Source organism: Elaeis guineensis, chromosome 3 (assembly GCF_000442705.2).
Source record: "Elaeis guineensis isolate ETL-2024a chromosome 3, EG11, whole genome shotgun sequence".
NCBI lineage: Eukaryota > Viridiplantae > Streptophyta > Magnoliopsida > Arecales > Arecaceae > Elaeis > Elaeis guineensis.
In genome coordinates this window covers 110,920,177-110,990,564 of record NC_025995.2, presented here as the reverse complement: position 1 = coordinate 110,990,564, position 70,388 = coordinate 110,920,177, and the positions used below count along the sequence as shown (strand labels likewise).

The 70,388-nt window shown below is 41.9% G+C and overlaps 5 protein-coding genes and 1 pseudogene across 7 annotated transcripts; 4 read left to right on the top strand and 2 right to left on the bottom strand.

Moving 5' to 3' along the window:
* Positions 1-35,708: 35,708 nt before the first annotated feature.
* LOC105040940 (nicotianamine aminotransferase 1) lies at positions 35,709-42,885 on the top strand. 2 transcript variants are annotated; one of them, XM_073254412.1, is made up of 7 exons: positions 35,709-36,085; positions 36,681-37,020; positions 37,124-37,342; positions 38,498-38,557; positions 39,196-39,351; positions 39,451-39,544; positions 42,512-42,885. In XM_073254412.1, exons 1-7 carry the CDS (start codon positions 35,799-35,801, stop codon positions 42,577-42,579), a joined length of 1,224 nt encoding a protein of 407 aa, XP_073110513.1. In that variant the 5' UTR covers positions 35,709-35,798; the 3' UTR covers positions 42,580-42,885. The 2 variants fall into 2 exon arrangements, with proteins under 2 accessions (XP_073110513.1, XP_010916004.1); XM_010917702.2 differs by lacking the exon at positions 42,512-42,885 and adding an exon at positions 40,367-40,752 and having other exon boundaries at positions 35,716-36,085.
* On the top strand, positions 42,520-45,018 carry LOC105040941 (D-amino-acid transaminase, chloroplastic). Its single transcript, XM_010917703.3, has 3 exons — positions 42,520-42,687; positions 43,974-44,647; positions 44,727-45,018. Exons 1-3 carry the CDS (start codon positions 42,569-42,571, stop codon positions 44,837-44,839), a joined length of 906 nt encoding a protein of 301 aa, XP_010916005.2. The 5' UTR covers positions 42,520-42,568; the 3' UTR covers positions 44,840-45,018.
* An 859-nt stretch (positions 45,019-45,877) lies between these two features.
* LOC105040943 (D-amino-acid transaminase, chloroplastic) lies at positions 45,878-49,090 on the top strand. The gene is made up of 5 exons (XM_010917704.3): positions 45,878-46,033; positions 46,117-46,172; positions 46,696-46,871; positions 47,960-48,633; positions 48,745-49,090. Exons 1-5 carry the CDS (start codon positions 45,901-45,903, stop codon positions 48,849-48,851), a joined length of 1,146 nt encoding a protein of 381 aa, XP_010916006.1. The 5' UTR covers positions 45,878-45,900; the 3' UTR covers positions 48,852-49,090.
* A 1,988-nt stretch (positions 49,091-51,078) lies between these two features.
* LOC105040944 (protein DEHYDRATION-INDUCED 19) lies at positions 51,079-57,364 on the bottom strand. 2 transcript variants are annotated; one of them, XM_010917705.4, is made up of 5 exons: positions 57,077-57,363; positions 56,798-56,937; positions 54,680-54,757; positions 54,284-54,567; positions 51,079-51,525 (listed from the first exon to the last, which is right to left on the bottom strand). In XM_010917705.4, exons 1-5 carry the CDS (start codon positions 57,156-57,158, stop codon positions 51,417-51,419), a joined length of 693 nt encoding a protein of 230 aa, XP_010916007.1. In that variant the 5' UTR covers positions 57,159-57,363; the 3' UTR covers positions 51,079-51,416. The 2 variants fall into 2 exon arrangements, with proteins under 2 accessions (XP_010916007.1, XP_029119168.1); XM_029263335.2 differs by lacking the exon at positions 54,680-54,757 and having other exon boundaries at positions 54,284-54,573; positions 57,077-57,364.
* Positions 57,365-60,637: 3,273 nt separating this feature from the next.
* LOC105040945 (uncharacterized protein At4g28440) lies at positions 60,638-64,210 on the top strand. Its single transcript, XM_010917706.4, has 2 exons — positions 60,638-61,016; positions 63,938-64,210. The coding sequence occupies exons 1-2, from the start codon at positions 60,761-60,763 to the stop codon at positions 64,126-64,128; spliced, it is 447 nt and encodes a 148-aa protein (XP_010916008.1). The 5' UTR covers positions 60,638-60,760; the 3' UTR covers positions 64,129-64,210.
* A 1,643-nt stretch (positions 64,211-65,853) lies between these two features.
* Positions 65,854-69,050, bottom strand: LOC140856130 (zinc finger BED domain-containing protein RICESLEEPER 2-like; annotated as a pseudogene).
* Between the last annotated feature and the right edge of the window lie 1,338 nt (positions 69,051-70,388).

Genomic DNA, 70,388 nt, shown 5'->3' with positions numbered 1-70,388 from the left:
GTGTTTCCTCTGCCCCACATGCACCGTAGCAGTGCAGTACTATAAAATAATCCAAGACTAGATGAGAGGGGCAGTGATCCTAGACGAGCATATAATAAATGAAGCCCATAAAAATAAGACAAAAAGATCATTGGTGTGATGCACCGTCACATCATCCTCCACCCCTATCCTTCCACGGACGCTGCTGCCACCCGCCATACACATATGCCTCCGAATAATATTGATAGATATGACTCATTTATCATGTACTTATTTTATATATTTCATCATATTTTAAAATTATTATGATTCTAATAACGTAGAGGATATTAATAATTTCACGTAGTAAGTTAAAAAAAATTTATATTTATAATTTTTTTTCTATATAAATTATCTTTTAAAAAATAAAATCGTAAGATTTATGAATGTTGTAGTCAATTCTCTGTCATCTGTCATCGAAAATGAATACCTACAAAATAGCTTCCGCACAGGCCGAATTTGTATCCGACGGAGATCCTCTGATGCTTAAGTCAGAGAAAAAAGTTGGTGAACAGAAGTTGAATGAATATAAACAGTAGCAGAGTTTTAGCCCAGTTTAGGCTTACCAGTCCTGTTCCTTTTCTTCCTTTTTATAGATGAGATTGTCGTAACCATCGGACGTGGTCTCGTATTTTATGGTACTAAATCATCAGATTATAATCATGTAGTGGATTGTCAATTCCCACTGATCATACCGTGATATGCGGTCGGTAACCGTTCGTGACGGTTATAGTATGTTGAGTAGATTAGTCGATCATATATCAGTAGAACCGACCATATATCGGTAGAATTCATGCGTGACTGTCGACTAGTAGTTCTATTATTTCGATGGTCTAAGTTGTCCGCTATCGATCGGTAGTAGTCGAATTGTTAGTCAATCAGCTGGTGATAGTTGATGCGGTTCACTCAGTTGATTGATGAAGAGTCAAAATCGCATATTTAGCCGATGTAGAGTCGGGATTGTATGTCCGATCGGTCGGCTTTGGTTGAATCGAAGTCTGTAGTCGGTTGACTTGAGTCGGGGGTCGATTGATTTATTCCAACAATTGCCCCTCACTTCCAAGTCCAAGGTGAGTCGACGTGTATATTACCACGTGGTTTGTCACATTGGACAAAGGGAGTTATTTTTTGTCACATCGAATTTCGATTTTGATGTCGGTGGTCGAAATATTTTCGTCCTTTTATCCGACCATCATCGGGATAAGTCTCTTTGATAAACTTTCTTTCTTCTTTTCTTCTTCTTCTTTTTTTTTTTAACTCGACTTATTCTCTGTCTGCAGTTGATCCAAGACATAACTGACCTGGAGGTCAGCTACATGAAGTTCGCCGACATCCGCAGCGCGTGGAAGAATAAGGTAGTAGCCGCCGATGCTGAGAAAGCGGTCGCACTTGAACAACTCAAGTCGGCAGTGGAGCGGGAAGCCAAACTTCAGGAGGAAGTTTTCTGACTTACTGACGACTTGGCATCCTTGGGGGCCGAACTTGCATCGGCTCACACGGCTATTTTGGCTTTTGAATCACAGGTCAAGAGCAAGAATCATTCTATCCATCGGCTTCGACGAGAGCGAAACGAATGCATCAAAAAACTCGAAGCTGAATGTGGACGTCATCGGGTCAGCCTGAAAAGATTGGCACTGACCGAAGAAGAATTATCCTATGCTCGAGCTGATGCTGATTTGGCTAAGGTGGAAGCAGAGTCAGCAAGAGAAGCACTGGGTCGGGCAGTTGAGGATTTTTGAGGTTCGAAAGAATACAGGGAAGAGATTCTCGAAAATGGCTTCGCTTCGTATTGCGTCGGACCTCGATTTGAGCAGCATCATCCCTTCAAGATCGGAAGATGGAGTTGCTGAAGAAGAAGCCACTCCGATTCAAGAAGAAACACCGACTGAGCTCGAAATTGTTCAAGTCGAGGATGCTACATCCGAGCAAAGGAACGATGATGAAATTTAGTTGGTGTATTTTACTTTCTTTTTTTTTATAATTAGATACCTGTAATCGGACTTCGGTCTAATTTTGTAACTTTTTATTTTGGCAATGAATGGAAGTATTTTTCTGCTAAGTTTGAACTTTGTTCACCTGGAATATTGTCTGCAATGTAAAGTGGTCACCGAACATTCATCGGTGATCTGATCATTCGGTAGGACTTGTAGAACATCTATTAGTCGCGTAGTCATTTTGACGTACTTGATAGAAATTAGGATAACGATTGTAAGTTGAATATTCCGTGTCCGATATTTGGTCGGATTTGTACATCGAATTATCTGATAATCGATGGTAAGTTGAATATCCCTCGACTGACCGTAGCCTAGTCGGTATAGTTCCAATCCGACCTTGTCATTTTGATGTTTCATTCTGCTTAATTAGGACTAAGTCGACATATTAGTCCTTCAACTGTGGTCAGCTTTTACAGTGAAAAACCGACATTGTAAACCAAGATATAATCGGTATTATAGCTTTTGCAGTGAAAGCTTTTGTAGTCAATGTCGGTTGAGATTGCAGTCGGTATGTCAATTTTTGCATGAGAACCGAAATTCAGTCATCATTGAAGCAGTTGATTCTTTGATTTTTATAGTGGAGGCTGAGATAAACTTCGTATCAAAGTATAGTAGATAGCTCGATTTTGACAATAAAAGCCGACATATAGCCAGTAGTTGATAAAACTTGTCAAGGCTTGTGATTCTAAAATTCTGATTGTATTTTAAATAATGTACATATCGACACCTTTATTGATAATACATCTTTAGATTGTCGGCATTCCATGTTCGGAGAATCGTCGACCCTTCGAGAGTTTCTAGCCGATATGCATCCGGTCTAAGAGTTTTCGATATTTTGTAAGGTCCTTCCTAGTTCGGAAATAATTTTTCTCGATCCAAGGATTTTGAGACTTCTACTTTTTCTAAGACCAAATCTCTTGATCGAAAGACCTTCAGCTTGACTCTTGCGTTGTAATATCGGATTATCCTTTATCGATATGTAGCCATCCGAACTTGAGCTTATTGTTGGAGTTCTAAGAGGAGATCTAAGTCGGCTCTCCGATATTTAGAGTTGCTCAGCTCACTATATTGCTCCACTCTTATTGACAGCAATCCGATCTCAAGCGGTATCATCGCTTCTGTCCCATAAGCTAAGTTTAAAGGGGATTCACCAGTTGGTATGCGGAGAGTCGTTCGATACGCCCATAAGATCGAATATAATTCTTCTACTCAGAGGCCTTTGACTTCATTCAGTCAGATTTTTAGCCCGTGTAGGATTGTTCGGTTGGTTACTTCTACCTCAGCGTTTGACTGTGGATGACCGACCGACGTGAGTTTGTGCGTAATATGAAATTTCGCATAAAATTCTCTGAAATTTTAGTTGTCAAATTATCGACCATTATCGGTGATGATGGTGTGTGGCAAACCGAATCTGTAATGATGAATTTCTGAATGAAGTCTTCCATCTTGCTTTCAGTGATTTGCGCCAGAGATTTGGCTTCTACCCATTTGGTAAAGTAGTCGATGGCAATCACTATGAATTTTTTGTGTCCAGATGCCGGGGGAAAAGGGCCAAGTATATCAATCCCCCACTGTACGAAGGACCATGGTGCTACAATCGACGTCAGCTGACTAATCGGTTGATATTGTATATTTGCATACTTTTAACATGGTTCACACCTTCGGACGAGTTCAGCTGCATCTTTTTTCATGATGGGCCAGTAATATCCTTGTCGCAGAACTTTATAAGCTTGGGACTTGCCCCCCAAGTGATTTTTGCATGTCCCTTCGTGCACTTCTCTAAGTACATAATCGACATCCGTAGGTCTTAAACACTTCAGCAACAGGAGAGAAAAAGATCTTTTGTAGAGATGACCATTCATTATTATATATTGAGAGACCATCCATCGGAGTCATTTAGCCTTAGAGGAGTCTGCGAGAAGGGTCCCATCGATCAGGTATTGAACGATCGGATCCATCCAGCTTGGTTCGATAGTGAGCTGCAATACCTCCTCGACTTTATCAATAGTCGACTGTTCGAGGCATTCAACAAATGTCCAACTCAGCGAGTTGAAAGCGACAGTAGCCAGTCATGAAAGTACATTAGTCTGAGTATTTTTGGTTCTGAGAATATGAAAGATTTTAAAATATTTCAAGCTTGTCGTAAAATCTTTTACCTTCCAAAGGTACTTCATCATAATGGGGTCACGGACCTCAAATTCGTCTTTGACCTATCCAGCGATCAGTTGTGAGTCAGTGAAGACCTTCAAACTGTAAATCTCAAGCTCCTTGGCTATCTACAAGCCGACCAAAAGTACTTCATATTTTGCTTGATTATTTGAGGCTTTAAAGTTGAACCGAAGGACATACTCAGTGATTACCCCTTCGGAGTTTGTGAGTATGAGGCCAGCTCCACTATCTTGTGCATTTGATGCTCCATCAATGTGCAGCACTCAAGTTGACTTTAAGTCGGGTTTGGAAGTCATAGCCTCTTTTATTGTGTCGTCATCTGTATCTTCTGGCTTATTGTCGAATATAGTACATTTGGCGATAAAATCGGCTAGGACTTGCACCTTCATGGATGGTCATGGGCGATATTGAATGTCGAACTCGCTAAGCTTCACTACCTACTTTGCCATCCGACCTGACGTGTCAGGTCGATGTAAGATTATCTTCAGTGGCTGATCTGTCAGAACTACAATCGGATGGGCTTGGTAGTACGGACGAAGTCGTTGTGTCGATATAATTAGGGCATATATCATTTTCTCTGTCCTTGGGTATCAAACTTCAGTGTTGTGAAGTATCTTGCTGGTATAGTAGATTGGTCAATTAATTCGGTTCTCATCCTTCTGGATGAGCACCGAACTAACCGCTTCTGCTGAAGTTGTCAAGTAGAAATACAATGTCTCTCCGACCCTTGATTTTGTGAGCAAAGATAGAGAAGCCAAGTATTGTTTCAAGTCTTCGAAGGATTGTCGGCATTCATCCGATCATGAGAAATCCTTCGTCTGCTGTAAAATTTTGAAGAATGGCAAGCATCTCTCGACCAATCTAGAAATAAATCGACTAAGCACGACAATCTTTCCATTGAGTTGCTGTATCTCTTTCTTTGAGCTTGGATGTCTTATGTTGATAATGACTTTAATTTTTTTGGAATTAGCCTCAATTTTTCGTTGTGAAATAAGAAATTCGAGAAATTTTTCTGAGATTACCCTAAATGCACACTTAGTCAGGTTTAATTTCATCTGATACCGTCGGAGTGTGTCGAAAGCTTTCTCCAGATCTCGAACATGATCTGCAGTTTGAGGACTCTTCACCAACATGTCATCCACATATACTTCCATGTTTCATCCGATCTGTGTCTTGAATATCTTGTTGACAAGCCATTGATAGGTAGCACCGGTATTTTTTAGATCGAAAGGTATTACTTTATAGCAGTATATATCTTTATCGGTCACAAAAGCTGTGTGCTCTTCATCTTCTGGTACCATGCGGATTTGATTATATCCAGCGAAAGCATCCATGAAACTTAAGAGTCCATGGTCAGAAGTCGCATCAATCAATTGGTCAATCTTTGATAATGAAAAGCTGTCATTCGGACAAGCTACATTCAGATCAGTATAGTCGATGCAGATCCTTCACTTTCCATTGACTTTTCTTTCCATTGCTACATTGGCAAGCCAGTCGGGATATGTAGCTTCTCTGATGAAGCCTACCATGAGGAGTTTGTCGACTTCTTCATCAATGATCTTTTATATTTCAGAAGAAAAATGTCACTTCTTCTGTCTCACCGGCTTAACATTTGGGTTGATATTAAGTCGGTGAGTTATTATTTCTGAAAGAATCTCGGACATGTCGGTGACCGACCAAGCAAAAATATCGGCATTGGCTCTGAGCAGTTTTATTAATTATTGCTGCTCTGAGTCGGATAATTGTGATCCAATTCGGACTATTTTCTCGAGATCTTCTTCTTTTAACGGGATGGAGACCAGTTGTTCAGTCGGTTCACCCTTCTCCTAATTTTCTCTTTGGTCCAATTTGTCAATAGACAAAGAGTCTTCAATTGTTATTTTGGGTGGAGATAAAAAAGCAATATCGGACGAGTTGTTGATCTCCACACATTTCTTTGACTCCATGTCTTGTTAGGAATCGAATTAACAGATGGTACGTCGAAATCACTGCTCTCAGAGCGTTAAGCCCAGGTCGTCCGAGTATGAAATTGTAAGTTGAAGGTACTCGAACTACCATGAACATTATGAAAATAGTGCTCTGTTGTGGTTCGGTCCCAGCGGTTAAGGGGAGAGAAATTTCTTCCTCCACTGTGACAGCATCTCCTGTGAAGCCGACCAGTGGTGTTGAGACTCTTCTGAGTCGGTCAATCAACAGTCGCATTCAGAAGAAAATCGAATAAAATAAAATATCGATTAAACTTTCATTATCTACAAGAATTCTTTTTACATCATGGTTTGCTATTATTGTCGAAACAACAACAGCATCATCATGGAAAGTCTGAATTCTTCGAACATCTTCTTTCAAAAAAGTTATTACATTATCGAGTCGTCGTCGCTTTGCCGACTCATCTTCGAAAGTTGCCCCCCTATCCAATCGTCCGAAGATCATGTTGATCATCTCTGTCATCGGTTGATTATTTATAGCTTCCTCAGTTTGTAGTTGAGATCATCGATCAGCAGGAGGTTGAGTCGATGGATCTCTCTGGTATTTCTCAAGGTAGCCTCATCGAATCAAGACTTCTATCTCATCCCTGAGCTGAATACATTGTTCAGTATCGTGATTGTGATCATGATGGAACCGATAATACTTCTTTCGATCGCGGTTCCTCGATAATGCCTTAATCGGTGGGGGGTGTCGTAGATATTCTGCTCCTTCGATCTTCATAAGGATCTGCGCATGAGGAGCAAAAAAAAGATTATAGGAGTCATACCTGTCGTAACTCAGCTTTGGACTCCGTCCTCGGGGCGAAGCTCGCTTATTGGATGGTGGCCGAATTGATTCGGCCAGAGCTCCCTCCTTCTTTTGTTTTTTCTTTTTCTGACTTTTGCCTTCTGTCTGACGTCGGTCAGATGCTCCTTCATCTGTGTGCATATATTTGTACGCACGCTCCAGAAGTTCAGCATATGTCTGAGAGGGAGTTTTATTTAGAGAATATGTGAATTGAGATCTCCTCAGACTTCTTTTCATGATCGAGATAGCCATATTTTCATTGAGATCTTTGACATCAAGCGTGGCCGCATTAAAATGAGCCACAAAATTCTGAAGTGATTCAGTCTCTCCTTGCTTAATCGAGAAGAGACTATCAGAAGTACGTGGCGGCCTTCGACTGGTGCTGAAGTGAGCCACAAAAGAATGTTCTAGCTGTTCGAAAGAATATATGCTTCCCGACTGAAGCCCAAAGTATCAAGCTCGAACAGCTTTCCGAAGAGTTGTCGGAAAGTCGATGCATAAGTGGGCATCGGTGGCCCCCTGAATCATTATGAGAGCCTTATAGCTCTCAAGATAGTCGATCAGATCGGTGGATCCATCGTATGGTTCCACCCGAGGCATCTTGAATCGAGATGGGATTGGTTGATCCAAGATGTGTTGAGAAAGCAGCTGGGTGATGTGGAAGTCATAGTCGTTGGAGGACTTCTGACCTTCCACTTGAAGCTGAGTAAGTTGGCGAATGATCTCTTAAAATTTACATTCATAATCATCAAGTCACCATTGAAAAGCTCCAGAGGTTGAACCTCCCGATGAGTTAGAGGGAGAAGCAGACGGTATTCGTGATCGTTTTCCCTTCCTTGCTCGATCCAATTGAGAAGGAGAGGGACATCGTGAATGGTGGGTGGTGCATCAAGAGCGTCGCTGCTCGTCCCTATGAGAGAGTCAAGACGGCCGCTTTGGTGAAGGAGATTGTGATCGCCGTGGATGACGGTGGCTGTGCCTCGATGGCACCGATTGCACCATCAGTTGCTCCATCGATGGCTATGGTGGCTGGGTCTGCTGCTGCTGGAAGCTTCTGACCGCCTCCGTAAGAACAGTCATCTGCTACACGAGTGCAGCGATCTGGATGTCCGTAGTGACCACAGGACGTGAGGAACTAGGATCTGCTACTGGAGGAGGGGGTGGAGCCTCTTCCCGACGGGAAGAGTGTCTCGCTGATCCAATTATAGTCGAGCGTTGGGGTCTGATTTTTGTTATTGCAAGTTATTTTTCTTTCCCTTCCTGGCGCGCTAATCTATCGCGGCCAACTCCCCATCGCCGGTAATGAACACCTGTAAAATAGCATTCGCACATATCAGATTTGTGTCCGACGGGAATCTTCTGATGTTTAAGTCAGAGAGGAAAGTTGGTGAACAAGAGTTGAATGAATGTAAACAGTAGCAGAGTTTTGGCCCAGCCTAGGCTTACTAGCCCTATTCTTTTACCCCCTTTTTAGAGATGAGGTTGTCGTAACGGTCGGACGTGATCTCGTATTTTATGGCGCTAAATCATTGGGCCATAATCACATAGTAGATTATTAATTTTCACTGATCATGCCGTGATATGCGGTCGGTAACCGTTCGTGATGGTTATGGTATGTTGAGTAGATTAGCCAATCATATATCGGTAGAACCGACCATATGTCGATAGAATCCATGCGTGACTGTCGACTAGTAGTTCTGTTATGCCGATGGTCTAAGTCATCCGTTGTCGATCAGTAGTAATCGAATCGTTAGTTGGTCAATCGGTGATAAATCGATATGGTTCGCTCAGTTGGTTGATGAAGAGTCAGAATCGCATATTTAGCCGATGTAGAGTCAGAGTTGTATGTCCGGTTGGTCGACTTTGGTTGAATCGATGTCGGTAGTCGGTTGACTTGAGTCGGGAGTCGATTGACTTATTCCAACAATGGGTCAAAGTGGACAATACCTCACATGACAGATTGAATCTTTATCCACAATAATGGCACTCCAAGTAGAAATCGAGGTTCACCTCGATTTTCTGAGGCTGAGATCTGCCTTGATTGACAGTGAAGCTCCTCAGAAAGAAAATTTTTTTTCTCATGTGAAGTACTTTTTAAAAGACAAAATCGTGAGGCCCATGGACTAAAATGAATAATATCTCATATGATGGGTTGAGTCCTTATCTGCAACAAGGATGTTGCAAAATTTTTCAATATTTACCTTTTCAGTATGACTTTTGACAGGTTTCCACTGCTATTTCTTCAAATTCCAAGTGTGCTGTCTTTTTTTTTTTTTGTTTGGTAAAAAAAGTGTTCTGCCCTTTACCTGCTGTCAGCTGAATATTACTTAATCTCTTTTGAACCAACAAAACAATCGGATCTATAATATGATTAAAATTGAAAAAGTATTAAAAAGGTACGTTTAATTTTCCTTTTGAAGTTTCAAAAGATACATCCCTATATTGGAACTTTATTTAGATATCTAAACGAAAAACATTTGGTTAAAAGAACCCAAACAAACCTGAAATTTTATTTAAATTTGTCGATATTTGGTTCACCTGTGGTCCCATCTTCCATTCTTATTGACTTATTCGCACATGAAATGAAAATCAATTGGACCTAGATATGTATATATGTCTATGTGTGGCAGAATTGGAAGAAGGATTGCTGATGAAAGGAGCAAAGATATAGAAAACCTAAATCAGATTTAGATTTGAGGAAACTTTCTCTCAGTGGGGATTTAGTCCATTAGTTAGATTTTGTGGAATTCAACTTGTTGCGGCCAATCGCCTCGTCGCCCGATTGTCGGGAAGCGTGCACCTGCAAAAGGAAGTCCGCACTGACCGGAGGCGGCTCCGACGGGGACCCTCCGACGGTCAAGTCAGAGAGGTGACTGGGCAACAGTAAAATGCAGACAGAGAGCTCTGAGAAAGAGAGAGAGAGAGAGGGGGAGGAGCGAGCCTGCGTAAGTGGGAGAGACGGGCGGATCCATCCTTTGCACTGTTGCCTTCCCCGGTATATATAGTGGAGCTAGGTATGGCGCCGTCATTAATGGCGCGGACAAGTGAGGAACTGTCAACTCACTGTGGACTGTCAGAGCCGCCGTAAAAACGTCATGTCGCCGTGTGGCCGTCCAATCACCAGGGTTGACCCGGCTCTCGGCGGGACCATGTCCCTAGATAACGGCGCCGCATGTCCGTGTCAGAGCTGACAACGTCTGGCGGCTGTACGGTGGTTGGAGGAGCCGACCGACCCAAAGTCGGTAGCCAGCTGAGTGGTGTCGGGCCCCTCCATTGGTCGGCGAGCATCATGTAAGTCGGCCATCAGACTCCCGGGTTCAGTCGGTCGGGATGGTTACGCCCGACATACCCCCGGCCGGCGATGGGCCGTAGAATGGCCGGTAGTTAACCGCTGATGGCATCCGTCAGTCGGTCGCCCCGACCGACTATCGGTCGGTCTATCGGCCAGTCGGAGTCGTCCGTCGGAGGCGGTTGGGCCGTCAGTCGGTCGGTCGGGCCACCGACGGTCGGTCGGTCGGTCGGGCCGCCAGTCGGTCGGGCCCTCCGACCATCGGTCGGTCGGTCGGTGGGCATCCCCCAACAGTTGCCCCCCTCCACTCCTAAGTCGGGCGGTGAGCAGGTCGATGCTTCCATTCGGGCAGCAATCTCGGACGACTGGAAGTGGATTTGTCGTACGTGTAGATCCGACCGTACCGCCGGATGATCCGATGTCAGACGCCTTATGAATGTCCAGCGATCCGGACATCTAGTCGATGTCAGAGGTCACGTCGGCGTCAGGTGTCAGATGCCACGTCCCGTCATCGCCAGACGTTGCGTCGGTGCCAGAAGATCAGGCGTCGGACGATACGGCGTCAGTCGATCGGATATTCGGCGCCGATCGCGGGAGAACGGGGCGCTGTCGGGCGTCCCATCGAGAACGCGAATCGGCACGGGCGCGTGAATGCAGAGCCACTCCCCGCGTGTCGCGGTGGTTGGACGGCGTCCCCTCCGGCATTTAATGCGGGCGGTGCGGCCGTCCCGGGGCGGGGTGCGCCGAATCCTCCGCCAACCAGTGGGCGCCACGCGTCGCGCATCTGCAGTTCTTCGATCGGCGCGGAAGGATCTCGGCCGTCGGTCGGCCCTATATATATAGGACCTCCCGGACCCCTGACCCACATTTGCAACATTTCGCTGGGGGAAACTCTGTCCGGGCGATTTCTCAGTCGTCGCGGGCAGAGCTCTTCTTCGCTTCGGGAGGGTCCATCTGGTTCGTGGTCCCCCCTTCTCTTTCTTCCTTCCTTTTTTCTCTTTCGATCCCTGCATAATGACCAGGAAACTGACTCAGGGAGCTCGGTCGGGGAACCCGATCGACGACTCCCGATCGGCTCCGGAAGATGAGGCCTCCTCGCTTTCGGGGCCGAATGTCGATCAGCTTCGGGAGCACTATCGCATCCCGGAGCAGTTTCGGCTCTCCACTCCAGGGGCCGGCGGTCGGGTCAACAACCCTCCACCTGGCGATCTGGCGCTGTACGTTGAAGACCTTCGCGCGGGTCTTCGACTTCCGATTCCGGAGTTCGTCCGGAATCTACTTGATTACTACGGACTCTGTCCGGCGCAACTGGCGCCGAACTCTGTTCGTTTAATCATTTCTTTCGCGCTGTTGTGTCAGCTCTTGCCGACCAACCCCCGCGTTTCACTCTTCCGGGCCTTCTTTGTGCTCCGACCCCACCCTAAAGCCCGAGGGTGGTGGCTCTTCAACCCCCGGAAGGGTCTCGCTTTCATAACTGGTCTTCCGTCGTCCATTCATGGATGGAAGAACCAGTTTTTCTTTGTTTCCTCCTCTTCTTCTTGGGGCTTTCCTTCTCGTTGGAGTATACCCCGAACCGAGGCCAACGACAGCAGTCGGGTGGATGCGGACGACCGGGAGGACTTCCACCGACTGAAGGACATGTCGGTACCGAAGCAGAGGGAGCTTGTTACCGAACAAGCTCTCTATGACGCCGGCTTGAGTCTGGTCCCCCGAATAGGTATCGCCCGATCCTCCGGCTTTTCTTTTTGTTCATCTTTTGGTCGGCTTTTGGTCCAGCCTTTAACTCTCTTGTCGGTATTGCAGGGACACCACCGAGGATGAGGCCGACGGATGCCGAGATTCGGCAGTTCGCCAAGAGGAAGAGGCCAGCATCGGGGGCCAGCCCTTCGCGCCCTGCAAAGAAACCAACCCCAGCTCCGCCAACCGTCGAGGCGTCGGCGACCGACCAGTCGGAGCCGGTCATAGCCCTCGTGGCTCCGACGGTCCAAGCTGAGGAGAGGCCGACCGAGGAGGCGGCCGAAGAAATATCGGCGGCTTCGCCAGTGCGGGTGGAGCCGGATGACGTTCGGGAAACCGAACACCATCCGGCGGCGTCCGCCGGCGCAACGGGGGGCGCCGGGTCGAACTCCAGCGTGCCGTCGCTGCCAGTCCCGTCGGTCGGGGCAGCTGATCGGGGGAAAGCCCTGATGGAGCCCGCGGAGGAGGATAGGTCGGGGAGCCGTTCAATGCCTCCCAGTGCATACTACCCCGAGGGTGCGTCGGCGTTGGCCGACCACAACCTTGCGAGGAGGTTGTGCCAAGGGATCCTCCTCCCAGCCGACGTAGAGTCGCTGCGGTCTCGACAGGTGGCCGAGATGCTGTCGCGGTTCTACCCGACGATGGTTGAGGTAAGCTTCGCATCACTTTTTCCCTTAACTTAGAAATTTTTCTTGTCATGCGATTCTGACGAAGCTTTTTTCCATCGGCAGCTGATCTTCACAATGTCCGAACTGGAGGCCGGGTACCGATGGTTCGGCAACGTTCGGGCGGCCTTCAAGGAGAAGTCGGCAGCGGTCGAGGCTGAGAGAGCAATGTTGGCCGACCAACTCCAGCAGTCGGTCGACCGGGAGGCTAAGTTAATCGACGAGGTCTCCCGGCTTGAGTCCGAACTCAGGTCGGCCAAGAAGGAGGCCAAGCACAAAGGTCGGGCCGTGCGTCGCCTTCGGCGTGAACGAGACGGTGCAACTGCCAAACTTCAAGGGGAACGCGAGCAACTTCGGGTCAGCCTGGAGAAGCTCGCTGAAGCCGAAGAGGAGCTGTCCATCGCCCAGGTCGACGCCGAAATGGCTAAGGCCGAGGTGGAGTCGGCGAAGCAGGAGCTCGCCCGTGCTGAGGATGAGGCAATGTCGGCGAGGGAGTCGGCCGATCGGGCGGTGGAGGACTTCCGATCCTCCGACCGATACCGGGAGGAGATGCTCGAATCGGGCTTCGCCTCATACCGGGTCGGGTTCGAGGACGGTCGGGATGCCGTCCACGCCTTGTACCCGGAGTTGGACGTCAGCCGCATCGTCCTGCCGCTAGCCGAGGAGGAAGGGGTCGAAGGAGAAGGAACGGAAGAGATGGCCGACCAGCCGTCGGGAGGCGTCATCGCGGTGGAGGAGGCCATCCCGGAGCAGGTGCCGACCGAAGTTCCTTTGCCGACCGAAGCCCATCCTTCGGCGGCCGACCCAGCGCCGCTTATGGCTGAGACCCCGATCATCTCCGATCCTCCGTCGGTCGAAGAGATCGACTAGGACGGATGATCGGTCCTGCCGACTGTCTTTACTTTTCATTTTCTGAAAATACATGTAATCGGGCTTCGACCCGACTTTGTAATTTCTTTTTATCAATGAATGAAACTTTTTCTTCTTTCTTCCTGTTTGTAATGCCGACTATAGCTGTGATGTCGAACTTTAGTCGCTAACTTAAGCAAGCCACTAACTCACGTGAGTCGGTAGGACTCCGACAGCTTGCGCAGCCCCGAAAGTAGAATGGGTCCCGACTTTAGGTCAGCTTCCAATAGTCGAAGTCGTCGGTCGGGTGCATCTATTGAGTCGGGAGCCGACCGAACCTGGCAAAGGTTCGGTAGCCGGACTTGCATAGATGCATTTAGTCGATCGTCGTCCGGCGCAGTGTCGGGGGAACGATAGTAAGTCGGGTCCCCATGCTCTTGCGTCGGGTTCCATGTCTTTTGACAGACGGTGGCAAGCCGAATGTCGTTCAGCCGGCCGTAGGTCGGTCGGCAAGTCGTGGGTGCGACTAAGGTCGCATCGTGTGATAGACGGTGGTAAGCCGAATATCCCTCGACCGGCCATAGCCTGGTCGGAAGTCGCGACAATAGTCACGTGGGCTTTTAGCCTTTCTTCGGTCGGGGCCCGATCGGCCTGTCGGCCGATGGATTCTGCCCGAAAATTCGACCGTAGAAGGAGTATGAACTCCCGTCGCAACAGCTGCACCGGCCTTTGGGCGGATGTGTTGCCGAAAGTCGGAGGAGTGTAACTCCCATTTGTAAGAGTCTGTCGGCCCTTGTGAAGGTCCGACGAGTCGTCGAAGGAGTGTCAACTCCTGCTATTGTAGATGCGTTGGTGCTCGCAAGAGTCCGATGCGTCGTCGGTGCTAGGTTCACGTCGATACGTTGTGGCTGAGCGCCGATCACTAGTCGAAGATCTTAAGACTCCGAGATTTCAAACTGAACTTGTATTCCGACTATCGAATTACAAAATTCACTGGTAATACAGCTTCAAGTTGTCGGCGTTCCAAGTCCGGGAAATGGGTTTCCCCTCGAGGGTCTCCAGCCGATAGGCTCTCGGCCCGAAGGTATCAGCAACCTTGTAGGGTCCTTCCCAGTTGGGAGCCAGCTTCCCTTGGTCCAAGGGCTTCGACACTTCTGCCTTCCTCAAGACTAGGTCGCCAGGCCTGAAAAGCTTTGGTCTGACCTTGGCGTTGTAGTACCGGGCGACCTTCTGTCGGTACGAGGCCATTCGAATTTGAGCCTCGTCTCGCAGCTCGGGGAGGAGGTCTAGGTCGGCCCTCCGACTCTCGGAGTTGTCCGGCTCTTGGTACTGCTCGACCCTTGAAGATGGTAGGCCGATCTCGAGCGGGATCATCGCCTCTGTCCCGTAGGCCAAACTGAACGGCACTCCCCGGTCGGGATGCGGGGGGTCGTTCGGTAAGCCCACAGAACGGAGCCCAGCTCGTCGACCCAGAGACCTTTGGCTTCATTCAGTCGGGTCTTGAGTCCATGGAGCAAGGTTCGGTTGGTCACCTCAACCTCACCGTTGGACTGTGGGTGCCCGACTGAAGTTAGTCGGTGGCGGATGTGGAACCTGGCGCAGAAGTCTCTGAAGTCTTGGTTGTCGAATTGCCGTCCGTTGTCGGTGATGATGGTGTGCGGCAATCCGAACCTGAAGATGACGGACTTTTGGATGAAGTCCTCCATCTTCCGCTCAGTGATCTGCGCCAATGGCTCAGCCTCGACCCACTTCGTGAAGTAGTCGATGGCGACAACGATGAACTTCCTCTGGCCCGACGTCGGTGGGAAGGGGTCGAGAATATCGACTCCCCACTGAGCGAAGGGCCACGGAGCGACAATGGGAGCGATCTGGCTGGCCGGTTGGTGCTGAATATTGGCATACTTTTGGCATGGCTCGCACCTTCGGACCAACTCTGCCGCATCCTTCTTCATGGTCGGCCAGTAGTAGCCTTGTCGCAAGACCTTGAAGGCTAAGGACTTGCCCCCCAAGTGGTTCCCACAAATTCCTTCGTGAACCTCTCGGAGAGCATAGTCGGCGTCGGTCGGCCCCAAGCACCTGAGCAGAGGGAGGGAGAACGACCTTTTGTAGAGTCGGCCGTCCATGATCACATACTGCGACGCCGCCCAACGGAGTCGCTTGGCCTCTGCGGGATCTTCGGGACTGATCCCGTCGGTCAGGTACTGGACGATCGGGTCCATCCAACTTGGTTCGGACGTTAGCTGCTGCACTTCTTCAACCCGGTCGATGCTCGGCTGCTGGAGGTTTTCGACGAACGTCCGACCCAAAGAGTCATAGGCCGACGTTGCCAATCTGGAGAGAGCATCGGCGCGGGCGTTCTCCGATCTGGGGATGTGGGAGATCTTGAAATACTCGAGGCGTGCCACGAGGTCCTTCACCTTCTGTAGATACTTGATCATGGTCGGATCTTGCGCCTCGAAGTCGCCCTTGACCTGCCCCACAATCAGCTGAGAGTCGGAGAATGCCCGGAGGCTGTCGATGCCCAGCTCCTTCGCCATCCTCAAGCCGGCGAGGAGTGCCTCGTATTCGGCTTGATTGTTGGAGACCTTGAAGTCGAACCGGAGGGCGTATTCGGTGACCACCCCATCCGAATTCATGAGCAGGAGCCCGGCCCCGCTTCCCTGAGCGTTCGAGGCCCCGTCGATGTGGAGTACCCAGGTGGAGATCGGGTCTGGCTCAGAGACCGAACCTCGTCCCAGGCCTTCAGCTCCCGACCCCGGTCGGTTGTCGGGCATTCGGTGATGAAGTCGGCCAAGACCTAGGCCTTCAAGGCAGGCCTTGGTCGGTACCGAATGTCGAACTCGCTAAGCTTCATCGCCCACTTAGCGAGTCGTCCGGATGTGTCGGGTCGGCGCAGTATGGCCCTCAGGGGCCGGTTGGTGAGTACCACGATGGCGTGGGCCTGGAAGTATGGTCGAAGCCGTTGCGCGGAGACGGTCAGGGCGAAAATCATCTTTTCCGTCTCCGAGTATCTGGCTTCGGCACCGTGGAGCACTTTGCTGGTGTAGTAGATGGGCTGATGAGTTCGGCACTCGTTTTCCCGAACAAGTACCGAACTGATCGCCTCGGAAGATGTGGCCAAGTAGAGATACAAGGTCTCCCCGACTTGCGGCTTTACGAGCAGCGACGGGGAAGCCAAGTACCTTTTCAGGTCTTCGAAGGCCTGTTCGCACTCATCCGACCAAGAAAAGCCGTTCGCTTGACGCAGAATCTTGAAGAACGGGAGCCACCTTTCAGCCGACCGGGAAATGAATCGGCTAAGAGCGACGATTCTTCCGTTCAGCTGTTGGACCTCCTTCTTGGTGTTCGGATGACACATGTCGAAATTGCCTTTATCTTCTCAGGGTTGGCCTCGATCCCTCTCTGAGAAACGAGAAATCCGAGGAACTTCCCTGAGGTCACCCCGAAAGCACATTTGGTCGGGTTGAGCTTCATTCGGTGTCGTCGAAGGGTGCGGAAGGTCTCCTCGAGATCCTGAACATGGTCCGGGATCTGCGTGCTCTTCACCAGCATGTCGTCCACGTACACCTCCATGTTACGCCCGATCTGGTCTTTGAAGACCTTATTGACGAGTCGCTGGTAGGTGGCGCTGGCGTTCTTCAATCCGAAGGGCATCACCCGATAACAGTAGAGGCCCTTGGGAGTTACGAACGCGGTGTGCTCCTCGTCTTCAGGCGCTATCCGGATCTGGTTGTACCCGGCGAAGACGTCCATGAAGCTGAGCAGTCGAAATCCGGACGTCGCATCCACCAGTTGGTCGATCTTCGAAAGTGGAAAGCTATCCTTCGGGCAGGCTCGGTTGAGGTCGGTATAGTCGATGCAGATCCTCCACTTTTCGTTGGCTTTTTTGACCATGACAACGTTGGCGAGCCAGTCGGGATACGTGGATTCCCGAATGAAGCCTGCTTCGAGTAGCTTATCCACTTCTTCGTCGATGGCCCTCTGCCTCTCTGGGGCGAAGGATCTTTTCTTTTGCCTCACCGGCTTCATCGTCGGGTCGATGTTGAGTCGGTGAGTAATTGTTTCTGGAGGGATGCCCGACATATCTGCTGCCGACCAAGCGAATATATCGGCGTTGGCCGTCAGCAGCTCCGCCAGTCGGTGATTTTCGGTGTCAGGCAATTGAGACCCGACCCAAACTTTTCTGTCGGGATTTTCTCCTATCGGGATCGCCTCGAGCTGCTCGGCCGGCGAACCCCGTTCTTCCTTCTCCCGCTGGTCCAGTTTGTCGATTGTCAGAGGATCCTTCGTCTCGTCGTTTTGAGCGGAGATTTGGAAGCATCGTCGGGCGAGCTGTTGATCTCCGTGCATCTCCCTGACTCTGTTTTTGGTTGGGAATCGGACAAGGAGATGGTACGTCGAGACGATCGCCTTGAGGGCGTTCAATCCGGGTCGTCCGAGTATGGCGTTGTAGGCCGAAGGAACTTGGGCGACCGCAAAAGTGAGGGAGACCGTGCTTTGTCGTGGTTCGGTGCCGACCGTCACGGGCAGGGTAATTTCTCCCTCTGTCGTGATGGTGTCTCCGGCAAAGCCGATCAGGGGCACAGGGATCCTTTTGAGTCGATCAGTTGACAGTCGCATTCAGGAGAAGGTCGAGTAAAACAAAACATTTGTCGAACTTTCATTATCAACAAAAATTTGTTTTACATCATAATTGGCTATTGTCGCCGACACAACAACAGCATCGTCGTGGGGAGTCTGGATGCCCCGAACGTCGTCTTCTGTGAAGGTGATTACGTCATCCGGGCGTGGCCTTTTCGTCGGCTCCCCTCCTGCTGACGTCCCCGGTCCCAGCCGCTTGGAGATCATGTTGATGACTCCGGCCGTCGGCTGGTTAGTCGGTGCCTCTTCAGTCGGCTGGAGGCATCGTTCGGCAATCGGTTGGGTCGGCGGACCCTTCCGAAATTTGCCGAGATACCCCCGGCGGATGAGATTTTCGATCTCGTCCTTCAACTGGATGCACCGCTCGGTGTCGTGGCCGTGGCTCCGATGGAACCGGCAGTACTTTCGATGGTCGGGGCCCTTTGCCTTCAGAGGCGGAGGCCGTCGCAGGTATTCTTCTCCCTCGATCTCCATCAGGATCTGCGCACGGGGAGCGGAGAGAGGAGTGTAGGAGTCATACCTGGGACGCACCGGCCTCGGAGTCTGTCGTCGGGGCGATTTTTGGATCTGTCGGGGTGGAGAAAGCCGACTATTGGTCGGGGGCCTGCTTGGTTCGGCGGGCTCCCGACCTTTTCTCCGCTTCTCCTTCGGACCCCTGGGCTCGGCCAAGCGTCGGTCGGACGCTCCTTCGTCCGCGCGCTCCAGTAGCTCGGCATATGTTCAGGGGAGGGTCTTGTCTAGAGAATAAGTAAATCAGGACGACCTCAGGCCCCGCTTCATGGCTGAAACAGCCATGTCTTCGTTGAGGTCCCGGACCTCGAGCGTGGCCGCGTTGAATCGCACCATGAAGTATCGGAGCGTCTCGTTTTCTCCCTGCTTGAGGGAGAAAAGGCTGTCCGACGTTCGCGGCGGCTTCCGACTAGTGCTGAAATGGGCCACGAACGAGTGCTCGAGCTGCGCAAAGGAATGGATACTGTCCGATCGAAGACCGGAGTATCAAGCCCTGGCAGCCTTGCAGAGCGTGGCAGGAAAGCCGATGCAGAAAAGAGCGTCGGTTGCCCCTTGAATCGTCATGAGAGCTTTATAGCTCTCGAGGTGGTCGACTGGGTCGGTGGAGCCTTCGTATGGCTCCACGTGCGGCATCTTGAACCGACTGGGAATTGGCTCGTCGAGGACCAGTCGGAAGAGTGGTTGGGCGGTCTGAAAATCGACGTCGTTCGAAGACTTCTGGCCGTCCGTCTGCAATTGGACGAGTCGGCGGTCGATTTCCTCGAACCGTCGCTCGTAGTCGTCCGCTCGTCGATGCTGGGAGACCCCAGGGGTGGAGCCTCCGGAAGATTCTGAAAAGGAGGCCGACGGTGTGCGCGGCCGCTTCTCCTTCCTTGCCCGTTCCAACGGGGAGGGAGAGGGCCGCTGGGACCGTCGGTCGTCGCGCCGTGGTCGTCCCTCCTCCTCTCCGTGGGAGCACTGTTGGGAGCGCTCGCGTGGAGGCGACAGGGATCGGCGCGGTCGTCGGCGGCTGCTCCTGGAAGGCATAGGTCGGGCCGTCGGTTGCTGCTGGAGGCTTTTGACTGCGTCGGTCAGTACGGTCATCTGCCGTACGATGGCCGCAATCTGGGCCTCCGTGGTCACTGCAGGGTGCGGAGAGCTAGGCTCCGCCGTCGGTGGGGGCGGGGAGGCCTCTTCCCGGCGGGAAGAGCGCCTCGCCGACCCAGTGACTCTCGATCGTTGAGCTCTTGTCTTTGTCATGCTGGCCCCCTTCCTGGCGCGCCAATCTGTTGCGGCCAATCACCTCGTCGCCCGATCGCCAGGAAGCGTGCACCTGCAAAAGGAAGTCCGCACTGACCGGAGGTGGCTCCGACGGGGACCCTCCGATGGTCAAGTCAGAGAGGTGACTGGGCAACAGTGAAATGCAGACAGAGAACTCTGAGAAAGAGAGAGAGAGAGAGGGGGAGGAGCGAGCCTGCGTAAGTGGGAGAGACGGGCGGATCCATCCTTTGCACTGTTGCCTTCCCCGGTATATATAGTGGAGCTAGGTATGGCGCCGTCATTAATGGCGCGGACAAGTGAGGAACTGTCAACTCACTGTGGACTGTCAGAGCCACCGTAAAAACGTCATGTCGTCGTGTGGCCGTCCAATCACCAGGGTTGACCCGGCTCTCGGCGGGACCATGTCCCTAGGTAACGGCGCCGCATGTCCGTGTCAGAGCTGACAACGTCTGGCGGCTGTACGGTGGTTGGAGGAGCCGACCGACCCAAAGTCGGTAGCCAGCTGAGTGGTGTCGGGCCCCTCCATTGGTCGGCGAGCATCATGTAAGTCGGCCATCAGACCCTCGGGTTCAGTCGGTCGGGATGGTTACGCCCGACATACCCCCGGCCGGCGATGGGCCGTAGAATGGCCGGTAGTTAACCGCTGATGGCATCCATCAGTCGGTCGCCCCGACCGACTATCGATCGGTCTATCGGCCAGTCGGAGTTGTCCGTCGGAGGCGGTTGGGCCGTCAGTCGGTCGGTCGGGCCACGACGGTCGGTCGGTCGGTCGGGCCGCCAGTCGGTCGGGCCCTCCGACCATCGGTCGGTCGGTCGGTGGGCATCCCCCAACACAACTTGACTTGAGATAGAGGAGAAAAATATTCGTTAACCATTTTCTGCATTTCTGACTGCCTATCTGCTTGTATTGAGCCAAGAACTCCAACTGGGAATTGCATCTTGATGTGGTTGTGGTTAATTGTATGGAAAATCATGGGCAATAGTCAATTATCTCTCTGTGATCTAAGTAATGTATTAAGAGAGATGAGATTGCATGGAAAAGCTGTCTCAATCTCCCTTCGTGGGGTAATGGATTCTCTGATGGTATCAACTTGTTGCCTCATCTGGGGTAATTTGTTATTATGTTCCAACTGTCAATGATGAAAACAAGTATCCAAAATGTTTAGGGATCCAATATTGCATGTGCCTTGCCATGCCATCATATTATGATCCTTCGACCAAAGATCCCCAAGGGTCTCAAGAAAAGGCACCATCAGAGTTGCAAGAAACTCAACTTCTTCTCTCCTCAGGAGGATTGGGGTAGTCTATTCGAAAATAAGTCATCATCCTACTGTAGTCGTGATTCAGTATCTAGTAGAACTATCAACAGACTGGATCCAGACCCAAGATCCATAGACATTTATTCGACGGATTCAGATCTGGTACTAGCATTGGACCTATTTATCTAGACACGTATCCGGATCCGATAAACTATAATGTAAACGGGTGAAATCTAGATATTTAATACCTAGACCGGATAGACCCAAGATTTGATAATATATATATATATATATATATAATATTTAATATTTCATCGGAGACCCTCTCTTTGTCTCTCAATCTTCCTCTCTCCCTCTCTCTCAGTCTTCCCGAGGACCCCGACGGTGCCTCTTCCTCTTCACCGTGAGATCCCCTCACCAGCGGCCAGACTCTGATACCAATGTTGGCCCTCGACTTCCTCCTCTAGCTCTTCGCTTCCGATCTACCCAAACTCGCCCCTCCTCGCCATTGGCACCAAGGTCATGGCCACCATCGACCGCAACCTCATCACCCACCTCGTCGCTGCCATGCACTCCCTCTCCACTGCCTTGGCTGAGGGTGGTTTTTTCGAGATCCGCATCTCCACCCCCCACTCTTGGCATCCTCTCCGCCTCTGAGCCCCTGTCCTTCGATCTCTTCCGTCAAGACTGCGACCGCGCCATCTTCGCCCCCATGCTCGATTTCCACCGCGAGGCCAAAACCCCATTCATCGTGAACACTCATGCTCGCCAACGGCTGGATCCCGGCACCAAGGCTGTAGACAAAAGAGATCCGAGCCGCCTATCCCCCACGAGATCTGCCCTCCCTCTCTCTGCCTCGCATCATCTCCACAGCCATTCGGACCGCCTCTCCTCCTTCACTACTGCCTTCCGTGGCTCCGCCGCTTCGTGCGCCCTTCTTCTACCTCGCATCGTCTCCGCCGCCATCCGGATAGCCTGTGATGGAGAGTTTCGGATCCCGAAATCGAGTCCGGATACCTAGGATCCATTAGGATCCGGATTCGATACTTCAAGGTCAGATCCGTTGAGTATTCGGATCCGGATCTGGTATCAGTAATTAAGATCGGGTCTGGATCTGAATATGCAAGTTTTGATCCGAATCCGATCCATTGACAGGTCTACTATCCAGTGCCTTTGGTGAATGGCTATAATATATAATTTTTCGATCGGCAGTCTTCTTTATGGTGTAAACAAGCTACTGTTTATGCCTTTTGGTATTTGGGCTTGGCATGCTTTTTGTTGCAGCCGACTCCCTATCATCTGTCGCCGGTGAAGAGTACCTGCAAGATAAAGTCCTCATAGACTAGAGTTATGTCTGACGGAGACTCTCCAATGCTTAAGTCAGAAAGAGAGTTAGTGAACAACTAATAGAAATATTGAGAGTGACAGAGTTTTGATCTAAAATTGTCTTACCCGTGCTGCTTGTTTACTTCTCTTTTTATAGATGATTCTGATGTAACTATCGAGCATGTGGTCCCACTTTTCATGATGCTAGATTATCGAGTCATAATCATAAAGTTAGTGGACTGTTTATTCTCATTAATGATCGTAATATGTAGTCGATAACCGTTTATAATGGTTAGAATATGTTGAGCAGATAGGCTGACTATATATCGGTAATACTGATACGTCGGTAGAGATAAGTCGATAGAAGATCTGAATGACCATCGACTGATAACTCTTATATACCGATGGTCATTAATCGGAAGTCGTTTGTTGTTGGTCGATAATAGCCGTCTGTCGGTCGGTCAACCGATTATGAGTTGGAGTAATATGTTCATTCGGTCAATATAGAGTCGAAGTTAGAGGTCGGTTGATTTGCCCCAACAGTTGCCCTCCACTCCCAAGTCCAAAGTGATCTGATGTGTATATTATCACATGGTTTATCACGTTGAACGAAGGGAGTCATCACGTGTTGCCTCGAGCCCTGACTTGACTACTAGTCGAGAATTCTCTAACTGTTTTGTCATTTCGATGGCTGCAAAATTATTATTGGGCTGTCATGTCATATCGAACGTCAGTATCGGATGTTATTTTAGGAAGATAATTCGATGCAGGACGATATGATTCTGACTAGTAGATTTTGGCCATGTGTCCAGATATCATTGGATTGGAGCTGTTCATGTGGATGATGGTGAGGTGGCACGATCAGAAGCAGGTGTATCGAACCGTTCGATCGATGGTCGGTTCGGATGTTGCCATGTGTCGTCATCTAATGAGACTTTGATTTGATCACTTCCATTCATGCCGTTGAGGGATCCTATATATATATGATTGCTTTCAGCTAGCCTTTTACTTTACATTTTGTCTTCTTGCTCTGCTGCAGAAACTCTACCGGAAGGTCGCCCCAGTGCCAAAAGACTAGGGTTCCTTCTTTGCCTTTTTGTTTTTTGCTTTCAGGTTAAGTATTTTTGTCCTTTCTTTTTGGGTCCATCTGCTTTTTGTTCTCTTTAGTCTTCTTCTCCCATGGCTAGGGCTTCTTCTTCTCGGGATAGTCGGTTGAGAAATCTAACCGATGACTCTCCATCGGGTCTGAAAGTGGAGGCTTCTTCACTATCCGAACCTAATGTTGAACGACTTTAAGAATAATATCGTATCCTGAAGCAGTATTAGCTCTTTGCACCTGGCGCTGATGGTCAGATAAACTCTCTTCTTTCAGACCAGGTTGCTTTCTATGTCGAAGATCTTTGGGCTGATCTTCGATTTTCGATTTCGAAGTTTGTTTGAAATCTTCTGGACTATTATGGTCTCTATCCCACACAGCTGGCACCGAACTCGTTCTGGCTTATAATTATTTTTGCTTTGTTGTGTCAGTTAATACTGATCGAGTCTGGTCCTTCTCTTTTTCGTTCCTTCTTTGTTCTCCACCCCCATCCTAAGATCAAGGGTTGGTGGCTCTTCAACCCAAGAAAAGGTCTTTTCTTCATCACTGATCTTCCATCGTCTATTCATGGATAGAAGAATTAATTCTTCTCTGTTGCTTCTTCTCTTCCCTGGAGCTTCCCTTCATGCTGGGGTGATCCTAGGACTCGCTCCAATAAGAACAGTCGGATGGAGGTCGACGATCGAAAAGACTTCCACTGATTGAAGGACATGGCGGTCCCGTTGCAGAGAGAGCTGATGGCCGAATAAGCTCTCTACGATGTCGATCTTAGTTCGATCACCACTTTAGGTATAGCATAGTCAATCACTTCTATTTTTATTTTGTTTGTTTCTGAACTGTGCTAACTTTTTGTTCTCATTGCAGCTATGTAGCTGAGGATGTGAGTATTGACCGTCGATACTCACCAGCATGCTGTCAAGAAGAGGGCAGTGACATCTGAAGCTGGGCCTTTCCGACCATCGAAAAAGGGTCGGACAACTACATCTGCATCGATGAGGAAACTTGACGTACCATCAGCATCGATTTTTGAATTGATTTTGGTGCTGTCAGCCCTGACAGTGCTTTTTGAAGTACCGTCTACTAAAGATGGGGCAGCAAAAGAAGATAGAGTTGCTGTAGTACCATCGGTGGCTCAATCAACAGAGGTTCGGGTCGAGGTGGAAGTTACGACCGAACCAGAATAGTTCGCAGCTACATCAATCGTTCCTTCAGCGGGACTTTCTCGGATACAATCAAGCTCCAATTTTTCTGCATTCTCAAGTGCGGGACTGCCGATGGAAGACCGAGGGAAGGCGTCGGTGACTTCAGTTTATGACGGATCATTGTCAGGGCACACCGTTTACTTCGACATCAGGCTTTTTGATGATGAGTCGGCCTTGGCCAATCCAGAGTTGGCTAAACCGCTCATTCAAGCTATCCTTCTCCCGGTTGGTCGGGAGAATAGAAAAAGTCATACCGTCGTCGAAATATTTTTCTCTTTTTATCTGATGATACTCAGGGTAAGTTTTCTTTCACATTTTTTTTTTGACTGATCTGACTTATCTTCTACTTTCAGTTAGCACACGACATGTTCGACCTGAAAGCTGGCTACCAAAAGATTGCAGACTTTCATGGGACATGGATGGATAAAGTGACGGCCACTAATGCTGAAAAGATGGCTATCCTTGAACAACTTTGGACGGCGACCAAGCGAGAAGCGAAGCTTCAGGAGGAAGTCTCTTATCTGACCACCGACCTTCAATCTTCTGAAGCCAAACTTGAGTCGGCTCGTCAAAACATCTTGGCTCTTGAGTCGTGGATCAAGAGCAAGAAACATTCGATCTATTGGCTTTGATGAGAAAGAGAGACGGGTGCATCATTGAACTCGAAGCCAAACGTGAAAGATATCGAGCCAGTTTGGAAAGATTGGCACTGACCGATGATGAATCGACTTCCGTAAGGGCTAATGCAGAGTTGGTGAGAGAAAAGCAAAGTCAGCAAGGGAGGCTCTGAACCATGCCATTGAGAACTTCGAGAATTCAGAGAAGTTCAAGGAAGAGATTCTCAAAGGTGGGTTCACCTCTTACTACGTCAGGTACGAGAACGGTCGAGATGCAGTCAAAAAGTTATATCCAGATCTTGACTTGAGCAATATCGTCCCTCCTGCACTGGAAGATGGAGCTACTGAGGAAGAAGTTGCGCCGACTCAAGGTGGAGCATCGACAACACCAGAAGTTGTCCAAATCATCGATGCTACATCGGAGTCAAGAGATAGGAACGACGAGTTGTGATCGATGTATCTTTTGTTTTTCTTTTTGTAATCAAATACTTTTGTAATCGAACTTCGGTCCAATTTTGTAATCTTCTGTTATCAATAAATAAATTTTTTTTAAATATAGACTCTCTCTTTTTTGTGTGTCTGTAATGTTGTAGAGTACTTAATTAACTACCGAATATCAATCGGCAAACTGAATGTTCGATAGTACTTGTAGAATCATTCATTAGTCGAATATCTATTTGACATACTTTTAAGCATTAGGATAAACGGTAATAAGTTGAATACCCTGCATCCAACCTTAGTTGGGTTAGTACGTCAAATTATTTGATAATCAATGGTAAGCCAAATATTCTTCGACAGACCATAGTCAAGTTGGTATAATTTTAATCCAATCTTGATCGTATTGGCATAGTATTCTGCTTAGTTAAGATTAAGTCGGCATAATAATTTGATTATGATCGGCTTTTACAGTGAAAAGCCGAAATATGTTCGGTACCGAGACACAGTCGGTATTGTGGCTTTTACAGTGAAGCTAAAGTATAATTGATATGTCAGTTTTTACAATGAAAAATTGAAATATAGTCAATGTCGATGTATTGACCATCCATCTATCGGTCCATTACCACTTTATAATTGACTGAAACTTGTGATTCTGAAATTTAATGTTTCATTCTGAATGATGTATACACGGACAACTTTATTGATAATATATTTTCAAGTTATTGACATTCCATATTCGGGGGATGGTTACTCCCTCTAGAGTTTTCAGTCGATATGCGTCCGGTCTGAGCATTTCAGTTATCCTGTAAGGTCCTTCCCAATTCAAAAATAGCTTTTCTTGGTCGAGAGATCTTGAGACTTCTACTTTTCTTAGGACCAAATCTTCAAGATAGAAGACCTTAGATTTAACTTTTGCATTATAATATCGGGCTACTCTTTGCCGATAGGCTGCCATCCAAATTTGAGCTTATTATCGGACTTCTGGAATAGATCTAAATCGGTTCTCCAACATTCTGAGCTGCTCGGTTCACTGTATTGCTCTACCATTGCTGATGGTAATTCGATTTAAGTGGGATCATCGTTTCTGTTCCATAAGCTAGATTAAATGGCGATTCTCCTGTTGGTATGCAAGGAGTCGTACGGTATATCCATAAGATCGGATATAGTTCTTTTACCCAGAGGTTTTTAACTTCTTTCAATCTGATTTTAAGTCCATACAGAATTATTCAGTTGGTTACTTCCATCTCTCTGTTGGATTGTGGATGGCCGACTAATGTGAGTTTGTGCGTAATATAAAATTTTGCACAGAACTTTTTAAAATTTTAATTATCGAATTACCGACCATTGTCAGTGATGATGGTGCGTGACAAACCAAATCTGCATATGATTGTTTCTGAATGAAGTCTTCCATCTTACTCTCAGTGATTTATGCCAGAGGTTCAACTTCCACCCACTTGGTGAAGTAATCGATAGCGACCACTATTAACTTCCTCTAATCAGATGGTGGAGGGAAAGGACCAAGTATATCAATTCCCCATTGTGTGAAAGATCATAGTGCAACAATTGATGTCAACTGACTTGCCAGTTGGTGTTGTATATTTGCATATCTCTGATATGGTTCACACCTTCGGACAAGTTCACTGCATCTTTCTTCATGGTGGGCCAATAGTATTCTTGTCATAGAATCTTGTAAGCAAGAGATTTACCTCCCAAGTGATTTTCACAAATCTCTTTGTGGACCTCCCTGAGTGCATAGTCGGCATCTGTTGGTCCGAAATACTTCAGTAAGGAAAGAGAAAATGACCTTTTATATAGATGACCATTCATTAAAATATATTGAGAGACCATCCATCTGAGTTGTTTGGCTTCTAAGGGATCTATAGGGAGAGTCCTATCAGTCAAATACTAGACAATCGGATCCATCCAGCTTAGTTCATCTGTGAGTTGTAATACTTTTTCGACTTTATCAATACTCAGCTGTTCAAAGCATTCGACAAATGTCCGATCCAGCGAGTTGAAGGAAGTAGTTGCGAGTCGTGAATGTGTGTCGGCTCGAACATTCTCTGTTCTTGGGATGTGAAAGATTTCAAAAAATTTTAATGTTGAAGTTAGATCTTTCACCTTCTAAAAATACTTCATCATAATAGGGTCTCAGGCTTCAAACTCATCTTTAACATATCCAGCAATCAATTGTGAATCAGTAAAGACCTTCAAGATGTCGATGTCAAGCTCTTTGATAATTTTTAAGTCAGTTAACAGTGCTTCATATTCTGCTTGATTATTCGAAGCTTTGAAATTGAATCAAAGGGTGTATTCGGTAATAACCCCTTCAGAATTTGTAAGGATGAGACCAGCTCCACTGTATTGTCTGCTCTGGCCCATGGGCCTTATGGTTTTGCCCTTTAAAAGGCACCTCACGTGGAAAAGATTTTTTTTTCCTTATAAGCGCGAGTCCCCCTTGACTCACAACTGGTGTAGGACTATTGATGCCCTCCACATTATTAAAATCGTATCAGAGCCCTCTAGTCAAGAGGGACTCTGATGTGTATAGTTCGAGGAGCTCCACAATCAGTCGAGGCGGATCTTAGCCCCAGAGAATCGAGACGGATCTCGATCCCTACTTGGTACATCATTATTGCGGATAAAGACTCGATCCGTCATATGAGGTATTGTCCGCTTTGATCTATAGGTCTCACGATTTTACTCTTTAAAAGATATCTCACACGAAAAAAAAAATTTTTTTTTATAAATATGAATCTTAATTAATTTAATATAAAATTATTGGTGCTCTCTTTATTATTAGGATTTCAATATTTTTTATTTTTTTTTGTCATTATAACCAAGTGCTCGGTCATTTCTCTTTCATAAAAAAAGAATCTTATTATTTAGAGAGCACAACCCGTCTAGGAGTAATCAAGACATTGCCTTATGCAAACACGGGTCAACAAATGGATCCTTTTTTTTTTTTTGTAAAGTTAACTTTGAGTGAAAATGATTTTGAGGGATGTTAAAATATGACATGCGTTATATTCTTTAATCGATCAGTTTGTACGTCTTTTTCGGTTGAGTACCATGAGCTTTCTTTAGGGAATAAAAATGATTTGTTGCTTGCAGGACAATCTCGTGATGATGCAGCCTGACACCGACGTGGAAGATGGAACATGGCTTTTGCTCTTTGTGGACAAGAGTAATTCTTTCTCCACCGTACATGATGCAATATTATTGCACCATTCAATAATATTTAAATAAATAATATATTTAAATAAAATAAATATTTAATATTATTTTATTATTTTATTTTTTTAATAATAAATTTTTTTTATAATTTTTTGATATTTTATTTGATTTTTTATGAGTAACTTACTGTGAATATATATGACTTTATGTAATATATACTATACAAGGAGTCATATGACTTCCTGTGAATATATATGACTTCTTGTGGACATATATATATTTGCAGGAAATCATATATGTTCACAAGAAGTCATTTCATATATAATTTTTTGTGAATATATATGACTTTTTGTGAACGTATATGACTTTTTGTGAATATATATGACTTCCTGTGAACATATATATATATATATATTCACATATATTCACAGAAAGTCATATATGTTCACAAAAAATTATTTATATTCACAGAAAGTCATATATGTTCACACAAAATTTTATATACTCATAGGAAGTCATATATGTTCACAAGAAGTCATATATATTCACAGGAAGTCATATATATTTACAAAAAATCATATATATTCATATTCATAGAAAATCATATATGTTCACAGAAAATCATAAAAAGTCATATATATTCACAAGAAGTTATATGATTTTCTAAACAGTATATATTCACAGAAAGTCATACAAGATATCAGAAAGACATAAAGTATATTTTCGTCATCGAAAAATTGGAGAAAGAAAAAAGCTAGACTGCATTAAATATCCATTCCATCTGAATGCACTACGTGCTCCAATGTTATTGGGCGGTGCAATAATATTGGTCCACAACTTGTATTGGTTTTGCGATGCCCGGACCCGGATCTACTAACTAGGACCAAGGTCCCTCTCGCAGCACTACTTTAGGTGGTGTCGAGAATAAAAAATGAATATGGGAGGCGCATGTGACACCTGGACCCGAACCCCTAGCCAGGGCCCAGGTCCCTCCTGTAGCACCGCTGTAGTCGGTGTGGAGGATAAAAAATAGGGAGGGGAGGCATGTGTCTTGTTAATGCACACCCTCTGTCCCTTATAGAGCTGTGGCGCCGGCTTTGTAATTCTTGGATCCGATTTTAGATTTGTGGCTGCTGAGAGACATCATCTTATTAGGAGCATGGATTCGATAGTAGAGCTATAGGTGATCTAGATCAGTATCATCTTCATTAGATTGAAAGGGATTCGGCCACTGTGATTTCTTGACTACAAGAACAATCATCCTGAGGCAAAGGTACACCCTTTCCTTCATAACATTCAGTGCGTGATGAGGACTTGCCTATCCATTGACATACATCATATCTATCACGAGGCCAATAGTGCTACTGATTGAATAGCCTCCTACATGATGAGCATACTGGAGGAATTGTGAGGACTGATGTGGAAGATATTCCTTAGGCTTTTTAGGAGACTCTTTCTTCTGTTCTTTTTGGATGTGTTTATACTATAATTATATAAACATCCCATCTTACAAAAAAAAAAAGAGAAAAAAAAGCCAAAGCCACGAGGATGTGGAAGAAAGAGAGAGAATATGTGCGACTATAAATATACGCAACTAAGCTGGATGTCCATCTCCTCTCATTTTCTCCTATTTCCATCATATTCTCCCCTCTCTCCCAAGTAGATGCTTTCCAAAATTTCACTCTCTCTCCTATAATCCTATTCCACTATGATAGGAAACATGACAAAATCAATAATTTCATTTCTCTATGAAAATTAGAAATTGATCAAATTTTTGAGAATTTTAGAAAATTTAAAAATTATTTTAATATACCAATGTACCGCTAGTATATCCATATGCATGTATGATTTTGGATTTTAGGCCTCAAAGTATCTGTGTTAATGGATTAAAATTATCTAGATTTTTACATCCGTAAGGTAAGTGACTTAACGCTTCTTGATATATTTTTTAAAATAATTTAATAATCTTTGCATCTATTAAATTGAATAGTCAAATATATTATATTTTATTTGCAATATAGGAATTAAATATGTATTTCGATACCTCTGCAAATAAATTAGTTTCATATATCATTTATTTTGATATTGATTTTAGTAAAATATGGCTGGACAATTTGCATAAATATTCTTTAAATATTTAGCATGGCTAGATCCATTGTAGCCTCTTTAATGGAGATTGTACGTTGGTCCTGTCGATTTATAATCTGAAAAATTAGTTTTGACATCGCATTATCGATGAATAAAATAGTAATTTTTTGAGAGCCCTTTATCTATTATTTGTTATCAGTATCGATTATTTATTACTGACCCATACCATTAGGTTACGTGGTCATAGCCAATTTTAAATCTAATATTAGTTTGAAAAAGCATGCTCTTGAAAAGAAAAAGATTTATTATTTTTCAATATGTGATCGATAAGAATTGAATACCACATAGTCAATCATATAAATTTAGTTTTCTTATAAATTAATGTGCTTTAACTCACCTTGAGGTATTCTAACAATTATTAAACTAGTGTAGCTAATTTTATTATTATTATTTTTTTCTATTATAGATGCTGATCTGTGAATGTTTATGAAACTCTGGGGAGTGTGCTAGCTAGATTTAAAGACTAGGTAGTATAGTTATCTTTGCTGACTGATTTTGTGCATAACTCTAGATCTTAGAATTATCATCTGACTTTTGTTAATATTATCTGAAAGTATTTTGACTTTTGTTATCTTAGAATTATATGATAATGGACAAAAAAATGGTGGTACGTAATTATATAAGCTTTTGAGGATTGAGATTAATTTAGTTAAAATTTGTATGAAATAAATTAAATTTATTATCCAAAAAGCCTTGTATGTCCGTGGGATCCATCTTGCAAGCATACAATGTTGTTACACTGGTTCGGGATGTGACAGGTTTGCTTGGGGCCTGTCTCATTCGTGGTATTGTCGGCTTATTTACTAAAAAACTCAATTAGAAATATTATGTTTGCCATAGTCTGGTTCTTAAGTTTTGGAAATGTTGTTTTCACTTGGCAGAATTATCCCCTTTTTCTAAGATTGATTTGCCATATCATGGATAAGCGTATAAATTTCTCTATGTTGACGATCTATTGAGGGTTAAGTTCAAGGTCTCTACGCATTTGGATGTAAGAATTTGTTCGTGGAATTAACTTGTTACTTGTCTTCTCTTCGTTACTTTTATATCTTTTCAATTCGTTCAATATATTAAATTTAATCTTTATTCTCTCTGTATGACATCTGAAGGAGCAATACCTCGAATCATTGAGAACACAAAGGAAGACTTCTTTAATAAGGCCACCGATGTCGTTGGGCAAACAGCAGATTTATGTTATGATAAATCCAAGGAAGTTGAATGCATCGCTTCTCCAAGCAAACCTGCGTGCTCCATGCTCGTAATGGTGAATGTTCTGCTCCAAAACAAAGGAAAGGGAAAAAATTCTCCATGCTTGCATCGAGGATGTGCTGTGGGTTTTTTTTTTTTTTTTGGTACATTGGGAGTGAATAGTTCGACTAAAAGAAAAGGAAAACACATACAACTCAGCAACCGCTAGGCTATTAGAGAACCATCTCCATATCTATCAGCATCCAAGATTTAGGCAAGCGATGGGTCAATACTGTCACTATATTTAATCAATAAATTATTTTTATTACAGCCCAGAGCTTATGATTTGGTGCATGAGTTATTATCCATTTTAATTCATAGACCTCATAATTTTATCCTTAAAAAAACACCTCATTTAGGATAGATGGTTTCTTCCTATATAAATTAGAGTCTTTCCCTACTCACCCACCCATATAGAAAAAATCATAGTTTTAGATTGCCAATCAAAATATTTATAAGAAGACCCCAGTGAATGTGTATTTAACTCATGTTGATTATGCAATGATGCTAAGATCTTGGGTCTTGGACATGTATATAGAGCTAAAAAAACAAATCCAAATAGTACCTCTTGTCTATTCCCTTTAGATGAAATTTGAGGTTATCATAAATGATACTTCTGGCTCATAGTTTATGTGAACTAGGTGATACTATAATCTAATCAATTTGAGATCCATTTTAAAATAATCATGATATTTATTATCCGATTTGATTAGATTATGACCGTTACACTTTTCTAGTAAGATTAGTTGGTTGTTATAATTTATATATAAATAAAAAATAAGATAATAGTAAGAAAGTGAAAAACATCAAATAATGATAATAGTCTCAGTCTCTTCGCACAATATTTATTTTTGGATTTGAGTGGACTTAGGCTGTTATATTTTTTTTGGTGTGGTCCTCCATTGTTATAATTTATATACAACGTAAAGAAAATAAGATAATGGTAACAAATTAAAAAATTATCAAGAAAATATGAATGGTCTCAAACCCTCTATATTATATTTGCAGTCCGATTTGATTGTATTTGATTTGTTATGCTTTTTTTCCTTTTTAACGAGGGCCTCAATAGTTATAATTTATATTTTGATAAAAAAATGAGTTGATGATGATGGTAATAAGTTTAAAAAAAGATTACGAAAATATCTTCTAAACTTTAGTTCAAATTTATTTACACCTTCTACACTTTATAAAATTTCAAACTGGCCATTTTAATTATTATTATGTTCCAATATGGTTCAATCATCTATCTCCATTAATGGAATGATATCATGTGATCATCATATGATGCTATTATTTTATAAAATAATAAAAATATCTTTATTTCCATCTTCTCTTTGATTAATTTTCTTCTCCTCCATTGCCATCATCCATCTTTCTCCCTCCTCTTTCCTCCTCACCTATTTCTCTTCCTCTATGATGGCTCCCTTTACTTTCACCTATTCTTCTACCTCCCCTTCCTCCTCATCTATTTTTTCTCCTCATTTTCTTCCTCTTCTAAATTATCCATAAACCATCTCCCTTCATGGTGGTTCCCTCCACTTTTGCTTCTTCCCACCGGCATCCCATCCTTCTCCCTCTTCTTTCTCCCTATCCTCTTCTCCTTCTTGTCTTTTTCCTCTAATCCATTTTTTACTGGTGGCCCCAATCTCCTCCTTTTTCTTCTTATCCACTTTTCTTCCACATCTTCTTTTTTTAAGCCCATCCAAGAACCCTAACCTTCTATGACAGTCCCATCCACATCCGTCCCTTCTTACCGGCAATCCATCCTTCCTCTCTCTTTTCTTCTCATCCATTTCTCCTTCTTCAAGGTGGCACCCTTCATCTCTACTATTCTCTCACCTCTTTCCTTTCCTTCTTATCTATTTCTCCTCCTGATCATCCTCCTTCTCCAAACCACCTATAAGCCATCTCCCTCCATAGTAGCCTCTTCCACCTCCATTTTTTCTTATCGATAATCAATCTTTCTCCTCCCTTTCCATCTTCTTCTCCTTCTCATCCTTCGATCCATGTTTTACTGATGGTCCCTCTTTTCTCTTTCCTTTCCTTCTTATTTATTTCTTCTTCTCATCCTCATCCTTCTACAAATTTACCCATAAGCGAGGGGCCTTTGTCCATTGAGAGAGAAAGTTAATACTGTTTATTTGTAAGTGAATGGTTGGACCATATTGAAATCTATTGATATCTAAAAGAATCAATTTATTATTTTTTAAAATATAGAATATAAATAAATTTGGATAAATACTGAACGTATGTTTTTATAATTTTTTTTTTTTAAATTTAAAAACCACCAAACTATGCCAATGGTCTTCGTCCCTCTCCGGGAACGGAAACTTCCGTTTGTACGCCAGCTGCCATAGTCGCAAAACTTCCCATTTGTTGGCTAGCCCGAAGCTCAGGCCAGCCTCCACGAGGGGCAACCACTGCCTCGAAAGGTTACACCCCACTAGCCCAGCCCATCCTTTATCTCCTCTGACTCCTCTATGCCTCTGGAGTCCAATCCCATGGAGAATGGAATTGTAGGAGGAGCAGGGAGGTGGCGCTTCAGGCTCAAGGATGGAGGAACCCCGGGACCGGGACCATCCGAGTAGTCCTCACCAAGATCATGGCCAGCAACATACATTAAATATTACTTTTAATCCCCCGAAAAGGCATCAAATATTACTAACAAGCCAATTGGTATCTCTAGATGCTTCCGACGTTTAGACAAATACATGCCATCATGTCCTGACATGAAAGAGAGCCGTTATTCCACACCCCCCCCCCCCCCCCCCCCTCTTCCCCAACCACAAAAAAAAAAAAAAAAAGAGAGTAGTTAATCAGGAAAAAAAAAGAGGAAATTTTGGGGTTCCCTTTCCTTTTGTTCTTTATATTCTTATCAAAATGTTCTTATTCGACAAAGGTATCCATAAAGTCAATAAAATTGAAGACGTGTCGTTTAAAAATTATTGTCCTTCATTACATTAAAAAATAAAATCAAAAATGGTTGTGGAGTTCGACTCGGATTGAATCTCTCCGAAAATAAATATTTCCACGGGATGACCGACAGTTTAAAATTTTTCGAAAAAAACCAGGATGACCGATAAAACGGAAAGATAACAGCCGTCATCTAGAAGCCGGTCATGCAACGTGGGAGAACGCTTGGATACCCCGTTAAAGCCATGAGGTATGAGATGGTATTCTAACGGCCGTTATCTCATTATATAGCATGGAACACCGACGGGCAACGGCTCTTGGCTGGGCACCTGCCCAGCCCCCACTGTCGTCGCATAGAAACGAGTAGAGCTCCTCATTTTTGTCCCATTCAAAGATTTCGTTGCATCCAGGGTCGGCCCGGAACCGCCACTATAATTAAGTCCTAACCCTAAGCTCTTCCTCTCGCTCTCATGGACAACAGCGGTGGGCGAAGAGCCGGGGGCCGGCAATGGCGGTTCGGGCCCAACGACGTCCTCGCGGGCTCCGCCACCGTGAGCATCCGCGAGGTCCTCGGCAGGGTCATGGCCAACATCCAGGAGGACGGGCCGAGGCCAGTCATCCCGCTCGGCCATGGCGATCCCTCGGTGTTCCCCTGCTTCCGGACGACCCCGGTTGCCGGGGACGCCGTCGTCTCCGCTGTCCGCTCCGCCAAGTACAACTGCTACGCTCCCACCATCGGCGTACTTCCTGCCAGATGGTGTGAATGAATCTCTTCTAATCGTCTGTTTTGCTTAATTTTTAGTTATTTCCCCGCTATAAAAAATGAACCTTTAGTTTAGCGTCTTGCGGCCCAGGGACTTGGTTCAGTTAGTTAGTCTGCTAATTTTTCTTTTTCTTTTGTTCTTTTTTTTTTTCTTGTTTGGTCAGGATTTTAGAGCGTTTTTCCAATTGATTGATTATATGGTTAGTCTCCGGGTGGGGACATAGAGTCTTTATCATGCGAAGTTTCATTATATTGTTAGCTCTTGTCCAGCTTTAAAAAAATAAAATAAAAAAAGGAAATATATGATTACAAGCTCTTGTCCGACTTTGTAATGGGAAACTTGATATTTCGAGGCTTAAATTCTAAGCATATTTAGTTCCTTTTTTGTTTTGTAAGTGGCTTTTTTGATTCATGGGAGATCTTTTTCATCTAAGTTATATGATGAAAATCTTGACTTTTTATGGGAATTTAATAAGATAGATCATGTAAATACCTTTTCGCCTTTAAGTATGTTTCATGGTTAGGAATGAGAATTTAGATCGTATATTCATGAATTATTTATGTTTTATCTTTGTGGATGGAATCGTAGTGCTATTGCTGAATACCTGTCCCTCGATCTTCCTTACAAGCTGTCTCCGGACGACATCTTCCTCACTGGGGGTTGCACCCAAGCAATTGAGGTCATAATCTCTGTTCTTTCACGCCCTGGTGCAAACATCCTGCTTCCAAGACCTGGGTTCCCATTTTATGAGTCACGCTGTGCCTTTAGTGGATTAGAGGTCCGGCATTTTAACCTTGTCCCGGAAAGGAGCTGGGAAGTCGATCTCGAGGCTGTGGAAGCTCTTGCGGATGAGAATACTGTTGCTATGGTTGTGATTAACCCTGGCAATCCCTGTGGTAGTGTATTTACCTATCAGCATTTGGCTAAGGTTAGCAAATTGCAATCAAGGCTTGATCTTTTCTGTTTCTTTTTGGTTAGCTTACGTTTATTGAATTTTTCAAATCATATTTTGGTTAAATTGCATTCTTCAGGTTGCAGAAACTGCAAGTAAACTTGGTATAATGGTTATTGCTGATGAAGTTTACGACCATTTAACCTTTGGAGAAAATCCTTTTGTGCCAATGGGAGTGTTCGGGGAGGTTGTTCCGGTCCTGACCTTAGGGTCTATATCAAAGAGATGGGTAGTGCCTGGCTGGCGACTTGGCTGGATTGCAATAAGTGATCCCAATGGTGTTCTAAAAGAAACAAAGGTGATTCACATTCTTTCCCTTTCATACATGTCTCACTTTTGGTAGATAGAGTACCTTCTGATAGCTTCATCTGAAGGTCTTTGTATATTAAATTCATTAGACATGCATATATATTTCATGGTCATTAACTATATTTCACATGGACTATATTTTTGTGACTTAGCACAAAGAGCCATATTCAAAGCAAAATATTGATACTAACCATGAGTACCATTTTTTTTTTTGAAAAAAAAAAAGGGATTCCATTCTTTGTGATCCTTTGCAACTGTTGTTGATCACTTTGAGGAAATATTCCTCATGGGTGCCTCTCCGATGAATACTCTGCTAACTATCTTGTAAACAGGAGGTGATGGTCACCTATTGCTTCTCTTTTTGAGTTGTCATGATAAGGTTTCTAAGAACTGTGATATATCCATATTAATAAACACCCATATATGCATGGTTTAAAACCGAATTGACATGCTACACATCTTTCTTTTTGGTGAAATAGAGATGTAGCATTGTAGACGAAAATATTGAAGTCTGCTTTAATTAATTCTACTGAAATGCTGAAAATGGGGACATAAAATGTCATGGCGGTCTCCTTATCATCCATACAGCCAGATTTCTCACCTTTTTCAGGGGAAGATTTGGCGATACCTGATTGAGGATCTCAGCCACTTTGACTAGATCGAATGGTGTTCTTTGGAAGGTTGCTTTTCTGCATGTGTGCTGTACAGAAGGTGTACATAATAAAGGGATGTTACATGTGCTTTAAGAGGACAGAAAGCCAAATCACTCCCATCAGATGGCTGTAAACTTGAGTTATGCCCATGACAACAATTATTATATAATGAAATAATGGAGTGGAAACTAATTGCTCATATCAGATGGCTATAAACTTGAGTTATACCTATAACACCCAAATTCAATCTTTTTGTATTTTTCACATGTATTTATGTACATGCATGTGCTTGTTAGACACCTCTATGGATTCTGCCCAGAGATGTTGGAAATAATGCAACCTGTACTTAAACTCACTAGTAGAGCATCTCAAAAACCCTTTCCTAGACAAGCTCAACAAGTTACTCTAACAATTAACAATTTTGACAGGCTCTGTTGTCCTCTTTTACTATCTAGGGTTTTCGAGGCTTACATGCTTCTTTCTTCTGCCAGATTGTTGACGGCATTTTGAACTTTCTCAATATTTCATCGGATCCTGCAACCTTTATTCAGGTCAGTACCAGACATCTTCTTAATAGATGCAAGTGCTTGGGCATATCTGATTCTAATCAATGACGTGGTGCATGATTTGAGAAGAAAATGATCGATTACATGAACTACCTGTTTGAAAATCTTGTTCTTGTTTTGGTATTCCAGAGGTCCCAGCTGTTGCAAGGCAAGAAAAAATTTTATTTTTTCTTCCTCATTCATGCAATTATGTGGCTGTAATAAGGTTAATTTTGTATCAATTAATTTTGCATGTTCGTGTGATTTTGTTGGACAGTGATCTAGTTGAGTCAGCTTCACAATACCCACAAAACATGCTTTTCTTGGCTTATTTTTCTTGTCAATATATGGTAAAAGGAACGTCAATTATATATTCTCATAATGGGTGGATTGGGTGTTAAATGATTAAGATTCTTGTCAACTCTGCAAATATTTTTTCTCTTGATGACATGATATATGATACTCCATATGTCGATGTGTTCAAGTTACAATATGAATTCATCAAGTTCCAGGATGGTTTTCATTCAAAAATAAGGTTCCAGAATGGTTACTGTGTGCTGAAAATGATTTCACTTGTTTGGTTTCTTTGTTCTTCGATTTTGGTATAATGTCATTTGACCTGGGTTACTATTTGAATCTATCAGGGAGCGATTCCTCATATCATTGAGTTCACAAAGGATGATTTCTTTAATAAGATCATTGATCTATTAAGGCAAACAGCAGACATGTGCTACGAGAAAATAAAGGAGATTGAGTGCATTACTTGTCCTCATAAACCAGAGGGGTCCATGTTTGTGATGGTGAGGCAAATTCTAGGACACTGTTATTGTGCTTGGAAAGTTTTGTAGGCTGATTTCCTTCAAAAATATGGTTTTATAGGCTGATGATATTCCTTGCAGGTAAAGCTGAATTTGTCTCATTTGGAGGACATCAATGACGATGTTGACCTCTGCCATAAGCTGGCCAAAGAGGAATCGGTGATAATAGCACCAGGTGAGCTACGCTGCTTTTGTTAGTGGCCACCTTATTGTTGATCAACAGTTGGAGCACCTAATGACATGATTTATATGGATAAGTAGAATGTGGTGGTCGTCATTTTGTCATGTGATACCTATCATTTTGTGTTATTTCATTGCTTAAGTCAGTGGTTAAAGAAGTTGCAGATGTTAAATCATTCAAAGCATTGCTGGTTTAGCATGTGACTTCAGATTCCTTTCAATGCACAACTTGGGTTCTAAACTTCTATCCCACCCTTACTCTGGTATTTGTCAGGGCTTGTGTCCATCCTATTCTTTTCAAAAAAGAAATTAGTAGGAAAAAAAAAAACTTTGTTTGCAATATGTTGATATCAGCCAACTTCTCAAACATCCTATCTGATTTGATTTGCCACATCTGCAATACATAGGGCTTCTGAAACTGTCTACCAGATCTTCATGAACTTGGCATGGGATTGGCATCTTGAAATCTACCCAGGAGTAAAGTCAGCAGGCTATAAAGTTGCTGATTGATGTGCTCGCCCATAGAAATTACTTGAATTTGATCTGCAAACTAAGACATCTAATTAGGTCAAAGATCTTTGTTGGTGATTAATATTTCATTTAGGTTATGCAATGAAAGAAATTATCACACTCATTTTTCTGATTGATGCCATTGCTCATTTGTCTGTTACAAAATAGATTTTTTCAACAGAATTTATCAATTTGTACCTCTTGCACTTGGATTTGTTGATTTCTCGAAGAATTTTCCTACTACGGATTAAAGAATATTACTACCATGATTGCTGCTTGAAAGTGACTAGCATAGGTTTCCTTGCAGGTAGTGCCTTGGGGATGAAAAATTGGCTCCGCATTACTTTTGCCATAGACCCATCTTCTCTCGAAGATGGTCTGGATAGGCTGAAATCCTTCTGCCAGAGGCATGCAAAGCAAAACAAGTGAAGCAGGGGTGATTCAGCAGGCTAATAAGGTGGTGATCAGCAACTCCTCGTTGGATCTTTCTCCGTAAAATTGTTCAGCACGCTAATAAAGCAGTGATCAGCAACTCTGCGTTGGATCTCTCTTATTAAATCATTTGCAAATTTAATGTAGTTGTGCATGTTGCTATATGAGACATTTTGGGTGATCTGTATGTATTTGGATTTGGTATATTCATAAATAAAAGAAATCCCTGCCTTGTGCACTAGGGCAGGCGGACTTCATCCATGCTGTTCATTTTGTTTCTTCCTTCCTAGAGAAATGACAATCTCAAATGTTGTTACCGGCCATCAACGGTCGCCTATCCTGTGTGATGGCACCTCCATTGCAATCATCATTAAAGGTAAACAGAAAGCCCTAAAACATGACAAGCTTCTTTCAGCATGGCCTGGCTAGACCTCCGCAATCCTACTAACAGCCCTGGTTATGGTTGGGCAGACATGTATCAAAATTGGATTGGGCTTGGACTGGCAAGAATGCAAACCAATGGAGGGCGGCCAAGGTTCTAATTGAGAGCTGCGGAAACCAATTCTGATACTCATGGAATCTTAGCCTGACTCTTAGCAAATCTCATCCCAAATTTTATTTACCACCGTATATTGTTTTTCATACATGATTGCTTGCAAAGGGGCTTCATCTTTTGATTTGAGTGCATTAACAGTTTGCTCATGAGATACATAAATTCATGGCATCCGTAGCACCAGTGTTTTGGTGTTAGGGTGGGGCCATAAAAATAATTGTCAGGAGGCCACCACGTTTCTGCCCGGGGAAATGAGGTTCACGCCGAGTGCAAGTGAACGCTATTAATAATACATCCTCAGCCTAGCATGGAGTCTATCCATCACCTTCATAGCTATTTGGATGGGGGGCGCTCTCCAGCCAAAGCCCAACGCAATGCCTCTCTCCCTAGTAAGCAAACCCTTCCTTTCTCCACCTTTCCTCCAACGCAGCAAACTTCCTTCACAACTACCCCCTCCTCCTCGGCTGAGGATTTCCTCCTCCTCTTCTTCTTCTTCCTGTCTTCCATTTGCGGCTTCTACTGCCACCACTATAAATGGCTTCTCCAACTTCATTTCTCACCAGCAACCAGGTAAGCTCTGCTCTCCCTCTGTGTCTCTTGCCTTGCTTCTAATGCTGTTAATCTAGCTCGTGACTCTCGACTGAAGCATCTTACTTTCTGTTATTCTGGAGCAGGGGAAGACAAAGGGACAGCTGATCTCTGCGTTCCAGTCTACTCCTCATCTGAGGTTGACATGACCCTATTGCTCATCTTGATATATTTTCGTCTAGCGACTCTATTTTATGGTCCACCATGCCTCATTTTTCTGTACACAGTGTAAGAGAAAACTTCAGCATGAAGCGACCCATTGGTAGTACCACCTTGGCACAAAAATTTCTGGGAAAATGTCCTGTCTCTCACTCACTCACTCTATCCGTCAATCTATCTATCTACCTATCTATCAATATAGCACATGGTAAAATCAACAGTGACATAAAAATCACAATGATGGCATGCTTTAGAAGAACTACGAACTTAGAGATCTCGCATTCGGAGGTCCTAATTGCAATTCCGCTTGGAAACCTTTTTTCATTCTTCTTGGACTCCTATGCGTTCATTGTACATCTGAACTTGTTGCTGAACACTAATTTCTTGATTACACAGGAAGTCAACAATGTTTAGTTGTTTCCCTTAATGCTAAATCTTTTATACAGAGCTCCCCAAAAATTGAATGTTGTGTGCTAGAAAAGCATCTTTTGAATACAAATTCTTTTTTGATTCCATTTGATCCAAAAAACACTTTCATCATGCTTGAGAAGTGAACATCCAAGGCTCTAGATCCTGCTGTTTTCTGTAGCGCCACATTCAAACTGGATAAAAAAGCGATACATGCTTCTTTGAATCAGACATACGTACTTGTCATGTTCTTGGTCTGCAGGTATACCTTGTGTGTTATTTCAGTAATTTGTTCTTTTCTTGGTTTTTCAGGTGGTAGAGAAATTACAAGGAAAATTAAGACCAGAGAAGAGGCATCCATATCGAGCAATGTATTCTAGTTTTTTTGATGGAATCACTCTTGATCCTGCGCTCATGATGATTCCACTTGATGATCACATGGTTCACAGAGGGCATGGTGTTTTTGATACCACTATGCTTTTTAATCGGTAAGCATAACGGCTAATATAAAAAAAACTTGACCAACATTGAGTTAGTCTAGCATATTCTCCAAAGTTCAAGTCTGCAATAATAATTTCCGAGCCCATGTTCTTGGAATATGTCCTGGTTATTTGTCACTGGCTTAATGGAATGTACATAATATGACCGAAGGATGTGATTGCTCTAAATGATAACTGCTCTGTTAATGTACTGACATGCATGAAACATGTTTTCTTCTGAGAATGTGTGAAGCGTGATCTAAGAGAATAATTAGGCACTGTACAAGAGATCTAAAGGTACTTCTGCAAAATGTTATCAGAAGAATCCTATGCCTCTACACTTGGGCATTGTTATCATTATGTAATCTGTATATTTAGAGCCATCTCCTCCCTCTTAGACTCTTTCCAGATGTTTGGCTTTTTCCTTAATGAGATGAGACTGTGCCGTCCACTTTATCGTAGGAAGTTGTGTAGTCAGTCAGGTCATTCAACCTTCCGGCAAACTACTCTTCCAGATTTCGTGGCGAATCCTTCTCTTGGCTAATATCTCATCTCAGTCTTCCAAAATGTTTGCTTCAGTACAGGGGATTTGATATCAAGTTTAGAGTGTCGAAAATGGTTCTTCCACTTGACACTCGTGCTATGATTTCTTATGCCGACACCATAAAGGAAGGATAATGCTAAATATTTCTCTTGTTAAATCAGTTACTGTTGTTCTGTCAAAATGTAAACTTGAACCTGCTTTCTTTCAACATTCTTGTTAGTTTAACGACCCAACCATCTGACCATCCAGACTATATTGCTCTGACTGTGAAATTTTCCTTAGTGACTCAATATCAATAATCTCATGATTCATCCAATCCTCTTTCCATCGGATGTCATGATGTACAGTTCATTTCATGATTCTTGTTCTATCTTAGTTCGTTAATAACAGATAGTTGGCAAATTGTCACTTTATTAATGCATCAATGTAAAAGAAAAAAAAACTCAGATACTTCCTCACCAATCTTTCGAGTGGTGTAAGTCACTAGGCTGAACCATCAAATAGTAAAACCAAAATTTTCCATATTAGCTTCTGCTTATCTATTAATTAAGATGATATGAACTAAACTATATTTGCAAAGTCACAAAATATCACATCCTGTTCAGACACCTAAAGAATTTCTATCACATAGCCATGAAAACTTCAAAATGAATAGTAAGCAAGAGTTGTTCTCACAGTCCGAGAGAGAGAGAGAGAGAGACTTTTCCTTAAAATATTAAGATTGCATGTATCTTTTGCAAATGCTTTCCAGATACTTGTATGATTTGGACTCCCATCTGGTCCGGTTCTTGGATTCTGCCTCAAAAGCAAAGATCTCCTCCCCTTTCCCTCGCAAAACACTTCGAAGCATTCTTATCCAGCTTGCAGCAGCATCAAAGTGCACGACAGGCTCCCTAAGGTTCTGGCTGAGTGCTGGTCCTGGGGACTTCTTGCTATCAGCATCAGGGTTACGAAATTCTCAATTCTATGCAGTAGTCATCAGCCAAAACTTCTCCGAGTGCAGCAAAGGTGTTAAAGTTATAACATCAACCATTCCCATGAAACCTCCTCTGTTTGCCGCAATGAAAAATGTGAACTATCTCCCTAATGTTCACTCCAAAATGGAAGCAGAAGAGAAGGGTGTCTTTGCCTCCATCTGGGTTGATGACCAAGGCTACGTTGCCGAGGGTCCTAATGCAAATGTTGCATTCATAAGCAAGAGAAAGGAGCTTCTACTTCCCTTGTCTGATAAAATCCTTATCGGTTGCACTGCTAAGAGGCTTCTCGTGCTAGCAAGCAAATTGGTTGAACAGGGCCTGTTGAGAAGTGTGAGCACCAGAGATGTCACAGTAGCAGAAGCCAAGAATTCAGCTGAAATGATGTTTGTGAGCAGTTTGCTTCCTATACTGCCCATTGTTGAATGGGATGAGCAGCCCATTGGAGATGGTAATCTGATTATTGTTTCATTGCATTAAATTATTGCTAGATCAAGCAAAAAGAGTTAAACCATTGTCGTTTGTGGCAGGATTGGTGGGAGAACTGACACTAGCCATTTCTGCTCTACTCTGGGAGGACATAATTTCAGGCCCAGAAACAAGGAGGGTGCCTGTTCTTCATGAGCAAATGGTTGCGACATAGAGATTTAAAACAAGGTGCCATGCTTGTAGCGTGAGGGCTCTCATTGATGTTACATTTTTTTCGTCCCCTTTTTTTTCTTCAGGATTAGTACTTCGTTTCATTTTTTGAGAAATACAGCAAGCGAATTCCTTTCAATTTTTGTCATTTCATAAATTCCAAACATCCTCTAAAACGATACCAGATCCTTATTTGTTACTTTTGGGAAATATGACAAGGGTGCCGCCACCAACATTCAAAATCTTCAATCTTTTTCAAGCGAAGCAAGACGCCAACTAGCTAGCCTCCTAGCTTGAAACGTCTACCGTTTCTTATGGGATCTGTGACGTAAAATTATTGGAAAGCGCTTCAGTTTTTCACGCACCACAGGCTATCAAGATGAGTCTCGCGAATCAGCTTGGAGTTATTGGACATCACAAACCTCGGGGGAATCTCGTCATCTGGTCATTTGTTTATCTTAAATTGCTTAGACCCACCTATGAGAATGGATCCCTGAGGTGCCTGCCGCACATCGCAGGATACGGTATAATATCTACGGACACCGTTTATCAGAGCATCATCAGCCATCAAACAATATGTATAATTTGTGCTCAGCCATCCATCCTATGATGAATGGTGCACCACATCCTGTGCTGCCGCGCGCACCGCCAGGGATCCGCGCTTATCATCCGAATCTCCCAGCCCTCCTTGCCACGATATCACGATCAATGGGGCTTTTGCCCCACATAATATCCTTCCATGTATAAGAGAGAGCATCGTGAGAGCGTATGCGTATGGCAACATCGGTTGCTGCCCGGCTTGGTCGTCTCATTCCCTGTCCTTTGCTCCAACGCACGCTGAGCCGGAAAGATTAATTGAGAACAGAAAAATATAGTTTAGCTAAAAAAAAAAAAGAGCAGAAAAATATAAAAAGAGCGAAAGCGAACAGAACCTACCAATCAAGCAAACGGACAAAAGAAACAATGTGCAGCGTTTGACGTCAAATTCTCTTTCGGTTACCACCGGACAAGTGAAACACGATGCCGTCTTTTTCTTGAAAAAGAAAAATAAAGAAACGCGACGCCATGTCCATTTCCTTAAAACGATCCCCTTTCCTCCCCTCTCATCCTCCGCCCAAAGTCTCTTCTCCTCCATCACTCCTGACTCCCGTCTTCGCCATGGGCAGCTCATCCAACTCCTCTTCCGACCAGAAACCAGGCATGCCTTCTCCATTCTTTGATTCATTCCTTCGAACACAAGCTGAGCTGTTGTTAAGTATTATTCTTCTTTTCATGAAACAGCGGAAGACAACGGGGCGCCCGATTTCTGTCTTCCAGTTTACTCGACGGGTTCCGAGGTGGAAAATTGAGTTGTTTCGTTTAATTTGTTTCATTGCAGTCGTCTGTCGCTTTTCTTTCGTCCATATTCCTCAACTTTGAAGCGATTGTGATGACGAATAAAAAGAAAAAAAAGAAAAAAAACATTAGGATAGTTTACATCATTAGTAATTTAGTATCTGGTTTGTTTGATGACTTTGGTTATCAGATCAAGTTGGCTAATAAAAAAAAAAAATCATGGTTTTAGCTCTGAGCAGAGGGTAAAATTGCATAATTGATGTTAAAGTTGTAGGGTGGTACCAAACCATATTCGGGTTCATTTCCACTGAGGAGAGAATAGTTTAATTCCGAACAGGCATTCAGCTTCGAGGCCTTTGGTTACACAACATGGGAGGGCATGCTAGCTTATGTGCGAACCTTTTCTTATCGCCTTTTTATTCACCAGGATTATAGTGCAGTAGAGATATTCTTTGTTCTTTCACAGATCGCATTTTCCATGAGAAGTTATTGTTTCTTTGTTGTTTTTGGTTATCTGTTTGCTAGGTGTTGGCCAAGCTGCAAGAGAAATGGAAGTCCGTGGAAAAGCAACCATACCCAGCAATGTATTCTAGCATTTTTGGTGGAATTACTCTTGATCCGGCCATGATGGTTATTCCAATTGATGATCACATGGTTCATAGAGGACATGGAGTTTTCGATACTGCTATGCTTATGGATGGGTAGGCACAACATTTCATAATACAATAACTAAGTGTATGATCATGTTTATTACTTCTAACAGTTGCAAGTTTACAACAAGTAACTTTTCTTTAGGCATGCTTTTTATAATGACCAAGGATCTCACTAAAAAGGCTAGTTAGAAGATATTGTTTGGATTCTTTTACAACAATCTTGAATCTTATCCAAAAAGACTAGCCAGAGGGCATTATTTAGATTCCTTGGTTCTCTATAACACCCAAGATCTACCTAGCATACTACTATACTTATGGATGGGTAGGCACAGCATTTGATAATGTGATAACAAAGTTATACTTGTGTATAATCTGGTTTATTCATTCTAAGGTTCAAAACCAGTCAAATCCAATCATACAGACTACGATCAACTGTAGTTAATTCAAAAAGAGCTTGTGCTGCGGTATTCCTTAATCCACATGTGTTGTGGACCGAGTCTGCTCTAACACCTTTGCAAAAATTCAGGATCTCACCCAAAAAAACTGGCAGGATGGTATTATTTAGATTAGTTAGCCCTGTACAGGTACCCAAAAAAATCTACCTAGTGTTCAACTAATATAGGGCTAAATACATGCTTGTACGGGCCCTCACACCTTTCTTGCAGATTCTCATTACGATTTAATCTGAGTCATTAAGTTAGTAAAAATCACAAATAAGTGCTCCATATTACTTTTCAATGAGATGTATTGAAATAGGACATGATGAATGTAGGTCCTTTCATAAAGTGAACCATTAAACGATATTACTACTTTCTATCTTCATAGCTGGTGGAAATAAAGATTCACCTTTTTTTTTTTTTTTTGTTAGTTTGAGATAAAGATTCACACCGATGGATTTCTTCCCTTAAGTCATTTGGTTGATACTCGATAGATACATCTAAGATTAACGTCATGGATTCAATTAGCTTTATCATTTATAGAATATATGGAAGCAGCAGGATTTGATAGACAAGTGAAATAGCCCATGGCTTTTATGTTTGATAAATAATATTCAGCCTTTCTTGCAAATTCTAATAGTCAAGAATGTTTTGAAGATTTTCTTCTTTTTGAATGTTAAATTTGCTTACCCTTTGCAGACACTTATATGAACTGGATACCCATTTGGACCGATTCTTGAGGTCTGCATCAAAAGCAAAGATTACTTCTCCTTTCCCCCGTGAAGCTCTGCGGAGCATACTTATTCAGATGACAGCAGCATCAAGGTGCCGCAAGGGTTCGATTAGATACTGGTTGACTGCAGGTCCTGGAGATTTCTTGCTATCACCAGCAGACTGTCCAGAACCTGCATTCTATGCCGTAGTCATTGATGATGACTACTCGCAGTGCAAGGAAGGCGTGAAAGTTATTACATCCACTGTACCAATGAAACCTCCTTTGTTCGCTACCATGAAGAATGTGAACTATCTGCCCAATGTTTTCTCCAAAATGGAAGCAGAAGACAAGGGTGCCTTTGCCTCCATCTGGGTTGATGAGCAAGGATATATTGCCGAGGGCCCTAATGTCAATGTTGCATTCATAAGCAAGAGCAAAGAGCTGCTTCTTCCCTCGTTTGATAAGATCCTTAGTGGTTGCACTGCCAAGAGGCTTCTAGCACTGGCACCCAAATTGGTCGAGAAGGGCCTTCTCAAAAGTGTGAATACAGGAGAGATAACAATTATTGAAGCGAAGGATTCAGCTGAAATGATGTACGTGGGAAGTGGGCTTCCCATATTACCTATCACTGAATGGGATGATCAGCCTATTGGAGATGGTAATGACTATTCTTCTGACATATCGAATTGCTCGTTACCAAAATACAATTAAATTAATAAATATACTGACTTGCTGTTCCAATGATCTCATGTTTCCTTGTTTTTGGCAGGACAAGTCGGAGAACTAACGCTTGCCCTCTCTGATCTGCTTTGGGAGGATATGATGGCAGGTCCGGAAAGGACCCGTGTTCCATATGAGCAAGTCTCTGCAACTTAAAGAGTGCGTCTTGCTCTTCTTCACAAGGCTCTGTGCCTTCTCGTGTGTTCTCAGCTCTCCTCCTGCTTCAAGCATCTGGAAAGTTCTAAAACTCTGCGCTTAAGCAGTCTGTCTTATTTCTTCTGGTTACATTTATGCTTCTGTTTGTGGATGTAGTGGGGAGGTAGGTGATTCTAATGTCTTGAGTCATGTATTTGTTGATCCAATATGCCTTAATGTATGTCTACTTGTAAGTCAAATGTGCTTATCTTATTTCGTCTGTTTTTGCTGTTAGTGCACGTTTCAAGGCCAGTGAATCTGCCCCAATACTCTCTTTTGGAGTGGAACTGTAGGAAGTAAAGCACTTCCCCCACATAAATTTATTAAGATTATGGGAGAGTAGAATACAGAGAGTTATGTACAAGGAACCAAGGAAGAGAAGATAAAGGATAGACGATAGGACAGATGAAATAATCTATTCTTAGGTCAGCAGCGTTCCTCTGAAACAGAGCACTTCTCCTCCATTCAGATATTAGAGAACAATGGAAGCAGGGAATGGTTCCTTCCTCTCTCTTAGCCAGCTTATGAACAAATATGCTACCATAGAAGGCGAATCATTTCATAATTTTGGACTCTGAAACAATATACTGGATGAAGTAAAATAGAAGGAAAGAGTTTTTTAGGGGCATAATGACATTGATCTAGTTCTGGATGCTACAGAGGTTCCTAATATAAGCTGTAATTTGTTGAGGTTTACGGTGTAAACTTTAGTTTGCACGAATAAGATGGTCCACATAGGTGGTCAACGGCGAAACTTAAAAGATGTACACCGTGAAGCGTACGCAGCTTTCAATCCACAGCTTTCTTTTTTCCCACCCCTGCATCGTTTCAGTTTTTCAGAGATCAGAGAAATGTTAGTGATCTTATACACATTTCCAGGGCAAAAAGTTTGTGGCAGATGTTTAGTTATAGCCATAATTTGAAGGTTTGACATTCGGCAAAAGTTAAATTTTTGAGGCAGGTGTGATGCCATGTTGCAGCAGACAAGCGCATCCTAGCAGTCCATATTGCCTATGGGTTGCCTTTTTTTTTTTTTTTGAAGCCTAAAAATGTTGGTTTTTGAGAATATACATGGTTTTTAGTTACAAAAGCAAACCTTGCACTTGGATATAGCTTTTGGCAACATTTGCACATTAGCCTTCTCTTGAAGTGGATAATTAAGGAAAGGAGACTCTTTGAAACTATAGATGTACATGGGAAAAGAGAGTGCAATAGTTACTTTAGCCCGTTGTCAGTGATTAGCATTCGTGGTCAGTAATCAAGGGACCATATGACTTTGTGAAAGATTTTTCATTGGGAGAACTTGAGATAGCTGACCAACTAGTCCATTATTTAATTGCTTTCTTATTCCTTTCTTTTTTTTTTTTAATGTTATGCATATATAGACGGCAGGTCTTGATACAAGGGTAAGTTGCTCTATCGTGATACGTACGGAGCGGAGGTCATTGGTGGTGAAACAAAAAGATCTCTCCATTGTTATCCAGGTATCGCTGGTAAACAGCCTTTCACGGTCGCAGGAGCCTCGTTACTGAAGCCACAATAAGGCCTCGTTTTTTAGGCCAGTCTCAAAGCCTCTCTTCCAATTATATATTAGTACAAGGAGTGTAGATAAGTTAAGATATCAAAACGCTCTATTTATAATACTTCAAATAATTTAAATATTTGAATAATAATAAAAACTAATAGTAATAGTAGTAGTAATAGCAATAGTAATAATGATTATAATAATAACACTAAGAATAAGAATAACAAGAACAACAAGAACAACAAAAATAAATTCTCAAAGTATATTCTCTCATCTGGGGAGCCCAAGATAGAACAAATTCTCCAATCTATCTACCTTTTGGTATTCATAGAATAAATTCTGTAATCTGGGGCGCCCAATATAGAAGGATGCTATAGTGAAAATCCTTCAAAGTAGGCCCAGTCAGAGGAAATTCAGTTCTACAAGCAAATTGTGGCACAAATGAGGAAGACAACAGAGAATGCTTCAAACGATGCTAACAGAAACAACCATCACCCACCTCCCAGTCCCACCCTCAAAACAGCAGTAAAAACCCAACAGCAACGCCCACCCACGACGCACCCAACCACAACACACACAGAAAAAAGAAAAAAGGAAAAAGAAAAGTGGACACCAACGGTAAAAATGGGATTCCTATCAGAAAGTGAAAACCAGCATTACAACTTACTAAAAACAGCTTCGATGATGAACTGCCATAGATAAGTGAATTCATGCAACATGTGATGATGGTCAAATTACTCATTGACCATCGATGTTGGTATATCTGAAGAGGCAGCATACATGGAAGACTCCACTACCACTGCCTCAAGATGAACATAATAAAGGGCTGAACTGGGTTGTCCCTCGAATATCTGTAGAAACTCCTAAGCCATTAGGACCCCAGAACTGCCAATGATAAAACAGATTCACCAAAAAACTCATTTGTTCATAGTTTATCAATTTGAAGGCAATTGGAACCACTGATGATCCATTTGCCAACAGTCGATCCATCCCTGCTTCAATTAATCACCAAAAAGAGTCGAAAGAAACAGGTCCTGCACAAAAATTGCCCTAGCATTTGCCTGTTTCCACCTTCTTTCCCTCTCCTCGTAACTCAGGGAAGAATCAAAACTGCCAAAAGAAAAATTGCGGATTAGAGAACTAGGGTTTAAACTTAACATTATGACAAAAACGTGAGCTGTGAGGAGGTTTAAGGGACATAGTCAGAGTCCAAACCAAGTGTATTTATGCATAAAACTAGTCTTATTTCCATGTTCAACATATGCATGGCAACGAAAAAGAAAGATTTTTGTTTGCTGCTTGAGTGAATTGAGGAATGAATTGCTTTTCCAACTAAAGGAAGAATTATGCACCAGAAACTTAACAAAGCCCTACCATGGTCTCATGCACAGCAACAAATAATAACCAGAACAGGTTATGACTGCACCATTTGATAATTATTTCCATAAGTATTCTAGCTTTCTACATCTTGTAACATCCGAAAGATGATTAAGAGTTCAATACAATTAGCATTTGTGTGACACGCACAGGATATGCTGGCAAGCAAATGATATAAAATGCTAAAAACATTGTCACCAAAGCAGCATTCCTCTAGATCCAAATTACTGAATACTCCATATCTTTAATAGCATCACATGTATGTCATGACACAACACAGTCTATAAAAGAAGAATTGTAAACTGTTCACATCAGTGATTGTACCTTTTACTGTGTTTGGCTGGTTTATAGCATAAGACAAATCAATTTATTTTTGATATTATGATGAGAGAAAAAGCCAACCACACAAGGTTCTCAGTTCCGGTACCGGTGACCATTCCGGTTGGCCGGCGGCACGATCTGATATGGTTCCATACTGGATCGAACCGGGGCGAACCGACAAAGGGACGTTTCAAGGAAGAGAAAAAGAGAGAAAGAGAGGAAGAGGAAGAGAAAGAGAAAGGAAGAGAAAGAGAGGGGAGTCTGTCGGAGAGGCCACTGGAGGGCCTTCGGTTGGCCGCCGTGGCCGTCGAGTGGCGTAAACGCCGCCTGCAGCTCCGTGATAGGCTTTTTTAAAAAAAATCCGATAACATGAAGCGAGCAATGGGTTTGCTGGCTTCACTATTTCTGATCTTTTTTAAAAAAATTTGAAATAGTGAAGCTGGCAAATTGATTGCCGACTTCATTATTTTTTAATTTTTTTAAAAAAATTCTAAAAAGTGAAGCCGACAGACGAAGTACCAGATTCACTGTTCTTCTTCCCCTTTAAAAAAGGGCGGATGCCCACCGCTTCCGCGACTTCGCCGCATCACTTTCGCCGCCCGGTGGCCACGGCCACCGCCCGGTGGCCACCCAGAGACCTCTGGCGGCCTCTCTGCCGTCTCGTCCTCCCATCTCCAATGGTCTCCCCCCCTCTCTTTCTCTCTTTCTCGCTCGTTGCGACAGTCCTATCGGGCGAACCGAGCTGCGATGGCTTCCACCATCCTCCAGCGGCCGCTGAGAGCCACTGCCGGCTTCCGACGGCCTCTCCCTCTCCTCCTCTCTTTCTCTCTACCTCTGTTTCCCTCTCCTTCTTTTCCAGCACCGGCATGTGCCGTTTTCTCCGCCGGAACTGTCCCGATTCTCCGCCGATCCAGTTCAGCAAGCTCTGAACTGTCCGATTTGGGATAGTTCTGAGAACCATGCAGCCATACAAGTCCAATGATTTTATGAATACATTGGTTTCAAGATGCAATTTTAGCTTGCAGTTAGTAATAAAACCCCTTAACTAAAGTTCAAGAGCCTATACCAAAATAATGGAATCTACATGTGAACTAGAACATCCACTTTGATATGCATGTTTTACTCCTGTGAACAGCATAACTCAAAAAATTAACCAAAAAAAAAAAAAAAGGCATATCAAGCGATGTTTCTTATTCTGTATATCAAAAAGACATGCTGATTACTGAACTCGTATCGACATCCAAAATTTTCAATGTAAAAGAGTGATTTGCTGATCTGGTACTTAGACAGTCAATATGAATATTATCCTAAGAAAACCAAGTAATCAGAGCGTTTGTCCTTTTCAACCAGAAAGATTCATAATAATCTTGGTATCAGCTAACAAGCCCTATCTCATCTATGGTGGTCTGGCTGCATCAGTCAACATATGCTCCACTTAAGTTTAAGAACATGCTAAGTCTGCTTTCAGTCTTACATTAACCGTATATGAATTGGTATGAATTCTAGGGTGAAAACAACTTTGGCAAGAGATGATCTTGCCATGGTACCAAAAAGACCAATTGAGGACCAGGGGGAGTGGGGGACCATCCTTACTAGTCACACAATTTGAGCTCATTCAACTAAGTAACTTCCCAAGTACCTCTAAACTTGGAAAAATTCTAGCTAGACAAATAGGTAAGAAAGGAATGGTTCCGTATATGCAAAAGAACCAAATAAGAACACATTCTTCAAGATAAGAGTACTTGCCAGAGTAAATTTTGTTGATCATCAAAAAGCAAAAAATCCCTAGAGAGCATGCAAGAAAAACTATTTATATGAAGGATTCAGGTCAAGATTATCAAACAGCTACCGTATGGGCATAAGATGGAACTGGGTGATTATGGTAACTACTCCAAGCATGAAAGCACTCCCACAGTGCTGATAGGCACAAAGATAGAGTGTAAGCAACACTAATTTTTCTGTCTACCAAATCCTCTGTGAAAAAGATAGAAAAATATTTTTCCCCTTCCACACACAGATCAATAAAAGAAACACCTCCTTCGAAAAGCTGATGTCCTTAACAAGTAGATATCATATCAAGCTGCAGAAAGTTAAAAGCTTTAAAAAGGACATATCAGGAAGTTTTGTGAGAAGCACATCTATTTGTAAGTGAAAAAAGAACTAATTTTACCTTGATTTCCAATTTTGTGAAGGTGTAACTTTTTTAATATAAGTATCCTCTGCAGTGGGAACAGAAGATTTTGCAGTTTCCTCTACTTCAGTTGTAGGGAAATTCAAAACAAGCGAGGAAAGAAGTGAATCAGTAACTGCAGTTGATGCATTCGTGCTGCCAGAGAAGTAGCCCCCAGTTCCAAAAAGTGCCTGTAAGTGAGCCTCTCTTAGATCTCTCCCCAGCAAAGAAAGTGCCTGGCTGTTAGGAATAGCAACTCTACGTAATCTTCGACGTCTCTGCAAGTGATTCTTAGTTGAAGAAAATGGCAATTAGACTTATTTTTTAACAAAACACACTATGCCCATTGGAGGAGCATGACAAATGATAAAAGAATTTGTGAATGGAAAAGGATATCTTGAACAGATGCCCATGTTGCACGGTGATATGATTCAGCATGTTCCTTGACACCTTAGCGGAGCAAATGGGGCAAGGCTGAAAAAAATAAAGGGTTGTGATAAATATTGTTGTTTGGCATTCCAGGGCTACCCAAACAATCGGTCCCATTGATCATGTATAAAAAGGTACAAACATTAACTAGAAATGATGGTCTGCAAATTCCTCTATCAGGTTGCCTAACTGATTTGGCTACATTTTAGTTGGACCCTTATATACAAAACTGACTGGAATAAGTAAAGCCTGGCAGACAACAGTAAGAGGATAGCATGCAAAACTCCAAGAGATCATTAAAAGTTCTTGATGCAATACTAGCTTGTGTTAATTAGTATCGTTCTAGCTTATGCTTTATTGGAGTGAAACAGTTGGTGGACGATATATGGCACAATCAGAGACCATCCCATCTGCCCTATAATTCTGTTTTCAGGTTACAATAGGTAATTCCCACAAGGCATTTAACACCACTTGTAATTTTGCCAGAATTGAGTCAAAAACTTTCAGTTCACAAATACTTCTACAAAAGCACTATCCATTTAGTTTACTTCTTGTTAATTACTATATTTTGCGACAATAATGACTTTAATGTGACTGAGTATTGCCTTTATTCTATCTTGGTTTCATTCTTTGCTTATATTCTTTATGGATGAGATACATATGAACAAGAATGCACATCAGGGCTGCCAAATAATGTTTCTAGATGCAGGACACTCCTTCAGTAAATCATCATATATTATGTTCAAGCCCCTTGAGCATTTTCAGAGCACCAGCTCAGTCGGCAGAGCAAGAAAATAGCAAAGAAGAAGTAAATGAGAGAGTGAAAAATAGCAGTCCTTCACACAGGTCAATGCCTCAATGGAGATACAGTGAGAATCAAGCATAATAATGAAGTCAGGGTATTAACTGAATGAAGGATCACATATAAAATAGGAAATGATGACATATCATTCAAGAACTATGAAAGATATTCCATTCTTCCGGAAGACCCAATTGGTAGAGTGCGGTGATGCTGTGAACTTGATGCAAACTTTTGCTAATAATTTGGAAAGTTCAAAAACCTTCAGAAGCCAAGGCTCATCAGAGAAGTATACCTTGACTCTCTCCAATACCTATGTGAAATCTTTAACATGTACCTAACTTGACATATGCATTGCTCATGTCCATTCTTGCATCATGTAACAACTAAGAAAAATGATGCCCAATCATAAGTTTTACTTTTTTTAAAAAAAAAATAGTGATCATAAATTTGTAGGTGCATACATGGAAAAGAGAACATATAACTCCTACGACCTTCAAAAGAAACATGTAGAGGCTACAGTGCAGATGAGTCTAGTTGAGGACCAAGCAGCACTAAGTTTGACAAAAAGCCATCAAACCTTAATTAGAGTATTCCAAAGAACAAATTGATCCCAAAGATTTAAACCTAACCTTTCTGCAAAAATTTTAATACAAAGGAAATCTAGGTTGTCTAAGGCTAGTGAAATTCAGGACTTATTTAAATGGAATATTTTAATAGAATTTTCGTAACTCTTGTATCTGCATTCACGGAGCATTGCCTGACTCACCATTCTAACAAGTCAACGAAGCAAATACAAAGATATGATAGGAATATATATATATAAGGAAGAAGTAGCGGAACTAGAATACCGTCAACTTTATTCACTATCCATCCCGACCTTTTTGATGAAACGAAGCCATCAAAACGCTAACCTCCCACATAACACAGAAAATACAAGGAAACAAAAGTAAGATAAGGCATGAAGGCGCGTAACATACACATCACTCAGTACCATGATTTCAGCCCTGTGACGCCTACCATTTTATCATAACTAGACCTTTCTGTCACGTTATTTATATAGTTCTTTTTAACCACTATAAGAGTTATTGTTGTAGCATGAATTGCTTCATCCATTCTAAACCTGGATATATTAATTATACGCCTGCCAAAAGATTGCATTTTTACAATTAATATCAAATCATTTGATCCAAATATCAAATCAATCCAAATTTGGGTATTATGCAGCTAGAAAATACGGAACAAAATGGAATTCTGATGACATAGAGCAGGAATTGAATGCTCACGGCGATTTTAGACTCAAAAAGATGCTCGTCTTCCAAATGAGCACACAGAGACGTGATGTCGTGATCCTCGTAGCAGTACGGGCAGGAGAAATCCGGTCGGACCTCCTCTTCCATCTCAAAATCATCGAGCACGAAACGATCTACATTATTTGGAACAAAAGCACTAATTAAAAAGAGAATTTTTCAGAAACACGAACTAGAACCATATAAAAGGAGCGATTTTACGAGAACTCCCAAACCAAAACGTAAAATCGAAGGAAAAGGAGCTAATTTGGAGACCTGATTGGGAGTTCTGGTGGTGCTGCCGCGAGTAGTGCCTCTTGGCGGCGGCGAGGCGAGAAATCCAGTGATCCGAATCCATTGACCGGATATCAAAACACAAAGGCGAGAAGGATCGGATTGCAGAGATTTCGACCCCCACAAATCCACACCAAAAGAAGGGATCCTTCCCCCCACCTCTCTCTTCTCGTCTCACCCTCCTCCAAATTTTTGTCTTTCCGTTGGGTAATTTTTCTACCTTTTTCTTTCTGGATTTTTTCTTCCAAGCCGGCGTTGAAGATTTCTAGGAGACAGAAATGGGGCTTTTATTGGTTTTCCGGTAACCGTGTCCGCATGCTGACGTGTTGCCGACGGTAGAAATAAGGCAAGATTTCGATGTAAAAAAATACAGTGCAGCGGGAAACGCAACGTTCCTGCCGGACTCAGAAGTGAGACCAGAATAACAATGACGTGGAACCCACGTGTGGGTGTGACGTGCGGAAGATTTGGAAATAACTAAAGAAATAATATAATATTTTAAAGGATATAAAATTATTTTTTATGATATAATATTCGAGTTGAGATGAAGGATAAAGGTTCGCCTGGAAGTGCACGCCAGGCTGTGCAATTCTGTCCGTTTGTGGGGCACGTGTCCCTTTCGGTGCGAGAAGTTCGTACCGGCCGGAAGACTAGCCGTTCGTGCGAAGAAGAGTCAAAAACTGGTCCGACTTTGTTGACCAGCATAATTTAAGGGTCATTTTACGCCCTCCCAGTCAATTTGGTGGTGCGGAGCTCATCTTGATCCCTTGGAGAAGGGATTGCACGCAAGTGATCAATGTTTTACCGGTTCTGGAAACTCTTATGTGCATCGTACATGCAAGTATGCATATGCTTGGACGCATAATAATGGCTACTTAAGATTATGGTTATTTTCTATAAGGTTTGTTGGTGTATTCATTGTTCAATTGTTTAATAAAGCATTTTATTTATTATTAAATAATTTGAAATTTATTAATAATTAGAAATTGCAGATTAGCATGCTATGTAAAATTATTAGGGGTTAGTAATCAATGAATTGAATTTTAATCCTACATTTTTCAAATCAGTTTTATCTGGTTCTAGTTCTCAAAGAAAAATCACTAGTTCTAATTATTTTCAAAGAAAAAACATAACTCAGCAGCAAATATTAGCATCTGTAATTCCTTGTATAGTAATTAGAAGGAAGAAGCGATGACCATCATTCCTGTTGTGACAGCAAATAAGTATTCCAGGTGAGGATTTCATAAATGGCATCTAGGCATTGCTTAATAAAACTCATTCTCAAGCTGCTGCAATGAATGATCATAAGAGACCTGCAATATATATTTGTAATTAAAGTGAGAGAATTATTTGATGATGGCTATCATCTTGTCAACTGCCAGTTAAAAACTTTTTGGCCAACATGCAATCTAAATGGAATAAAGAAGTTATGACTACCAAACTTGTTTTGGCAATATTGGCACCTATAAGCAATCTACCATTGAGGTTGTCAATATTCATCATCAAAATCAAGGAAGAATCAAATGCACAGTTTCAAAAGGCTTGCTATAAGATCCCATGCTTATCAAAGATTCTAAGATTCAATTAGATGGTGGTTTTCTGGGAGTCTGGTCTTGTACCATAATGATGCAAGGGAGTATCCCTCTTCATGACTCTCTTTAGAAAAGAAAATAAAAGAAAAGTAAAAACCTTCCCCCTCCAAATATCATGGCCGATGTTGACATGCCTACATGGTCGGACCGGCGGTGAAGATGTCAGATATTTTTTTTCTGAGGAGAGCTTTTGCGCATGACTAAGATTGTGCTGCCATGAAGTTACAATTCAGCTTGCAAATTTATTTTTTTAAAAAAAATCAAATAGTAACTGTTATTTTCTTTGCACTACCATCACTGCAGCGTGATGAAGGTTAGACAACGGTCAACAAAAGCCCTCAAAACTTTTGAAAATGATTCTTGTAATCTTATACCGGGAAAAAGGAATCCATTCTAATATGTCCTTCGGTAATCTACCTTGATAGTTAGACGGTAGTCTTATTCTGATGACCATCATGACAGTTTTGGCATAAATCATCCACTCACCCCCTCTTATCTGATAATTTAATGGACAAAATCGACTTACTAAGTACTAAACCTTACGCGTTGCTTTGTAAACGTGGACCCACCACTAGGAATCCGACACGAAAAGTCGCCCGTGGTTGGTCTATTGACCGCGGAATTTGCTAGATTGCTCTTTATTGGTGTACGGTGTACCTACGCCCAAACCAAGAGCACTCTTGTAAATATTGGGCACGGTTCATGGGAAAAAAAATTTTATCTAAAAAATAAATTTTTAAAAATAATTTTAGATTACTTTTTAAAAAATAATTTAAATATATTTAATTGATCATAAAAAAAATATATATTTGATAAAAAAATTATATAAAATATCCATAATATCTTTAATAAATACAAAATCATACCTTTTTTCTCCTAAATATTATATAAATAATAATATTACATTTATATTAATATTAATGTAATATTAATATATTATAATATAGTATTAAATTAAAATAATTTATTATATTAATATAATATTAATAATTTAATAAAATAAATTTATTAAGATAAATATAAGTATAATAATATATTAATATAAATAATATATTAATATTATTATTCAGTATTTTATCCTAACCATTCATTATTATTTTATAAAATTTTAGTCATGAATCTATTTTTTAAAAAAAAATAATTACTTTCCATCTTGTGAAAAATTATAAAATTCATCTTCTACTTTCCATAAATATGAAAAATGTTTACACATGAGAAGATATTATTTTTATTTTTTTTCTTAAAATTTCAATTAAATAAGAGGACTTCTCTTTATTTTTCAAGAATTGATACTTTTCTTCATTTTTCGTAAATCAAATGAATTCATAATGACTTGCAGATGGTATCGAATGAGATCTATTTTACCTCCAACTAGTTGGCATGGCATGAATTATTGTTTATATTAAATTTATATTAGTTATCAAAAAATTATTAATTAAAATTATTTTATCATATATATTTTGGATCATTCAATAAAACATCACTACATCGTATGGTGAGATTAAAAAAATTGGATATTGCATTGAAAATGACTAATCAGGGTTAATCGTATATTTTATCTGTGTTTACACTATCAATCAAGTAAAAAGTTTTGAAATTTTGAATCATTATTTTATTTGGTGGTCTAAAATCCAACAATTCTGACCAATTTCCTTATGCCACGTCAGGCTTGTTTGGAATCATTGTATAGTTGGGCCCGTAGTATTGAACGTAGAAATAAGAGTGGCCCGTCGACCATTCACGAGCCCTATTAAGTTATACCCCGGCATAGGATAAATAATGCAACTTTTCCCTCATCGCCACACGATCCATCGGGAAAGAAATTGATCATAACCATCCATCAGTGGAGGCACGACTAGATGACTCGATATAAAACTGTTCCGAGAGGAATGGTGAACGCAGTCTGGGTCAAAGCTCTTCCTGGCCCGTTCCTCTTTCCCAATCCGGTCCTAAATTTTCAAAAGAAGAGAGAGACGTCTATTTAATTCCATCGCCTTGTCTCTCCTGGTTAGGGTTACGGTTTTGATTTGGTTTTTGGAAATTTTCCAGGGTTAGGGTTTCGGCGGGTGCAGGAATGGCGACGGTGGGGGGCCAGCAGCAGCAGGGAGAAGGGGCGGCGAAGCCGGCAATGAGGAAGCCGGTGTTCACGAAGGTGGACCAGCTGAAGCCCGGGACGAGCGGCCACACGCTTACGGTCAAGGTGATTAGCTCCGAGACGGTGCTCCAGAAGGGTCGCGCCGCCTCCGCCTACCTCCGCCAGACACGGATCGCCGAGTGCCTCGTCGGCGACGAGACCGGCACCATCATCTTCGCCGCCCGCAACGACCAGGGTTCGATTGTCGTCCTTTCCTTTTCCCATTCCAAGCCATTGTTTGCATCGAAATCTTCTTCATGGAGTTTATAATCTAGATTTTTAGATCGGACCCTTAGATCTTGCCTCGGAGACTCATGGGAGGCCGTAAAGGTGGTCTCTTGATCCTGAGATCGGAAAGAACTCGTATGCAAACGCTAGGTTCGCATTTGATCTCTTAGTTGGTTTTTGTTTAGGGTTTATAGAGAGATTCCTTCGATTATGGTCTTTTTATACGTACGGGAATCTCTACTTCTGAAACAGCACAGGAAGCCTTCTATTTTCTTATATAGATGTTGATCGAATACGTACACGAGACCTGCATGACCATTGGCAGCAGGAAGGTGCCACCTTGGATCATCAAAAGCTCATTGTTTTTAATCTTCTATTTTTACAAGCGTTGGAGACCTACAAACTTTCGTGTTTATTGGAATGCTCCTTAGAGCGTTGGAGACCTACAAGCGTTGGAGACCTACATCGAATGGATGGAGTTGATGCGGATGTTATGGCTTTGTTTTCAACAAATGCTCTACCATCTTGATCCTCTAAAACAAAAGGAAACATATATATATATATATAAGAAAAATGAATGCCCCTTTCTGCAGTTTTGCCTATTTGCAGGATCAGAGCAAGTTTTGGTTCCATATGGGATTGAATTCTTGGAAATTTGGAAAGTAAGACAATTTTGGGAGAAAAATTATTGGAAGAGTTGAAAAGAAAAACAAAAGTAATCGATCAAAGATATCCACAAATTTTGGTGGATTCTGACTAGTTAGTATATCATGACTGGTGTACGCGTACTTAGCCGCAATCAGAACTACTTAAAAATTTCCTAACTAAACAAATTGACTTCCACTATAAACTTGTAGGGGTGAGATACTTTTTAAAATTTTTAGTTTGCTAAATTTGTGATTTAGTTTCATTCTATGGTATTTAGTTTCATTCTTTGATTCGTATATGGGCATGAATATACACAACTTGTAGGAAGGGCCATCTACATGCAGGCTTTAGCTCTGGTGAACTCGGTAAAATGGTGCAACTTGTTCCTGTTGTTTTGTGTTGTGTCCATGAGCAATGCATGATTCCTGATAACTTCTGTTTATATGCTTCTGAGGGATATCCTTCTTGCATCTTCTCTCACAAGGAAAAAAAAAAGATATTCTTGCATGACTGCTGAAATATAAAGAACAAATAAGTGGATTTTGCATATATGTATTTTTTGGACATATCATTTGACAGCTTCAGCCATTGGACCAAGTCTTCAGTTTTTAACATGTAAGGGAAATGTCTAAGTAGCTACAGGATACTGCAGTTAAACTGCAAGGAACACATGTGATGGTATTCAGTGGTATAATGTAGTTCGTTAAGGTCAATCATGAAAATCTTTTTTATTCTGCATAAAGACTCTGTTAATGCTTAAGATATTAATTATCTATACAAATTACATTACCTCCAATTTTTTTTCATATCCTGAATATTCTAATGTTGTGGATACACTTGCATACATACAGGAGGCACATATGTGCATGGCCGCATGAACAATTTTGGTTTTGTTATGCTCAAGCCTCTGAATAAATTCAATTGAGTTTAAGCAGCTAGTGTCTATTTAATTTTTTAACTAAAACCTGTACTTCTTCATCAATGAAAGCACCTTTGTAGGAGTGGCAATTTTTTAAACCGGACCTAACAACTTAAACTTGCCTAAAATAATCAGGTTTAGATAAAGGTTTTCATTGTCATGTTGGTTTTGCCAATTGGGCTTATATGGTTAGAGGGGGCAGTTGAGGCATTAAATAGTTTAAGAGTCAGGGTAGTCTGGAAGGCATACCTCACACTTCTCTCTTTCAATAGGGTTGAAGCCCACCACTCCCTTCTTTCACACACTCACACACCCCATGTCTGCCCTCCCTAATTCCATTCCTGACTGGCTTTTATGACTCGATGCTACTGCATGGAAGCATGGGCCACTGTAATTCTATAAATGCGGCAAGGCTATGACGAAGGCCTCCACAAGCCTCTACTGTAAGTGAACACCTCAACAATGGCTCGGTCTTGTCCTTTAAATTAATTTATCGGCTGCATGGATGGGTTTCAGGTTGTTATGAAATATGCTGGTCAGGTTTATGTCTGCCTTCTTAACTTGGTTATAAGTGGGTTGGCTTCAAGTCGCGGTTTTAATATACAGTTTTAAAATTAGGATTTTACATTTTACACCCATTGCAAGTTTGATATTGGTGACCGAGAAAACCTAAAACATCCATACAAAAGATTGTGTTTTGGATACCCTATCCTGGGTTTCAAGTTGCCCTGAATATATATTACCATAGGGTGACATAGTGTGTTTATTTTGGGGTGATTTGATGCATACACTAGTTGTCTCCAAAACATTGTTTATTTCTTTTTTGGGTAAGTTGGTCTTCTACATCATACGCAACAGTTTAGATTTTCAACTTTGATCACCAGTATAAAATTTGGTGGGTTTACATTCCCCTCTTCACACCATTTTTATATTATAACTGCACCTCTATATGAATGTAGATATATGTACCTATGTGCTTGTATATGGGCACATGTATGTGGTTTATGTGCATTTTGAGGCAATGCAACCTGACTTGACCAATCACCACCTGCAATTCTGCTTATGAGAACCATAAAGTCATGAAGAGTTTTTTTCCTATTTGAAGCATTAGAGATTGTGTTTAGGTTGGTTTCATCTTTCTTTGGTTTGGTGTTGGCAGTTCATAATGTTACAGTTTCTAGCTTATGGTACTTATAATATGATGAAACGAGAACCTCTAAAACTCTAGAATGCAGCATCAACTCATCCATTAATGTTTAGTTCTTGAAAGCATGCAATCTTCTTGTGTGACTGGAATAGTCTTTGCTTGTCTTAATTGACAGTTGATGTGATGAAACCTGATGCGACTGTGATCCTGCGCAATGCAAAGATTGATATGTTCAAGGGGTCAATGAGGCTGGCAGTCGACAAGTGGGGTCGTGTCGAGGTTACTGAACCTGCAACTTTTACGGTGAAGAAGGATAATAATTTATCTGCAGTGGAGTATGAACTGGTGAAGGTAGTAGAAGAGTGAGTTTGATCCTTTTGCAGATTACCTTTCTGACGCAGGGAAGACTTCGAGCTTTCAAAGCTTTTTTTTTTTTTTTGGGGGGTGGGGGGGGTGGGCCTAGTTTCATTTGGTCTTTATGGTCATAGATATGAAGGTATAAAGTTTCATTAGGAAAACAGTTGAAGTCATACAAAATCTCAGTGGAGCTTGTGATGCTTTTGCCTTTTGTTAACATGTTGACATCAGTCAGCGTAACCTGTAATTTCAGTATGGATTATGAAGGGGCTGTAAATGAATCAGCAGGTGCTGTCTTTTAATATGCGAATAGATATGTAGCAAACTTGAAGTAAACAATCGAGGTTTATTGACAGCTGTTGGTTTCTTATCTGGTTCCTTCTTTAAATCTTTTCAATCATTGAGGTTCAACAGTGTTACCGTCAATCTCTCTTTATTCAGTGTTCTCTACCGTTAGGATGAGCTGGAATATGCAGTATGGCTCTTGTAAATACGCAAAGGGAGTTTTGATGTTTTTATTGACACGTGGAAGTCGATAATATTTTTGACTCGGACAAATTTTTTATTTGGAGTGAAATCCCAGTATCCATGCAGGCTTGAGTGATGGTTTTTCGTGTTTTAATGGAACACCTGAGTGCACACGATTGCTGCGTTCTAGATGTGCCACCTTACCATTTTAAAATGACTAATAAATATAACAATATATGTGTCCATAATCTGTTTTCTACTTGCTTGAAGTTGAACCCAAACTTTTATTTTATCGAGTATTACATTTAAATGCTTAGAATATGCTATTATTTTATCCAACTTAATCATGTAAATGATGTTCCGTTGTGCTTGGCCAAAGTCTTGGTTTGCCAGCACTCCCAATATGAAAAACCCCAACATTTTATAATTTCCATGGATGATATCGAATAAAATTAGATTATATTGTATTTTATGAAAGCAAGGGAGCGTAACTGCGGTAGTTTATTTATGGTTACTGCATCGAGGGATCTCCTTTGGCTTTAGACTACTGACGTGTGTACTTTTTGATCGCAGTTGTTTTGGCAACGGTTATATCTGTAAGTCCGTGGGAATTGCTGTATTAGCGAAATTAAGAGTTTTACCATACGCTTCATCCAGGATTAGGGTTGGAACTGGGCCGGGCCACACCCCTACCCGAGCCTGGCCCATAATTTTTTATGGGCTTCGGGCCGGCTTCGGCCCGAAAATTTTTCAAAACATGAGGCCCGAGCCCGGTCCGGGCTCAAGCCCGAGCCTGGCCCGGGCCCAATCGGACCGGCCCTAACCTAATCGGCCTGGCCCGAACTGATAACAAAGTTTACTAATTTCATATCACTGTAGGGTGTAAGGTCTGTTGATTAGGTGCAGTACAGGGGTGGCTGTGTTTAACCTCTGAAAACAACACATTCTGAGATTCTACTTATTGCCTGCTGATCTCCTCCCACGTATGGCATTTGCCGCCTATGCCATAATAGAGTCTAATTATGGCTCTCTCCCGTTTGCTAAATGTTGCACGTAGAAGCTTATCAACTTCATCCTATAATGAGCAACACAGCTGGCAAATTCAAGCATGGTACCTTTGGGCAGGAAAAAAATTCAAGCATGGTACCTTCTTAGGAGGTTCAAATTCAAAGATTGGAATCTGTAAAGAAACCACCAATCTTTCTAAGGATTGGATATAGATCTGGATTACTGAATATGTATTCAGATCCGAGACCTAAATCCAATCCATTACTAGCACTAACAAAAGCATTCAAATCTGAAACAAATGATTTGTCTTAAAACAATGATGAACAACTTAACATCACAATAATTGACATCAACGATTATATAGTGACATAGGGAGGTATTACAATGTTTGTATCACTATTCTATATTTACTAAAATTCTTTCTAAAATGAAGTTCATTCTGCAGATCCCAGATAAAACTACATAATGCAGTTCCTACTTGCTGAAAATTATAAAACAATGGCAGTGTCAAAACATTCACATATTCCTACCATCTGAAGCTACTATAATAAAGAAGAACAGGAGGCAGCAGACCAAAGAGCTTCAGCATGTTTCATGTGCACCCAGTCCTTCAGGAACCCATTAACTACAAATTATGTTCATTACCAGAATATTTCAATTCTCAAGCACAAGAAATCAAATTGCTGAATTGTAAGAAATTACTTGAATTGTAAGAAATTACTTGGCCACCAAACTACTACTACAAATATTGGGGAAATAAAAACAAGCAAACAATTTTTGAACGATAAAGATAGCCTTAGAAGCTATGATTACAGCTTGCTTAAGAAAATTCTGTTGCAAACTTGCACCGGCAGTGGTACAAGTTAGAGGCAAGAAAAGGACAGGTTCCTAAACTCCTCTCTCTGAAGGAAGCAACTTTTAAAGAATCCCAAGTAAGTAGCAGTTTGAACAAAATCTGCATGTAGATCTCTTTGTTAGTACAGTCTTCTTTCCCTAATTTTCCCACTACAGTCTTCCTGCAAAATAACAGCCAATTCATATGGAATAGCCTCATTAGTGCCCAAAGAAAAATCTGTTTATTGAGCTGATTTGGCAATGAGATCAATCATTAGTGTCCATCTCGTTTGACACTTGTCACACACCAATTTTTAATTAAAAGAAAGAGATTGATGAGCTTATACCAAAATACAAGCAATCTCCATCTTCATTCATTCGTCGTCATCAAAATCTGTATTTAGAATAAACTAAATAATTAAAAGATGAAAAAATTTAAATATAAAAATCTGTAACTTCATATAGATTAAAATAAATTTTAAAGATGCTTATATAATATTACATCCATGTTCCAACTTTACTGCTTGGCTTGCTCTGGGGTGCCATCATCCACAATTAAGCTACTTGTAACTGTTAACATATATATCAATCATAAATTTTCAAAATATAAATACTATAAGCAAATAAAAAATATAATATAAATTTAAAATATTTATATACCTTCATCATATTCTTCACGAAGCCAATCTTGAGTACAAGCTAAGGCCTCAACAGTAGATGGGCTCAATGAACTCCGATACTGATCTACAACTCTACCGCCAGTGCTGAATGCCGATTCTGATGAAACAGTAGAGACTAGAATAGCGAGAATATCTCTTGCCATTCTCGATAATATAGGATAGATTACTGCATTGCTCTTCCACCATGTCAAGATATCAAACTGTTTGTCCTTCAAATCAGAAAGTACATCATCATCCAAATAACTATCTAGCTCTGATCTCTTTGGCCTTTTCGAAGAACTTTGATTTTTAAACTGAACAAAATCCATGCCAAATTTTACTTTACTCAAATTAAAAGTAGAAACTAAATTTATATCCTTTTGTCCATCAAAACCAGCTGCTAGCTCACTTGAACCTATAGAAGGCTGCACTCTTGTTGTATCTGCATACTCATTATAAAATTTATAAAGACAAGTACGAATATCATCAATCTTCTTCTTGCTCTCTTCTGCATCAAATGCCATTTGATAATAAAACTCTATAAATATCAACTTTGACCTCGGATCCAAAATAGAAGCAATAACTAATAAAATATTACACTGAGACCAATATTTGTTGAACTTCTTTTGCATCTCATTTGTTAACTGCTTTAGTATATCATAATTATCATTGGTATCAACACTCTCATTCATCAATAAAGCCCTAATTCCCCAAACTTCTTTTATGTAGAAATTAGATGTGGGATACTTGTAACCAGAAAATACTTTAGTGGCATCTAGAAAGCCTTCTAAAAATTTAAGAATTACGTCAGCTTGTTTCCATTCATCGTTGCTAGGACATATGCATGAATGCTCAGTTCATATCTAATAAAAATATCTTTATAAGTAATTGCATCAGTCAACATTTTATAAGTGAAATTCCATCTTGTAGCAATATCCAAATTAAGCCCTTTTTTAATAGAAAGTCTCATATGTTGTGCAATTTCATTAAATCCTTGCATTCGAGATGGAGATGCAGATACATATCTAATAATCTCTCTTATGCATTCAATAGCTTCATGAATTATTTTCATCCCATCCTGAACCATAATGTTTAATATATGTGCACAGCATCTAATATGACTATACTCCCCATTAAATAACATTCCATAAGAAAAAATGATCTTGAATCCTTCTAATTATAGCATCATTTGTGGAGCAATTATCTAAAGTAATAGCATATATTTTAGAATCTAGTTCCCATTCAAGAAGACACTTTCCAATAGCATCTTCAATTGCAAAACTTGTATGAGGGTATAGTAGTTTCTTAAAACTAATTATCTTCTTATGCAGAATAAAGTCAGAATCAATATAATGTGCCGTGAGAGAAATATAACCAATTTTCTGATTTGATGTCCAAATATCAGTAGTGAAACTAACCCGAGAACTTAATTTCTTAAATGTATCAAATAATTTTTTTCTTTCTGCTTGGTATAAAGTTATACAGTTATTTCTTACTGTCTTACGATCAATAATGTTAAATAACGGCTGAACAGACCTCATAAAATCTGAAAAAATAGGATGCTCAATAATACGAAATGGAAGCTCGACACATATGATAAATTTTGCAAGCAATTTTCTGCTCTCTTCTTGATTGAATTTAAAAGACTTCACCGAATCTTTTGAACTTGCTACTATCAACATTTGATTAACTGGATTCTTTTGATATTTCTTGCAAATATTTTCAAGATGCCGTTTAAGATGACTTGTTCCTCCTTTCGTACTACCACTTAATGCCTTTTTATAATATTTGCATATAGCTATTGATCCATCAGATTTTTTTTTCTCGATAAAATGAATCCATACCCAAGATCTTTTCTTAGAATTTTTGTCACAATCAATTTCAGAATTATCTTCATTTTTGTCACCTTCGTTCCTTATATATTCCACAATCTCATTTTTCACCCATTTTAGATTCAGACATCAGTACAACAATCTGCATAAATAATTTTATAAATTACTCAAAAGAACCACTTAATATCAAATTACAGTATAAATCAAAACTATCAAAATAAAAAATCCAATAGAAAAAGCATTATAAACCGATCAACCAATACTTAATACCACTATAGCAGCACGTGGCTAAAAGAGAATATAAAATTTATGGCGCCTGATATCAGTCAAAAATCTAAAAGATTAGATGAAACATTGAAACATAATGAGGATTTCAACGAAAAATAAAAATTTGTGGGTAAATGTAACATTACTTTAGATTCTCATGTAGCATTGACAATGATCTAGTGATTTCCTATGATGAACTCTAATAGCAAATGTAACAATCATTATTCTTCAATAGGATAGATCATTTGCTTATAATTCAAAATAGCAATGAATAGCTCACCCAGTCCTGCCTCACTTGCATTCTATGGCTTCTTAATTTTTTATATCCACAGGCTGACCCTCCAATCTACCTAGAAATCGATCTTTTTTATCCAAAGTTCAGGTGAAATGAACAACCATTGTAATTGTTAAAAAAATAAATAAATAAAATAAAAACAGCAATACTAAAGGCTAGCCAATTTGACAGAGCCACGAAGGCCACCATATCCAGTACTTCTATAAATTTTATGATCCTAAAATTACCTCTAATTAGTAGAATCTCTTTTCTTCCCAGTACCGCCCAAATATGAGTATTGCTCGAAAAATTTCTAATGCCATCCAAGAGTAAAAATCATTCTCAATAATACGTCCAGCATTAAACAACCCAGAAAAGATGTAAAAATCATTCAACAACAGATTGAAACATCTATAAATCCTGAACATGTAAACGGACTATCGAAAGTTAAAGCAAAAGCCAGGAAAGATGATATTCTCCTATTACAGATAAGGACATAGAAGCCAGTCATCTCGCCAACAGATCCACTAAAACCTCTCCTAAGAATTTTTCAGGTCCAATTCTTCTCTATGTGTGAATTGATCCCTACCAACTTTATCGGCTAATTTAGCAAACAGTCCACCACATTTTCATATTCTTGACAACAGTCAACAGAACTAGGTCTAGATGCAAACTAAAAGATGAAACAAAAAATTTGAATACTCGGCCCAAAATCTGAATGCAAACTAAAAGATGATATTTTCAAGCAACAGTTAAGTTCTAAACGTGGACATCACATGAGAATCCAAGAACCCTATCCTATCTTTGAAAAAATAAAAAATAAAAAATAAAAATCAGAAGATGGAGAAAAATCGGAAGATAGGGAAGACGAAATCTTGGAGTTGGTGATGGAGAAAAATCGGAAGATGGAGGATGATGAGGGATCTC

What these genes read in the sequence shown, in the direction of transcription:
- LOC105040943 (XM_010917704.3), top strand. Translation starts at nt 45,901, where the DNA reads ATGTCCATTTCCTTAAAACGATCCCCTTTCCTCCCCTCTCATCCTCCG. An exon ending in TTTACTCGACGGGTTCCGAG is followed by an intron (nt 46,173 to 46,695) that starts GTGGAAAATTGA and finishes TCTGTTTGCTAG; the next exon opens with GTGTTGGCCAAGCTGCAAGA. An exon ending in ACTGCTATGCTTATGGATGG is followed by an intron (nt 46,872 to 47,959) that starts GTAGGCACAACA and finishes TACCCTTTGCAG; the next exon opens with ACACTTATATGAACTGGATA.
- LOC105040945 (XM_010917706.4), top strand. Translation starts at nt 60,761, where the DNA reads ATGGCGACGGTGGGGGGCCAGCAGCAGCAGGGAGAAGGGGCGGCGAAG. An exon ending in CGCCGCCCGCAACGACCAGG is followed by an intron (nt 61,017 to 63,937) that starts GTTCGATTGTCG and finishes CTTAATTGACAG; the next exon opens with TTGATGTGATGAAACCTGAT.
- LOC105040940 (XM_010917702.2), top strand. Translation starts at nt 35,799, where the DNA reads ATGGACAACAGCGGTGGGCGAAGAGCCGGGGGCCGGCAATGGCGGTTC. An exon ending in ATCCTGCAACCTTTATTCAG is followed by an intron (nt 38,558 to 39,195) that starts GTCAGTACCAGA and finishes TGAATCTATCAG; the next exon opens with GGAGCGATTCCTCATATCAT. An exon ending in AGGGGTCCATGTTTGTGATG is followed by an intron (nt 39,352 to 39,450) that starts GTGAGGCAAATT and finishes TATTCCTTGCAG; the next exon opens with GTAAAGCTGAATTTGTCTCA.
- LOC105040941 (XM_010917703.3), top strand. Translation starts at nt 42,569, where the DNA reads ATGTATTCTAGTTTTTTTGATGGAATCACTCTTGATCCTGCGCTCATG. An exon ending in ACCACTATGCTTTTTAATCG is followed by an intron (nt 42,688 to 43,973) that starts GTAAGCATAACG and finishes AATGCTTTCCAG; the next exon opens with ATACTTGTATGATTTGGACT. An exon ending in TGAGCAGCCCATTGGAGATG is followed by an intron (nt 44,648 to 44,726) that starts GTAATCTGATTA and finishes CGTTTGTGGCAG; the next exon opens with GATTGGTGGGAGAACTGACA.
- LOC105040944 (XM_010917705.4), bottom strand. Translation starts at nt 57,158, where the DNA reads ATGGATTCGGATCACTGGATTTCTCGCCTCGCCGCCGCCAAGAGGCAC. An exon ending in CCACCAGAACTCCCAATCAG is followed by an intron (nt 56,938 to 57,076) that starts GTCTCCAAATTA and finishes CAAATAATGTAG; the next exon opens with ATCGTTTCGTGCTCGATGAT. An exon ending in TCACAAAATTGGAAATCAAG is followed by an intron (nt 51,526 to 54,283) that starts GTAAAATTAGTT and finishes TTCTTTTGGCAG; the next exon opens with TTTTGATTCTTCCCTGAGTT.